General features: G+C 51.3%; 2 long non-coding RNA genes across 6 annotated transcripts; one reads left to right on the forward strand and one right to left on the reverse strand.

Annotated features, from left to right (window-relative positions):
• Positions 1-8,127: 8,127 nt before the first annotated feature.
• LOC138837396 (uncharacterized) lies at positions 8,128-38,949 on the forward strand. 4 transcript variants are annotated; one of them, XR_011375314.1, is made up of 4 exons: positions 8,128-8,191; positions 10,343-10,494; positions 15,716-15,802; positions 38,730-38,949. It is a non-coding gene; the product is annotated as an uncharacterized lncRNA (long non-coding RNA). The 4 variants fall into 4 exon arrangements; XR_011375313.1 differs by lacking the exon at positions 8,128-8,191 and adding an exon at positions 8,471-8,746; XR_011375312.1 differs by lacking the exon at positions 8,128-8,191 and adding an exon at positions 8,471-8,725.
• Positions 21,137-49,148, reverse strand: LOC138837395 (uncharacterized). Of its 2 annotated transcripts, none has more exons than XR_011375311.1 (3): positions 49,073-49,148; positions 24,412-24,554; positions 21,137-22,009 (listed from the first exon to the last, which is right to left on the reverse strand). It is a non-coding gene; the product is annotated as an uncharacterized lncRNA (long non-coding RNA). The 2 variants fall into 2 exon arrangements; XR_011375310.1 differs by having other exon boundaries at positions 24,243-24,554.
• Between the last annotated feature and the right edge of the window lie 21,174 nt (positions 49,149-70,322).

The following is a 70,322-nucleotide window of genomic DNA, read 5'->3' on the forward strand; positions in this document are numbered from 1 at the left end:
TTTTCACCAGCTGCAGATCATGAAACCTTCCCAAGGCGGCTGTCCACCCCCAGCTGTGTGCTCCTGCCGGCCTCCCTCTGCCTCCGAATTAATGCAGCAGTGACATGGGCTGAGAAGTCCCCAGAGCGGAGATTAACTCCCAGCGCAGCTCAGGCTGAGGTTGGCCATGGGAGGGGAGGGGGGGATCGGCTGACCCACAGTCTTCACAAGATTAATCACCCTGCAGCCAGCTTCATCACGAGGGTGCCCAGGCTCGACCCTCCACCCCCAGCAGGAGCTGTGGATCCCGTGTCAGGAGCCTGCCCTGCCTCCTGCTATCCCCATGGCCCCCAGTCCAACACGTGGGAGGAATTGGAAAGCTCAGACCAAGTTTCATTCTCATTTTTTTCCCTCCTGTTCCTAGTGGCCTCAGGGGCCCTGAGGGCCAAACAGCAATCCTGTGGTCTCTTTCCCTCCCTCGATTCCAGCCTGGCCCTGCAGTGCTGGGAGGGGGTGGCTCTGACCCCGGCCTACCATTTTGCCTCCTGTGGGAACCCATGGCTCCTCTAGCTGGCCAGTTCCCCAAAGCAGAGCTGAGGTCAAGGGAACTGAAAGAAGTCCCTGGACTGAATTTATATGGGGTTTCAAGGAGGGGTACAATGAATCTAATGGCTGTTATCTAAGTAGCTCCCTTTACCTTTCCTGGGGGCCGTGGAGATGATGGAGAAAGGAGATCCTGAGCAGACAGTGAAAGGCTGGTTGATAAAGTCCTGGGCTGGCCCCTTGGTACCAGGCTTTCTCAGCCAGATAATGACTGCAGGCTCTCCAGGTGCTGGTTGCACACATCTTTAATCCTATCTACTCAGGAGGCTGAGATCTGAGGATCGCAGTTCAAAGCCAGCCCAAGCAGAAAAGTCTGTGAGACTCTTATCTCCAATGAACCCCTAGAAAACTGGAAGTGGCGCTGTGACTCAGAGTGGTAGAATCCTAGCCTTGAGGAAAAAAAAAATTAGGGAGAGAGCCCAGGCCCTGAGTTCAAGCCCCACAACAGAAAAAATACATAGCTAGCTACCTACCTAGCTACATACATACATACATATATACATTCATACGTTCATACATTCATACATACATACAAACTGAGGAATCATAGCAAGTGGGATTGGATTGAAGTCAAATGTGGAAGTCAAATTCCTCAGTCAGATAGGCCCTAAGGGGACTGAGTCTGCTCTGACTGTTGGCCTGGGTCACAGGACCCTCCTCTTACTACCCACACCTCAGATTCTTCCCTCAGACTTATAGGGATCCCATTGGATAAGCTCACAGGGCACTTATTGGGCTTCCTAGCTGGGAATGGAGTCTTTGTGTCTGGAGAATGTCAGATGTTCAAGTAAGCTGAAGGAGTGATTAGGACATAGGCTGGCATGTTTTGAACAAGGGATCCTAAAGATCCCAGCCACAGACTGGTGACTGGAAGAGGAGCCAAGAGTTACTCCATGACACACCTAAAAAGGGTCAGAAAAAAAGGGGAGGTGGCCATGATTATAATCCCAGCATTCAGGAAACCAAGGCAGGAGAATAATGAGTTGAGGCCAGCCTGAACTACATATGCGCTGTATAGTGAGATCCTCCTTCAAAAGAGAAAAGAAGTATGGGTGCACCAGTGTCCCATATCTTTAATCCTAGTACTCAAGGGGCTGTGATCTGAGAATCACAGTTCAAAGCTAGCCTAAGCAGACAAATTCTAGACTCTTATCTCTGATTAACCAGTAAAAAAGCCTGAGCTACCTGGGTGTCAGTGGCTCTTATTTATAATCCTAGCTACTCAGGAGCCTGAGATCTGAGGATTGTGCTTTGAAGCCAGCTCAGGCAGAAAAACCCAGGAAACTCCTATTTCCAATTACACACCAAGAACAAAACAAAACTAAACTGTGCCACATTCCTAGGAGGCTTGGAGACTGGTACTGTTGGGCATTAGCAGAGGCCAGGGGGCTGAGGGAGTCACTTCAACGTCCAGGAAATACATGACTGTGTCTTGTTTTGGGGAGAGTGGGAAACAATAGGAAACAACCTAGCTATCCTTTTTCAGGGGCTAAAATCTTTTTTTTTTTTTTTTTTGTCGGTCGTGGGGCTTGAACTCTGGATCTGGGCGCTGTCCCTCAGCTCTTCAGCTCAAGGCGAGCACTCTACCACTTGAGCTACAGCGCCACTTCCGGTTTTCTGGTGGTTTATTGGAGATAGGAGTCTCACGGTCTCTCCTGCCCGGGCTGGCTTTGAACCTCGATCCTCAGATCTCAGCCTCCTGAGTAGCTAGGATTACAGGCGTGAGCCACCAGCGCCCGGCTTCAGGGGCTAAAATCTTAACTGAAATCTTAGCCAACCTAGGTAAATGGAGTAAGCCAGAGGCCATGATGGCTGCAGAAGAACCCAAACACATTCCATGTTAGGAGGCTAGGGCTAGGCCGACAGAAAGTAGCCTGTGGGTTTGGGGAACCACTCAGTGTAAGATGGCAAATCCAGGTGACAGAATGGGCAGGCTAATTAGAGGGCTTCAGGACCCCTTTACTCCCTGGGGATGGAGGTAGGAGAACATCTAAGTCCCCAATACTTTAAGCTAGAAGCAGTAAGAGTGTTGGGATGAGCCGCAGGAGGCTCCAAGCCCTACCTCAAGCTGGTTTCATGGTCTTGTGAACAAAGGCACAGCGAGCTCTTCCTGGACCTAGCTTTCCTCAACAATGCTGTAGGGTGCCTGCCAGCATGGCTGTAGACCTTTCCTGGAGTTCAAGGCTCCAGAGGGGGCCGCAGCTTGGGGATCCTTCACTGTACTCCCTCCCTTCCCCTTCCCTCCTCCTTGCAGCATGCTGTGCTACCTCTTTTCCGCGGCTCCTCCACCCACACCTTCCCTCACCCCTGACCTGGTGGTCAGCAGCCTCCACTGATGTCACTGTTGTCATGGGAACCTTCCAGTTCTGGCCTGGAGCTCCTAGCAGGGGAAGCTGGTGGTGGCAGGGGGCAGACGGAGGTGCCTGTTTTTTGCCAGTCTCACTTTCCTCTTGGGAAGGGGGCATTGGAAGGGCAACCCAGATGTGGGCGAAGGGCTAGGGTGCAGGGGTCTGGGCCTAATGTTCCATAATCCTTTGGGGTTTCTGCCCCTTTCCAGGCCCTACCCTCCATCAGCCTAGCTTCAGGCTGGTGGTGGCAGGGAGGGGTGATGGGGACCTTCCCATTTCCCTCCCTTCTGATGGGAGCTCAGAGCCCTGAGCTCAGCTCGTTCTCGAGGCTAAAAATACCAGGGAGGCAGCAGCAGCAGCTCCCTTGACACCCTGTCCACCGCCCCCCACTCTCAGCAAGACACACACACACACACACACACACACACACACACACACACACACACATCTGCACACATGCTCATATGCACACAGGCCCAGCCTGGGCCAGAGAGTGAAGTGCTGCTTGCTTGGCTATGGCCCTGCGGTCTATGGAGTGCCTAAAAGTTCCTTCCTTTGGTCAAACTAAGATCTAGACTCTGCTTCCATTTCTGACCCCAATTTTTTTGGGGGGGTCAGTCATGGGGCCTGAACTCTGGGCCTGGGCAACGTTCCTCAGCTCTTCAGCTCAAGGCTAGCGCTCTACCACTTGAGCCACAGCACCACTTCTGGCTTTTTTCTGTTTGCTTATGTGGTGCTGAGGAATCGAACCCAGGGCCTCATGCATGCAAGGCAAGCACTCTACCACTGAGCCACCTTCCCAGCCCCTCTGACCCCAATTTTCTGTGTGATCTTGGGGTATTCTTTTGGCTTACCTAGGTCTTAGTTTCCCTTTTTGTGTAATCTGCATAGAAGACAGAATGGAAGGAAGGACCCACCAGTCCTAAGAACCAAAATGGCCATGGCCTGGCTTAGCATCTTCCTTCACTAGATGGGCACATAGGAGAGTGGGGAAGGTGAAGGTGCCTCAAGCAATGTTATTCCATGCTGAGGCCCTCAATGACCAGGTGAACTTCTGGATCAGGCATTTGTTGAAAAGTAGAAAGTAGGCACTGGCAGCTCACACCTGTAATCAAACCAACTTAGAAGGCCGAGATCTGGGCTGGGACTGTAGCTTAATGGTAGAGTGCTTGCCTAGCATGCATGAAGCAATGAGTTCAATTCCTCAGTACCACATAAAGAGAAAAAGCTGCAAGTAATGCTGTGGTCAACTTGCAGAGTGCTAGCCTTGAGCAAAAGCAGCTCAGGGTCAGTGCCCAGGCCTTGAGTTCAAACCCCAGGACTGACTTTAAAAAAAAAAAAAAAGGAGGCTGAGATCTGGTAGGTTGTGGTTCTATGCCAGCTCAGGTAGGAAAGTCTTGCAAAACTCTATCTCCAAAATAACCACCAAAAAGCCAGGCTGGCTGGGCACCAGTGTCTCATGCCTGTAATCCTAGCTATTCAGGAGGCTGAGATATGAAGATCATGGTTCCAAGGCAGCCTGGGCAAGGAAAGTCCATGAGACTCTTATCTCCAACTAACCACCAGAAAACTGGAAGTGGTGCTGTAGCTCAGGTGGTAGAGTACTCGCCTTGAGCTGATGAGCTCAGGTCCAGAGTTCAAGCCCCAAGACTGACCAAAAAGAAAGAAAGAAAGAAAGAAAGAAAGAAAGAAAGAAAGAAAGAAAGAAAGAAAGAAAGAAAGGAAGAAAGCCACGCTAGAAGCATGACTTAAGTGGTAGAGTGATAGTCTAACAAACTCCTGTACCACCCCCCGAAAAAATAAATAAAAGGGAGGGAGATCTGTGCTCACAGTGCTAAGTGCACAGTTGGTCAAACCTCAGAGAAGTTTTGGTTTTATGAGTAAAGAATCTATTCTGAGTCAGTACCGGTGGCTCACACCTGTAATCCTAGCTACTCAGGAGCTGAGATCTGAGGATTACGATTCAAAGCCAGCTAGGGCAGGAAAGTCCATGAGACTCTTCTGTCCAGTTAACTACCAGAAAACCAGACGTGGCACTGCAGCTCAAGCTGTAGAGCACTTGCCTTGAGCTGAAGAGCTGAGGGGCCAGCACCCAGGTTCAGAGTTCAAGCCTCACAACTGACAATAATAGATATATATATAAATAAGAATCCATACTGTCTTCTACCTAGCGTATGGCCAGGCCATGTGGGGCTCATCCACACTTTTTGTCCATCAGGATTTCCCACCTCCTTCCTCTCCCTCCTTCTTGTGCTCGTCGTAGGGCTTGAACTCAGGGCCAGGGCACTATCCCTGAGCAATTTTGCTCAAGGCTATCTAGCATTCTACCACTTGAGCCACAGCTCTACTGATGGTTTTTTAGTGGCTAATTGGAGATGAGTCTCATGGACTCTCCTGCCATTCCTGAGCTGGCTTTGAACCTTGGTCTTCAGATCTCAGCCTCCTGAGTAGGTAAGATATAGGTGTGTGCCACCAGCAACTGACTTAGGGCTTGAGATTTCATATTATTTTCCCTTCTGGAAATCTGCTCATCATCAATACTTGAAGGAAGCCCTGTTTCTTCTTGGGACCAGTGGAGGAGAGATGGAGTTCCATGCAACTCCTGGGACCCTCCTGGAAGTACCAGAGAAATCTACTTTAGCAGTAACAACCACTGGGCAGGAAGCCTGAAAATTTAAACCTCCAGAAACTCTGAAGGGGTCTACAACTGTGAGACCTTAGTCCCTAGGTTCCAATATTTTCCCCCACTAACCCACTTGAAACCACAAGACATATTTGTGTGTTTGTGTTTTTTTTTTTTTTGGGGGGGGGTCTGAGTCCAGAACTCGATTCAGTATCTGACATTTTCACTCACTGGCTGGTTTTGTACCACCTGAGTCATGCCTCCTACCCCACATTTGTCTTCATATCCAAAGTTTGGAGCTGGTATTTGCTGGAACAGCATATGGTTTTGTGTGTGTATGTGTTGGTTGTGGGGCTTGAACTCAGGGCTTGGGCTTTGTCCTTGAGCACTTTTGCTCAAGGCTAGTGTTCTCCCACTTCTGGTTTTGAGGTGGTTAATTAGAGATAAGAGTTTCACAGCCTTTCCTGCCTGAGTTGGCTTTGAACCGGGATCCTCAGATCTCAGCCTCCTGAGTTGCTAGGATTACAGGCGTGAGCCACCAGTGCCTGGCTAGCACTGTCCAATCTTGCAGGGCAGGATGGGCTCTGAATCAGACTCACAATGCTAGCTGTCTCTTTGGTTGCTGTGTGACTCTAGGAAAGGCACTTCACCTTTCTGGGTCTCAAAGTTTCCATTTGAAAAACAGGTGTTTACTATTGCCTGCCTATAGGAGTAGGCACAGGATTAAGTTTAAAAAAAAAAATCCACAAGCCGGGCGCTGGTGGCTCACGCCTGTAATCCTAGCTACTCAGGAGGCTGAGATCTGAGGATCGCAGTTCAAAGCCAGCCCGGGCAGGAAAGACTGTGAGACTCCTATCTCTGATAAACCACCAGAAAACCGGAAGTGGCGCTGTAGCTCAAGTGGTAGAGCACTCGCCTTGAGCTGAAGAGCTGAGGGACAGCGCCCAGGCCCAGAGTTCAAGCCCCACGACCGACCAAAAAAAAAAATCCATAAAACTATCTGGCAGAGTAATAATCATTTCTGGAAATAGGGAAGAGGCATGCACTGAACGAATTCTGGGGGCATTTCTTCAGTCATTATTCAGGTACTGGCGATTGTGTTGATTGATTTGTGGGTCTGAGGCTTCAGGATCTGGGTGCCCTATTCTGAAGTTAGGAGCCTCCTCCAAAGAGAAGCGATGCCCATTAGTTTCTCAAACATGTTTTCTGCACATGAATGGATGCTCTCAGGTAAAACATTAATAAAATCTACATCACGTTGGTGGGGAAAATTAAATGTAAATTAGATAATTAAAAATGAAGCTGATGCCCGCTGCTTGGTGCTATTACCTCTTATTAAAAGTTATGAGAGGTAGCCTTGGGCAGGGGCTTGGTTGCAGGTTTGGATGGGGTGGGGGTGGCAAGGGGAGCCCAGTTTGGTCTTTGAAAGGCAGACCTCAGGAATGTTTCCTTGTGGGCTGTGGGAGAGAGAGAGGTAGAGAGATGGGGAGCTGGCTTCAGAGCCTTGGGTGTGAGCCTAGGTTGTGCCTTTTACAGGTCTCTGAGTGGGAACCTTTTACTTACTTACTAAACTTCAGGGTTTCTTCATCTGTAAGAAGGAGGATAGCAATCCTTCTTCCTAGGATGGGGTGGGGATTCGATGAAATACTGTTTAGAAAGTATCCAGCATTGGTCTGGCACATAGTAGGTGTCCATTTAGTAGCTATGATTATTAGTGATATCACCAGTATTCAGTCCCTTTCAGCAACAGATCCCACGCGGAGGACAACAGGTCTCCATTTCTGCAGAGGCTGCCTGGCCTGGCACAGGAAGTGGTACTGTCACCCCATCCTTCAGGATGACTGTCACCTTATTCTGCAGGATGAAGACAGTAAGGCTAGGGGGAAGGGAACTGGGGGAAGGGAATCTGGAGGCCATATGCCCTATGCCATAGGTAACATTTTATTATTCAGAGAAGGGCCTTAAAATCAGCACTTGGAACAGAGCTCCAGCCTGTAGATCATTCACCCGTGTTTTTGTTTTTGTTTTGTTTTTCTCCATCATGAGGCTGGAACTCAGGGCCTGGGCACTATCCCAGGTTTCTTGCTCAAGGCTAGCACTCTACCACTTGGAGCCATAGTGCCACTTCTGCTTTTCTGGTGGTTAGTTGGAGATGGGAGTTTCACGGGACTTTCCTGCCCAGGCTGGCTTTGAACCACCATCCTCAGATCTCAACCTCCTGAGCCGATGGGTAGGATTACAGGCTTGAGCCACCAGTACCTAATCACCCAGTGTTGTTGTTTCTCCTGCACCTGCTCAGTGCTCCAGATCCTGCACTGGAGGGGGGGTGAGGACCGCCCAGGTGAATTCCTCCCGACCCCTCCGCCCCGCAGCTAAGCTTCCAAGGAGTGTTCCAATCAGAGCTAGCCCCGGAGAAGACAGACAGGGCCTCTGTGGAGGGGGAGGCGCATGTCTGAGGACCCCCCCCCAGAGGTGCCATGTGGGGGATTCTAAGACGCTGGGAGGGGGGGGGTGAGTGGAGGATGGGCGAGGCAGAAAGCAGGGCCAGCCGGCGATAAGGCAGGGAGGCTGGGCGCCTGGGCCCGGCCTGCGGTGGGCAGCGGAGGGCGCACGGCGAGGGGGTGGGGACACGGAGCGGGTGAGTCACCGTTTCTGGGCCAGGCAGGCGGCGGCTGCGGAGCGGGGGGCGCATTCCTGGCTGGCAGAGCGGCCGGCACTAATGTCTTTCCCACATGGCCCCAAGTTCCCCGTTCGGCACGATCACACGGGCAAGACGCTCCCGCGGCCACCCCCGCCCCAGCTGCCTGCTTCCCACAGAGCCGGAGGGGAGGGGAGGGAGGGAGGGAGGGAGGGAGGGGAGGGGGCGGGAGCAACTGGGCCTCCAGGGGTGGGGTGGCCGGGGCTGAGCCCCGTGCCCGGCACTCGGGGAGCGACACACAAGGCAGCATTCCCAACTGGAAAGTGGGGGAAGGAAGGAGGCCCCGGGACGGCCATGGATCCTGGGCCACGTCGCTGCCTCTCGGGGGCCCCCACTTCATCCACCCCCGCCCCGGCTTTCGCACTGGAATTGTTGGAGACGCCCTGACCCCACTGGCGGCGGGATCGTCGGCAACCTCGGCGGCCCAGGATCTACGCCATCGGCCTCCCCCTCCTTCCCGACCCCGGCGCCCTGGTCGGGGCTGCAGGGCATCCGGTGTGGGGGGGTGGGGGTGGTGGTGGCTGGGGAGGGCGGTTCCTGGACCAGGCCACCCCCAGTCTCTCCTGCCCGTAGGGTGGGGGACAGTCCTTCCTTAAAGCCGAGGGAACTGGGAGAGCTGCTCTCCCACGCAGCCCCTGTCCCTGGGCCAGACCCCTAGGGGGGAAACTGAGGCTGGAGCGGCCCACCCAGAGCTCCCTGACTGCTAGGGGAAGTTGGCTGGCAGTTGTCCCTCCAGCTGGGCTCAGAGGCGAGGCGCTAATGAGAGTTAAATGTAGGGCGTGAGTCACCTCCGAGGGGGAAGAGACCACCCTCAGACGTGGAGGGTGGAGGGAGGTTTGTCCAGACTGCTCAGCCTTTCCCCACTCCCCTGCACCTCACCCCCTACACCTTGGCAGGATGACCCCCGAGGGGCTGGCTCAGAATAGTGGGAGGACCTGAGGATGGACCAACACCTGGGAGAGTCAGTGGCTGGCAGCCATGGGTTATGGTCATGTCTTGGGATGGGGGCTGGGCAAAGGGCCCAGGCCACCCTGAAGATCCCTCTACCCCCTGTGGCCTGACTAGCCTTGTGTAGGCCACCAGGCTGTGCCCACACAGAGTGTCTGTCCTGTCCCTCAACTCCCACCCTCTCTGACCTCCAGATTGTAGCATGGGGTCTGCAGTCTTGAGGACAGGGTAGAGCTCTATGTGTGAGTGTGTGTGTGTGTGTGTGTGTGTGCGCGCGCGTGCTTGTGACTGGGTGTGTTTAGGTCTGTATGCGCACTTGGGCATATTTCTGTATGACTGGCTGTTACTGAGTGGATTTGTGTTGAAAGGGGCTTGAGAAAGAATGTGCCTCTGTTTGTCCCTCTGTGTTTATGTGTGAGTCTGTAGGACTCTTGTCAGCTTCGCTCCATCCATGGGGGGCCCTTGTTCTCCTTGAGCACCCCACTGTTACTCACCAGGAGCTGCAGGGTTAGGGAAGTGAGTCAAGGAGAGTCAGAGAGAGATATAAAGCAGGGGATGAAGTGCCTCTGTTTCCCCAATGGAATATCCAGGCTGGGTGGTCAACACCAGGGGGTAAATGGTGGACAGCCACCGGAGAATCCCCCCCCCCAAGAGAACCCTGCTCCGCAGTCCCCTCCCTGTTCCCTCTGCTCCCAGCCCTTCGCCTCCTGGCAAGAGCTTATTTGCATGGTATTTACATTTCATTTGCATCGTGTTCAATTAAAAACCTGACCAGCTCCCGCCTGCCTGGCGCTGCCTGCCCAGCCTGGTGAAAACGTTGGTTGGGCACTGCTGCATTCCCACCCCCACCCCCCATGGACTGACCCATGTGGGAGGGGTCCTCCCCTCAATGAGATCATCCAAGTCACCCACTGGAAGAGCAGAGCTGGCTGGAAGGACAAATGGAGAAACTGAGGTCCAGAAAGGGCTGCCTTGAGCTTCAGGCTAGGGGCCAGTCTCAACAGAGCTAGAATATTAGCAGCAAAAGCTGTCCCTTTATGGAAGATGCCAGGAGTGTGGCCAGCACCTGGTGTGCACTATATTATGGGAATGTCACTCCCCTTTGAGGACAGGCCATCTCTGAACTATCTCTCCATTTTACAGATGAGAAAAACAAGGCTGGAGAAAAACAAGGTTGGAGAGGGCAAGCCCAAGTCCACCTAATGAAGAGTTCAAATCTCTGTTAGCATGTCTTCCGAGTCTGTGCTTCAAACTGGGAGCAGGACTGAAGAAAGGCCACTGCCTCCTCATTCCTGGTGAGCCAAGTTCATTATCTCCAGGGTCATTAACTCTGCATGGGCTATGGCAGCTTCCACCCTGACCCGGGAGAGCCTGACTGCTGTCTTCTTGTTTCTTGCAACTGACAACCATACCTATTCCTGGCTAAGGGCTGGAACCCTCTCCTTGTGGCATTTCTTTCTGGCACCTGGGCCTTTTCTGTTTGGGGGCTTCAATCAGAGCCAGTAAGTTTGTAGAAATCAGGTAAATTTGCATCATCAAGTTTGTGGTGATGGCAGAAACTGGAGAAAAAGCTGAAGGTTAGACATGGAAAGATCAGGCAGGTCCTCAGGGACTAGCTTGGAAGAGACCCCTTCATTCTGGATCTGGAGCCTTTCTGGAGTTCATGCAGCCCGAGCTGGAGCTGGTCTGGTGGATGGTATCTGTTTGCCCAGATGGGAACTGTGAGAAGTGAGGAGAAAGTAGGAGTCCCATGTTGCCCATGGCTGCATCCAGGATCCAGAAGCCAGGGACTTCCTGGTATTAACAAGGCTCAGGGGGAACTTCCCCTGAGCCGGATCTGATCCCCGGACTTAGGGATCTAGGGAGATTCCTCTTATTCCTGGTTGGTGGGAGAGAGGAGAACTGGTCAATCAGCAGACTGCTCCTTTGTAACTACAGTGATGGGTTCAGAGATAGAGATGTGATTTGGGCTTTGGCAATCAGATGAATCTCAAGGCTTTGATGGAGGTGTTCTGATCTAGTTCTGGAAGACTTTGGAGCCACCACCTTTTAAGCAAAGCTACCTGTGAAGCCACCAAAGGACACGGATCCGAGCTGGAGATATAGCTCAGTGGTGGAATGCTTGCTTAGCATGTGTAAGGCCCCAGGTTTCATCCTCAGCATCTCCCCCTCAGAAAGAAACAAAAACAAAAACCAAAACAAAAAAACACCAAAAAACCTGAGAAACTGATCTTCTTATATTCAAAGCACTGTCTTGTAGTCAAGACTCAGAATAAGGGCTGGGAAGGTGGCTCAGTGGTAGAGCGCTTGCCTTGTATTCTTGAGGCCCTGGGTTTGATTCCCCAGCACCACATAAACAAAAAGACAAAAAGCCGGAAGTGGCGCTGTGGCTCAAGTGGTAGAGCGCTAGCCTTGAGCTGAAGAGCTGAGGGACAGCGTCCAGGCCCAGAGTTCAGGCCCCCCCCCCAAAAAAAAAGACAGAATAAGTCAGTGTGTGTTGCATTTCTCACATTTGCAGCCTGAGATTCTTCCTGGATAGCTCAGGCTTCACCTATTTCTGACTTTAGCCTATGTCCGTATGCTATTCCTTTGCTTGGAAATGGAATGCCTCCTTTTGCCCTCTCCTGACCAGCCAGTCTCATGTGTAGAGGCACAGGCCATTGCTTCTCCCAGAGGCTCACTGCCCTCTCTGCACTCTTGAGAGTTCGCTGGGACTGCTGATCCCTGCTTGATGTCCTGGCTTGCTCAGTGCTGTGCTACACTGCTCTGTGTTCATTTCCCTGTCCAGATTTGCATGCCATAGTCCATCCCAAAGTGGATTGTAAGATCCTAAATGTCAAGAGCCCAGTCCCCTCCTGAAGTCAGAAGAGCTACAGGCAGAGCAGTCAGAAGCTTGGTGCAGGTATGGGGCAGCCATATTCAAACTAGCCCATCTGTATGAGGTCTTTGCACTAGTCCCTCTCAGTTTCATATTCATATATTCACACACACACACATACACATATGTACACACATATATCTATGAAAGAAATGGGGCTGGGGAGAGAAAGAGATGGAGAAGATGTGTAGATGTTTCTTGTATAGCCCAGGCTGGTCTAAAACCCATGATCTTCATGTCTCAGCCTCCTGAGTGCTGAGATTTTAGGTCTTGTTCTTTATAATGACACTGTTACAGTGTATATAATAGTTCACACCTGTCCTCAGCTACTCAGGAGACTAAAATTAGTCAGAAGAAGCCAGGAGCTGGTGGTTCATGCCTATAATCCTAGCTATTCAGGAGGCTGAAATCTGAGATTGTTGTCAGGAAAATCCACGAGACTCCTATCTCCTATTATCCAGTAAAAAGCTAGTGTAGTTCAAGTGGTAGAGCTGGAGCTCAACTACAGCACTAGCTTTGAGCACAAAAGCTCAGGGACAGTGTCCAGGGCCTGAATTCAAGACCCAGGACCAGGGCTGGGAAGGTGGCTCAGTGGTAGAGCACTTGCTTTGCATGCATGAGGCCCTGGGTTCGATTCCCCAGCACCACATAAGCAAAAAGAAAAAAAGCCGAAGTGGCGCTGTGGCTCAAGTGGTAGAGTGCTAGCTTTGAGCTGAAGAGCTGAGGGATAGCGCCCAGGCTCAGAGTTCAAGCCCCATGACCAGACCCCCCCCAAAAAAAAGACCCAGGACCAGTGTATACCCCCCACCCCCGCCACCTGCATACATGCAATTAGGAAAAGCAGTCTGAGGCCAGCCCAGGCAAAGAAAGTTCATAATCAACCAAAGCAGGGTGTGGTAGCATGATTTGTCATCCCTACTCCTTGGCAGGTGTAAATGGGATCCTGACTAGGACAAAATCTTGATACCCTATTTGAAAACTGAATAAAGCAAAAAGGTCTGGGGACTTGGCTTAAGTGGTACGACTTTTCCCTAGCAAGCATGAAGCTTTGAGGCCAAACCCTAGTTCCTCAAATAAGTAAATAAAATTATATGAAGTGGGCCTACAGACTCAGTTACTCAAGAGGTAAGATAGGAGATTCTTTGACCCCAGAAGTCCAGGTGTCCTGTTATTTATTTATTTAATGGTCCTGGGACTTGAACTCAGGGCCTGGGTTTTGTCTTTGAGCTTTTTTGCTCAAAGCTAGTACTCTTCCACTTGAGCCACAGGTCCACTCTAGCAATTTTGGTAATTAATTGGACATAAGAGTCTCATGGACTAGGCACTGGTGGCTCAGGCCTGTAATCCTGGTTCTCAGGAGGCTGACATCTGAGGATCGTGGTTCAAAGCAAGCCTGGGCAGGAAAGTCCCTGAGACTCTTGTCTCCAATTAACCACTAGAAAAAAATGCTGGAAGTTGAGCTGTCGCTCAAAGTGGTAGAGCACTAGCCTTGAGCACAAAGAGCTCAGAGATAGCACCCAGGCCCTAAGTTCAAACACCACCACGGCCAAAAAGCAAAAAAAAAGTCTCATGGGCTTTTGTGCCTGGGCTGGCTTTGAGTTGTGATCCTCAGATTTCAGCCTCTTAAGCAGCTATGATTACAGATGTGAGCTTTTTAGCTTTTTTTTTTTAATTTATTTTTTATTTTTATTTTAAGAAAGGAGCTGACCATGTAGCCCAGGTCACTCTGGACCCTCAAACACAGGAAGCAAGCAGCCTGGGCAATATAGGGAGACCCCTGTCTCAAACTGACAGCAGCCAGAACTAAAACTAAGGATTCTGTAAAAGGGAGACGTTCAGGAGAGGTAAGGCTACATGAAAAGTACTTAACATAGTCAGCCCATAGATAATTAGTGGGTGCCCACCCTGTACCCATAGCAGAAAGCTCAGCAGTGCAGTGTCTTAAGCCAAGGTCCTTGACTTCAGACAAGCTGAAGGTGGAAGTTGGGGTAGCCAGTCAGGAGAATGGGGTGGCCTTCCTTAGCCTGCCCGGGATCCCTGCGGGGAGTGCCTCCCTCTGTCCGCCTTTTGAGGTGGGGGTTGGGGGGAGGTCCAGTCATTCCCTCCGTTCTCCCTTCCCTGTCCACCCTTCCAGCCAGCAAAGCTCCGAGTTAATCTCCTCGCCCATCAGGGGGTGACAGGAGGTGTCTGTCATTTGGAGCCAAGGCCGTCAGACTCGCTGGCTAATTGGGGCGCAGGCGCCAGGAGCACAGGAAATGGCCGGAGGGAAGCAGCAGAAAGCAGCTCTACCTCCTTCCCACCAACTAGGGACTGAGCCACAGGGCTCTTTAGAGGAAGAGGAAGGCCTTGGGATGAGGACGACTCTTCTTGGACAAATTGCTATTCCCCTTGATCACATTCATAATGATAGCAGTAAGCCTTTATTGAGCAGTTACCGTATAAATTAATACATTGATTTGAAACCTCCAATGTTTTTTTTGTTGTTGTTGTTTTTTGTGTTTTTGCCAGTCCTGGGGCTTGAACTCAGGATCTGAGCTCTGTCCCTGAGGCTAGCACTCTACCACTTGAGCCACAGCTCCATTTCTGGCTTTTTCTGTTTATGTGGTACTGAGAAATTGAACCCAGGGCTTCATGCATGCTAGGCAAGCACTCTACCACTAAACCACATTCACAGCCCCACTCCAGTGGTTTTTTATAGCCCTTGGAAATTGAAATTAGATTCTGCCCAAGACTTGTGAATCTGTAGTTCCTATACCTCTGTCTTCCCTCTGCCTACTGCAACCTCCCCAGTAGCAAACTTGTCCTGTCTCAGGGCCTTTGCACTAGCTGTTTCATGCTCTTTAAAGCACTTTTCTCTTGGCATGATTAGCTCTTCCTCATTCTTCAGGTCTATGTTCAATAGTAACTCAGAGGCAATTTATAAAAACAAAAACAAAAGCAACACTGAACTCTACCTACTCTAGTATGCCACCTTGTTACATTATCCCGTTTATACTTTCACAGCGTTTGTTATCATGTGAAACTATTTCATTTGTATACATATTTATTTTTTCCTCTCTAAAAATTGTTATTATAAAGGTGCTATAACAGAGGGATTACAGTTACATGTTCAGCAATGAGTACATTTCTTTTTGGACAATGTCACCCCTTCCCTTGCTCTTTCTCCATTTCCTTTACATATTTGTGGCTTATATTCATTCTCCTACTCCTGTCACAGACCTTGTCTATGATTTACTGCTGGAACCTCAGTCCCTCAAACAATGTTGGGCAAATAGGAGGCCCTCATAAATACTCATTAAATAAATGAATCAAAGTACTTCATGAGACTTAGTTATTTCATGGGTCAGAAGCTTGGTAGTATGCATTTATTTATTTAGTGCCAGTACTAGGACTGAATTCAAGACCTGAGTACTAGCTCTTCTGCTCAAGGTGGGTGCTCTATCACTTGAGCCATACCTCTACTTCTGGCTTTTTTGGTAATTAATTGGAGTTAAGAGTCCCATGGACTATTCTGCCAAGGCTGGCTTTGAACCGTGATCTTCATATCTCAGCCTCTCAAGTAGCTAGGATTACAAATATGGATCACCAGTGACTGGCCCTTGCTGATGGTCTTCTCTCCTGTTGTCTTGGTCACCTAGGAGAAGTCCCGGACTCTGGGTACATATCCTACTACTTTCTCCATACATCACTTGAAGCCATACTGCCTCCTCCAGGAAGTCTCCACGGTTAGTGTTTATCTGTAGGTATGAGGATCCCTGCCAGGTGGTTAGTACTCTGTGTTACCCTCAGTGTCCATCACATAGCTGGCACAAAACTACTCAGTAGGTATCAGATTTTGCCTCCTATTCATTTAAGAGACCCAAGCAAGCCTAACCCTTCAGATTCCCTTAATCTATGTCTTTTCCTCAGGTACCCACTGGAAACTCTAAGCTAGAAAACTGAACCTGGAGGACTGAGGATGTGGCTCATGTGGTAGAGCACCTGCCTAGCAAGCCTGAGGTCCTGTGTTCAAACACTATAGTTCAGTTTTTTTTTTTAAAGTCCAACTTCCCTAAAACAAAAACAGAAAACCCAAAGTCCAACCAAAACAAATCAACAACTACAAACCAGCTTGGAGTCAGGAAAAAGACAGTAGTGTTTTCAAGTTAGTTACATCTACCAACTTCATTCCTTCACTGCTTATACCTCATGGCTAGTCAGGCCCCAATCCCCAATCTGGACCCACCAGGAAGGTTTTTTTTTTTTTTTTTTCTTTTTTGCCAGTCCTAGGGCTTGAACTCAGGGCCTGGGCACTGTCCTTGAGCCTCTTTGTGCACTCTACCACTTGAGCCACAGCACCACTTCTGGTTTTTGAATGGTTAATTGGAGATCTTTAAGTCTCAAAGGGACTTTTTTGCCCAACTCTGCCCTGGCTGGCTTCAAACCCAAATCCTCAGAGCTCAGCCTCCAGAGTAGCTTCCTATATCCTAGATACAATGTATCTAGATCAAAGGGTGGTTTCATTGTAACATTTCTACAATATATCCTGATCAACCTCAATCATCCTCTTATCCCACATTCCCCCTTCTTAAAGCAATTGCAATTTCATTGTTCTATTTCCATTCATACAAACCAACTGCTTCTCCCCCATTCATTCATCCTTGTTCTCCCTCTTTGTTAGTCCTCCTGTCCAGCTTCTTTCTTTCTAGACTTGTTCTCCCTCTTTGTTAGTCCTCCTGTCCAGCTTCTTTCTTTCTAGACTTGATAAGCTCTTACTATTGGCCTTTCTATTTCTCTTGCAGGCCCCTTCCCCTAACTGGGGCTGCCCTGTGGGTAGGTGTGTAGGTAAGAGGTCTGCCTGGTCCTGGGTAGGACAAGCAGCCCTGCCATTTTCCCAGCAGCAGCAGCAGCAGCAGCAGCAGCAGCAGCAGCAGCAGCAGCAGCACCTCTTTTTCTTCTTACCAATGGTTGTGGGTTGGCAGATCCTACATATTTCCTGCTGCATTGCTCTGTGTGTGTGTGAGAGAGAGAAGGGTGGGGTGTGTGTGTGTATGTGGGTGGAGAGGGACACCATCATCTCATGTGTGGATCCTGGTTTTTGCTGACTTTTTTCTTTCTTTTTTTTTTTTTTTTGGGTCCGGTCGTGGAGCCTGAACTCTGGGCCTGGGCGCTGTCCCTCAGCTCTTCAGCTCAAGGCTAGTGTTCTACCACTTGAGCCACAGCGCCACTTCCGGCTTTTTCTTATGTGGTGCTGAGGAATCGAACCCAGGGCCTCGAGCATGCAAGGCAAGTGCTCTACCACTGAGCCAACTTCCCAGCCCCTTGCTGACTTTTTTCTACCTGGCCCACTCTACTCAGCCTCTCCAGGAAGGGATAGAAGGAAAGAAGTGACACAGGCAGAGGTGAGGGCAGGCAGCCTTATCATCTATCTTCAATACTAGAAGTAGTTGAGCCCTAAGAACCTTCCCTGGGTCAGCAGGAGGGTGGGTGGGGAGGCCAAGAGGTATAGGGTGTCAGGGCCTCAGTGCATTTTGATGCTATATGAATCAAATGCAAAACAGATGCAAATAATATGCAAAGTAGGACTTTATTTTTCTAGTCAACCACTCTGAGGAGCTCTGAAATAGGCAGTAGGAGGGCCCAGAACCCAAGGGGAGGCGTAGAGGCGAGGACAGGTGCTGCACTGTGGAGAGGATGCTGCATTCACTAGCATCTACTGTGTACCCGGTTCCAGGCTAGGCTCTTGGTGATTCAGAAAAACCTCTGACCTTGAGGATTCAGGCAATGGGACACTGAAGGAGGAAGGGCAGATCCATTTCCATGGCACTCAAAGGGATTTTCAGAGACATCTGTCCATGTAATGGTGCATAAGACAGATCACAGAATGGTTAAATTCTGCTGCCCTGGCTTAAGCCAGACCTGGGTTTAATTCTCAATGTCATCACTGGGTGACTTTGAGCAAGGCAAGTCACTAAGTCACTTGTGAAAACTTCTATTTATTTGCTCATAAATAAAGAACAGTAATTGTAGCAATCTCCTTGGGGGGGGGTTCTAAGACTCAAGGACATGTGTGTAGCATGGATGGACTAGGGAGAGGTGCCTGGTTCTGGGTAAAGGTTCCATAAGTGGCAACTGTAATTTTTTTTTTTTTTGTCAGTCATGGGGTTTGAACTCAGGGCTTGGGCATTGTCCCCAAGCCTCTTTGCACTCAAGGTTAGCTCCCTACTGCCTGAGCCACATTACCACTTCTGGGTTTTGAGTGGTTAACTGGAGATGAGTCTCATGGAGACTTTTCTGCCTTGGCTGGCTTCAAACTGATCCTCAGATCTCAGCCTCCTGAATAGTTAGGATTATAGGTATAAGCAACTGGCATCTGGCGACTGTGATTGTCATAACAGCAGAAATATGGTGGCCAAGTCATCTGTCTGAGAGGGAAGAACTCTCGAGGTTGCTTTTCTCTGTCCTTACCAAGCCTGCCTGAGAGACATTTACTCAGCTGACTGGATGAGAGAGAGGGAAGAGTGATTGCAGAGTAACTCAGGATTAGGCCAGGATGGAGTTTAGATCCTGGGAGGAGATTCCAGCAGTTTAGTGAGCTATGTAGGTAGACTGGATGGGTTCATTCCCAATGAATGCTCCCAAACAAAAATGGGGAATGTTCACAGAAGGAGGAGGTTCTGCCTTCAACATGAAAATAAAGCCAGAGGTCACATAGAAAGAAGGGCCAGATTTTATGCTGGGGAAGGTTCTGGTGGGTGGAGTAGCAACAACGCCCATAATAATAGCAAAATTTATGAGCATGTTCTTTATCAGGCTCTGTACTAAACACTTCACATGGTATATCAAATTGAAACCATGCCAGCCACGGGTGGCTTAAACCTATAATTCTAGCAAATCAGGAGACTGAGATATGAAGATTGTGGTTTGAAGACAGCCCAGGCAGGAAAGTCCTGTGACTTTATCTCCAATTAACCACACAGACACACACAGACACACACAAAGAAGCGGAGCTATGACTCAACGGTAGGGTAGAGCACTGTCCTTGTACAAAAAAGCTCAGGGACAATATCCAGGCTCAGAGTTCAAGTCCCAGGACCTGCACTAAAAAAAAAATTAAAAATAAATTTTAAACTTCACAGCGACCATCTGATCAGCATGCAACTTTCCTTCTAAATGCTGGAGGCAATTGATGGCGGTACTTGTCCAAGGTCACTCAGCTAGCACCCCTCAGCCTCTAAGTAGCTCCTCCATGTTCCCCGATACCAGCCTTGGTTCCACCCTGCCCTATCATGGCTCTTCTTTGTGTTATTCTAACTCACTGCACCTCCAACTTACCTGCCAGAATATCCCACTAAGTCAGCAACCAATCTCCTCCATCTCCTGATGTCCCTTCGTACACCCCTCCCCCGCCCCATTTTCTCCCTGCGGGCTGGAACCCTAGCCTTCCTCTATTTTAAACATTTAAGTCAGTCCTTGTCACTCCAGGCTCTCCCAACCCCAGCCCTCTGGGGGACACCAGCTTTGACCCCACCCCTCAGGGGCTTAGCAGGCCCCGCCCTGTCTGCATCCACTTTAGGCCCAAGGACACGCCCACAAAACTTTCCCTACTTTCAATAGGTCAGTACTTTGCAGACTTGGAGCCCCAGTGTTGGCTGTGCCCCCACCCTGCTTGCCCTACCTCTCCCTCCCTGCTCTACCTCGTCCTACCCTTTGCTTGGCTGGCTGTTTCTGGTCTGTCAGGCCTCAGCTCAAATGTCACCTCCTCAAAGAGACCTTCCCTGACTACAATAGCTAATATCTCCCCACCCTGAAGTCAGTCTCACATGACCTATTTTAATGTCTTCTTGGCTCCTCACTCTCCACAGCGATCTTGTTCAACTATTTGTTTACTTGGTCATGGTCTGCCTCCCTGAACTAGAATTTAAGTTCTGTGAGGATGGGACAAGACTATTTGTTCTCTGGTGTCCTCATAGTTAAAAAGCGTCTGGCACTTAGTAGGCGCGCTCTATAAACCTGAGACTGTGTGTGCTTGGTGTGACCTGGAGCAAGAAGTCCTTGCTTCTGTGCCTCAGTTGCCTTTTTTTTTAATTGCCTTCTTCCAGCCTTTCAGGGAGGCTCAGGATGAGATCAGAGATGGCAAAAAAAAAAAAAAAGTTCGGGGGGGGGCAGGATACCCAACTGGGGATGAGGTCAGTGCAGAAGGCTAGAAGGAGCTTGCAAAGATCCTCTTGGCTAGACCTCTGGCCTGACCAGACCCTGGATCCCAGACCAGCGGGGGAGGGCGTGCAGGACTCCCTCGGGTGGGAAGCGCCTCTCGGCGGGGCCTCCTCTCCCCTCCCTCCCCGGGGAGGCAGGTGGAGCTGCGTCCTCATCTTTGTTCCCATCTGGAGCGCGTTTGGCGCGGCGTGGCGGGGGCGGGGCTGCGCCCCCGCGGTGCCCAGAGAGACTGGCCCGCCCGCTTATCTGATCTGCGGCTAATTGAAACTCCCTGCTCGCGAAGGTCAGCTCGGTCCCCTGACAGCTGCCGAGCCGAGCTGGGCCGGATGGAAAACCCGGGCAGTGCCGGGCCAGCGGGGCGCGGGGGGGAGGGGTGGTGGGGGGCAGCCGCGGCGACAAAGTAGACAAAGGCGGCCCCTCCCTCCTCGTGCGCGCTGCTGGGGGTCGCCGGAGGTAGCGGCCTTCGCCCTCACCCCGCGGGGCGCTTCTGCCAGCCCCTGGGCCTAAGGCTACAGTGGAGAAGGGGGGCGCTCTTAATCCCTACGAGCCCGCCCACTCTGCTCCCACGCCGGGGCCCCGTCTGGGGTCTCTGGGAGAGTCACCCCCAACTTCCTGCCCCCCACCCCGTCTCCACGCCCCGGCTCTGAGACTTCCTGCCTCCCCAGCTCCGGGCAGCTCAGACTGTGGGAAGCTGACGGGGCGGGGGCGGCCCGGTCCCCTCCCCCTGCGCACCCGATGGGGCGCTGGGGGTCCGGGAGGAAGTGTGCGCGGTGGGGGGGCCCGGCGCGGCCCCGGGGCCGCCATCCGGTGGGGCAGGTGCGGCCTCAGTGCTGCGAGGGAGGGCTAGCCGGCCTGTTGCTCACGGTGCTGGCGCAGGGGGCGGGGAAAGGGCGCCGCGGGGGGCCCCGTTTCCAGGGTTCCGGGTGCGGATGTGGTGAGCTCTGGAGATTCCAAGCCTGCCCGCCGCGCCTCTCTGCCAGTCCCTGGCCTAGCCCTACCATATTTGGCCCCCCACCTGCCGCCTGTGCGCCTCCGTTGAGGTGCCAGGGGGTGGGGGCTGAGTGCGTGTCCTGATCAAAGCCTTTGGGGCCTTGACTTTCCCAGTCTGGAAAAAAATAACCCCAGTCTTGATGTTCAGAACCACTTGCCAAACAACAGTGTTTAGCCCTAAACGATCCATTTAAGTCGTACAATAGCAATTCCATTTTGCTGATGAGCAAGCTGAGGAGCAGAGAGGTGGTGACTTGGCCCCAGTCACGTAGCTAGTAGGCTACCGAGCCGGTGCTCAGCTCTGACGCCACGGCCGGCCTGCTCGCCACCGGCGGTCTGGTCCTGGCCAGAGCTCTTTCTTGCGTTGTGCACCAATATAGGTCGATTCCCCAGGGCCTCTGCAAGTGCGGCGAACCCCTCGCGGAGTCTCGCCGCACGTGTTCCCATCTTGGGGCTAGGCACGTGTTTCCTGGCGCAGTCCCGCGTGCCAGAGCCCGGGGACAGAGCTGAGTTTAGCGCACTGGTGCCCAGGTGCGATATTCCCGGCTGAGGCTTGGCGGAGTCATGTGGCGGGGGCCTGAGCCGCAGGCAGGGCGGAGCGGGGGCGGAGAACTCGGAGCTGAGTCCACGCGGGCCACGGCGCCTGGGAGGCCGCAATCCGGGCGCCTGCAGCCGGCGAGGCGCGGGGTGACGCGCGGGGGCCCAGCTACCGTGACCTCCTCCACGGTTGCCATGGAGACCGTGCACTATAAATAAAAAAAAAAAAGGAATTTCAAACCCGTTTTCTACGGAGCTTGGCGGGAGGGGTGGGGGGAGCTCTCTTTGAATCGAGTTTCCCATTTCACCTTCCCAGGCGGCAGGAGCGCTTCCCCCGCAGCCCAGCCGGGAAATTGCCGCCCCTCACGCCGCGTGGCGCCCCCGGAGGAAGCTAATTAGCGCAGCCTGGGGAGCTGGAGACTGGGGACCTGGCCCCGGGGGGCCAAGGCCCCCCTTTTTTTAGGGAGGGGAAAGCGCCTACAAATTGCTCCCCCCTCCTCCATCTCTCCAGGCGCGCGGGCAGCCCGGCGCGGGCCGGGGCATGGGGCGCAGGCGGGAGGTCGCATCTGCAGCTTTGGCGCAATGAATCAGGCGCGGCCGCCGCCACCGCCGCCGAGCGCGTCTGGCATCCGGAGTCTCCCGGGATCGAAAATAATTTGGGCAAAGCGGTGGGAGGTGTGTGCGCGCGCGTTCCGAGGGGAGGGCGGGGGAGCCGGCCGGGCGGGGTGCGCGGGGCGGGGGGAGGTGCCATCCGACAGCCCCGCTGTGGTGAGAACGGAGTTGACACTTCTTTCCTTTCCACTTACTGCGGCAAGTACCGCGAGGAAGCTTAACCCTCTCGCTGCTTGGCTGTCCGAGCTGGCGAGAGCGCCCTCCCGAGGGCGCACCTGGACGGAGACCAGGTGGGCCGACTCCTTGGAGATGGGACATTGTGGCCTGCTGGGGGTCAGCTCTCTGGCTCCTCAGCTCCTCCATCCGGACATTCCTTCATGCATCTTCCCTGGGGCTTTTCTTTAGTACTTGCCTTTCCCAGATGTGGCTAGCATCAGTTCTCGGGCCTCAGTTTCTCCACCCATACAAGAATGTCGGTGGTTGTCCTGAAACACCTTCCTATCTGATGCCCTTGGTTGTGTGACCCTGTGACTTGGGACCCTAAGTCAGGGCTAAGCAGTTGGGAAAACAGGAATTGGAGCCGATCCTCTTCTCCCGTCAGTGTTCTGGGCGTCCTTCATCAAAATGGCCGGGTTCCTGTTTTTGCCTCTGATGGCAGAAATGTCACCGCTGCTGCATTAAGCACGCTCGGCGGGAACTCGGTTTGGAGTGAGGAGCTGGCGCTCAGCCCTGCCAAGCTGCCTGCTGCAGGGGGAGGGAGTGGGCTGGCTGGCCAGCCGGCCTGGCTGGGGTCAGCCTTTGTCTGTGAGGGGCTCCTACCTTCCTGCGGGCCCAGTCTCAAACTGCCTTCTCCCCGCAAGCTGTGCGGGTTGCTTCCATTCCACTCAAGTTTGGCCCAAGGGAGTGGGAGACTGTTTAGATCTCTGCGCCTGTCTGGCTCAGGGAAGACCTGGAGATGAGTTGGAGAGTGGGGGGGGGCTTATGTCTCTCCCCTATAATTGGGAACGTCTCTGGCCTTCATGTATTTCATCATTAGTATTGCTCTTTTGGTGAGGAAGGGGTAGTAGCCAAGCTTCAGGGGTCTCCCAATTTAAGACCTGAAATTTCCCCCGGGAGGGCTCTAGGGGGAGTGTTTCCACATTGGCTTGGCTGCCTTCTGTCCAAAGGATCCCACCACCCCAGGAATTCTTAGGCCATTAGGCCTTGAGAGAATGCAGATGTGGGGAGAAGGAGAAGCCAGCCATGTGTAGAGTGTGTGATCCAGTGTTGTCCGGTGGGGCCCTGTCATCTGGGTACTTCACAAGACCTGAGGGGTGGCTTGGCCCTCAGAGGCATCCCTAGAGGTGGTGGGATCTAAGCACATCACTACATTGACTGGGAGACAGAGAGCTGGGACTCTCTAGGGCCTCTCAGGTGTGGACTTCCCACTTAAGAAACTGTGGGCCCTGTGATTGGAAGCATGGCTCAAGTGGGAGAGTACCAGTTTAGCAAGAATGCTGCGAGAGACTGCAAGGCCCTGAGTTCAACCCCCATTACAGGTGTGCGTGGGTACACACACACACACACACACACACAAAGTAGAGGTTCTGTCAACTGCTCACTGGTGACTTAGGCCTGTAATGTCAGGAGGCTGGGATCTGAGAATTGTAGTTCAAAGCCAGTCTAGTTAGAAAACTCTGAAACTCCAGCTCCAAAATCTCTAGCAAAAAGTCAGGTGGGATATTTGGCTTAAGTGTTAAAGTACAAATATAGGATGCATAAGACCCTGAGTTCAAATCCCAATAACTCATCCCCACCCCCCCAAAAAAGCTACGCGTCAATGGCTCCCACCTGTAATCCTAGCAACTCAGGAGACTAAGATCTGAGGACTGCTGTTCGAAACCAGCCAAGACAGGAAAGTCTGTGAGACTTCTCTCCAGTTAATCACAAAAAGCTAGAAGTGGAGCTGTGGTTCAAATTGTAGCACCTAGCCTTGAGCAGAAGAGCTCAGGAACAGCACCTGTGTTCAAGCCTCATACACACTCACACAAGAGTGTGTATTCTGTGATGTCATGCCGTGCATGTTATTCTCAGCTATCAGGAAGCAGAGGTAGAAGGATCTCTATATTCCAGGCCAGCCAGGACAAAAGCCAGAGATTGTATCTGAAAAACAAAAAGCAAAAGAACTGAAGCATAGGGGCTAGGAAGGTGGGCTCAGCGGTAGAGTGCTTGCCTTGCATGCCTGAGGCCCTGGGTTCGATTCCTCAGCACCACATAAGCAAAAAGAAAAAAGCCGGAAGTGGCGCTGTGGCTCAAGTGGTAGAACACCAGCCTTGAGCTGAAGAGCTGAGGGACAGCGCCCAGGCCCAGAGTTCAGACCCCACGACCGGACCCAAAAAAAAAAGAACTGAAGCATAGCTCAAGTGGTAGAGCACATGCCCTGAGTTCAAGGGCAAGGGGAGGGGGAGAGGGAGGGGGGCGGGAGAGAGGAAAGAAAGAAGAAAGAAAGAGAGGGGCTGGGAAGTTGGCTCAGTGGTAGAGCGCTTGCCTTGCATGCCTGAGGCCCTGGGTTCCATTCCTCAGCACCACATAAACAAAAAGAAAAAAGCCGGAAGTGGCGCTGTGACTCAAGTGGTAGAGTGCTAGCCTTGAGCTGAAGAGCTGAGGGACAGCGCCCAGGCCCAGAGTTCAGGCCCCACGACTGGACCCCCCCCCAAAAAAAAAAAAAAAGAAAGAAAGAGAAAGAAAGAAAGAAAGAAAAGGAGTATAGGTTCTGGACTTGGAAAAACCAAGCTGAAATCCCAGCCTGCGATTAACAAACTGAATGGGAGGGGCACATGACCTAAATTGTCTGTGCCTTGGTTTCCTCAGTGATGAATATGAGTGACACTGATGATGTTTCCTAGTCCCACCAAAACAATTGTGGCTCAGGTCCAGATTCTTGGTCATTGCCCAATAAGGGTGAGCTTCAGTATCATTGTCATCATTATTAGAAGCAGACTGGAACTTAGTTTGTGGTTTGCACATTAGTTTGTTGGGGAGACAAAAGTCTGGTCCAACTAGCTTTGATTCCCCCAAGTCTGATATATATATATATATATATTTTTAATGCTGGTCATGGGCTTGAACTCAGGGCTAGACACTATCACTGAGCTTTTTTTGCTCAAGGCTAGAGCTCTACCACTTGACCCACAGCTCTACTTCTGGCTTTTTGGTAGTTAATTGGAGATAAGAATCTCATGGACTTTCCTGCCTGGGATACTTCAAACCATGATCCTTAGATCTCAGCCTCCTGAGTAGCAAGGATTATAGGCATGAGCCTCCAGTGCCTGGGCTCCAAGTCTGATTCTGTAGGAATGTACAGGTGCACATGTATATGAGATAAGGGTCATTTAGTCCCCTGCGGGGGTAGGGGGGGTGCCTCTGTGTCTATGTTTCACCATTTCAACTCTTAGTACCTAGGTCTTTTTTCTTTCTTTCTTTCTTTTGGGGGGGGGGTCCGGTCATGGGGCCTGAACTCTGGGCCTGGGTGCTGTCCCTCAGCTCTTCAGCTCAAGGCTAGCGCTCTATCACTTGAGCCACAGCGCCACTTCCGGCTTTTTTCTTTTTGCTTATGTGGTGCTGAGGAATCGAACCCAGGGCCTCATGCATGCAAGGCAAGCACTCTACCACTGAGCCACCTTCCCAGGCCCCTAGGTCTTTTTTCACTCTAGGATTATGTACTACCCCATACACTCCAATTTGGAGTTTCAGATGCCTACTGAGTGGCTGTCCTGGTTACTCTTAAGGGCTTGTCCCCCACCCCCCTTTTGCAGTTCTATCACTTGACACTGCCAGCTTGACACTGAAGCCTTCTGTCTTTCCCATCCGGCTAGTGCATGGGCCTCAGGAATGTTTGATGCTGAGCACTTGTGAGGGAGAAGAGGGCGGGGTTGGGGTGGTAGGAATAGGACACCTAGTTTGGGGATCCCTTTGAGAATGTGATTCTCACTTCCCTCCCTTGGGAAGGCAGATTGTGAGGGGCTGAATGAAGACTTAGGCATGTGGGGTTTAGATGTCTGGTTCAGTTTGGGGGACTGCTGGTGTCTGAAGTGTCACTCACCTAGGGCGTTTGGTCAGGAGACAGGGCTTTGCAAACTCAGAGACACAAACGGGGTTTGTTTTCTCTCATCTGCAGAAGCTAGATCTAAAATATACTGGGAATGATAAATTATACAGGAGTCTAGGCATTCACACAGTGAGACCAAAGGAAGATCGTCTTAGGGGAAGAACTAAGGTGCAGTGCCTATGTGCATCTGATGGTATAAAATAATATTTATTGAAATGAACAGCAAATGGGAACAAGGTTATTTTCTTTTTGCCGTTTTTTGTTTTCTTTTTGTTCTGTTTGTTCATTTATCTGGCTTTGGGACTGTAAGGGGAAGCACAGAAATGGAGGGAAAAAGGGTGAACAAATGCAGAGTGGTACTCACTAGACACTACCTTGAAAATGAACTATACAACTTGTAGGTGGGGTCGGGAGGGAAAAATGGGGGAGAGCAAGAGAAAGGGTGACATTATCCAAAAAGAAATGTACTTATTACCTGACTGATGTAACTAACCCTTCTGTACATCACTTTTATAATAACAATAGCAAATTAAAAAAAATAACAATAAAACCAGGGCTTTGTACTAGGGGGAGGATGCTGGGGGCAGACTCTTGTGCACAAGTGGGTTCAAATTCATTTGGGGAAGAGGTAGTTGTCAAAGTGAGGCTGGTGGGTGGCTGAGATGCTGTCAGAGTTCCTTCTGGATGGCGGAGTGTGTTCAGAGGCACCAGCTCTATTGTGGACCTGCTTTTCTCACATAGACTTGCTGCACATCTACTCACGCTTACTCACCTTCAGTCAGGGTCATACTGGTCCATGTGTTTTCAGACCCTATAGGTATAACATTACACACAACTTCACACTTGGGCACCAGGTACATGTATGCTAATGTGCGCATGTATGTGGCCACCCTGATGTGCCCATGCACACACCAACACCTGGCACACACAAGATAACGTATGCGCATCCCATGCGGGCAAACCTATAGATATTCGCTCTTCTGTCAGCTAATTTGTGTGTGTGTGTGTGTGTGTGTGTGTGTGTGTGTGTGTGTGTGTGTGTGTGTGTGTGGACTGTCTCTCACGAGAACAGAACTATCCCTGTATTGGTAAGTCCCTCAATGAATGGAAGTTGGTCTACCTCAGGGTCCACAATGCTTGGTCTGGAGTTACATAATATGGTATTGTTTGGATAATGACTATGGTGTCTAGCCCTGTGTTCTTTTTTTTTTTTTTTTTTTTGTCGGTCATGGGGCTTGAACTCTGGGCTTGGGCGCTGTCCCTGTGCTCTTGAGCTCAAGGTGAGCACTCTACCTCTTGAGCCACAGTGCCACTTCCGGTTTTCTAGTGGTTTATTGGAGATAAGAGTCTCACAGCCTTTCCTGTCTGAGCTAGCTTTGAACAGATATACTAAGATCTCAGCCTCCTGAGTAGCTAGGATTACAGGTGAGAGCTACCAGCGCCTGGCTTATTACCCACCCCCTTTTTTTTTTTTTTTTTTTTTTGTCAGTCGTGGCTCTTGAACTCTGGGCCTGGGCGCTGCCCCTCAGCTCTTCAGCTCAAGGTGAGCGCTCTACCACTTAAGCTACAGCGCCACTTCCGGTTTTCTGGTGGCTTATTGGAGATAGGAGTCTCACGGTCTCTCTTGCCCAGGCTGGCTTTGAACGGAGATCCTCAGATCTCAGTCTCCTGAGTAGCTAGGATTACAGGCATGAGCCACCAGCGCCGGGCTTTATTACCCCATTTTTATGTCTAAAGAGGTCCAAGCCAGATTTTGGTGACTCATACCTATAATCCTAGCTACTCAGTAGGCTAAGATCTGGAGGATCTTAGTTAAAGCTAGTCTGGGCAGAAAGGTCTGAGAGACTCCATCCCTGATTAGCCTACAAAAAATTAGAAAGCTGGGTGCTGGTGGCTCACACATGTAATCCCAGCTACTAAGGAGGCTGAGATTTGAGAATCAAGGTTTCAGCTAACCCAGGCTGATAAATCGGAGACTTTTATGTCCAGTTAACCAGCAAAAAGCCAGAAGTGGAGGTGTGGCTCAAGTGGTAGCATACCAGCCTTGAGTGAGAATACTACTTTTGATCAAGAGTACAAGGCCCTAGGGGCTGGGAAGGTGGCTCAGTGGTAGAGCACTTGCCTTGCATGCTCGAAGCCCTGGGTTCGATTCCTCAGCACCACATAAGCAAAAAAAAAAAAAAGAAAAAAAAAAGCCGGAAGTGGCGCTGTGGCTCAAGGGTAGAGTGCTAGCCTTGAGCTGAAGAGCTGAGGGACAGCGCCCAGGCTCAGAGTTCAGGCCCCACGACCGGACCCAAAAAAAAAAAAAAAAAGAGTACAAGGCCCTGAGTTCAAGTCTCAGTAGCAATGCGTGTGCGCGCGTGCACACACACACACACACACACACACACAAATGAACAACTAGCCGGGTACCAGTGGCTCACGCTGTAATCCTAGCTACTCAAGAGGCTGAGATCTGAAGATTGAGGTTCAAAGCCAGCCCGGGCAGGAAAGTCCATGTGAGACTCTTATCTCCAGTAAACCACTAGAAAACCGGAAGTGGCACTGTGGCTCAAGTGGTAGAGCGCTCGCCTTGAGCTGAAGAGTGCAGGGACAGTGACTAAGACCAGAGTTCAAGCCCCATGACTGGAAAAAAAAAAAAGGGAAGGTAGAAGGGAAGAGTTCTAGACAGGGAAGAAAGCATCTCAGGCCCGAAGCAGGGAAGAAAGCAGCCTTTCTGCTTTCTTCGTATAGACACTAGATGTAGCAGAGAGTAGAGTTGGGGTGGGGGAGGGGAGGGCACATAGCACTTTCCAAGACTTTCACATCAATCAGATTTGCCTGATATTTCAGGGCAGTAGATGGAGCAGGAATTGCTATGCCCATTTTACAGGTGAAGAAACTGAGTCTGAGCACCTTTGGGGCTAATCTGTCACCTGGTTTTTTAGACAGGCCCAGGCTTACTGTGAACCAAAGGCAGAACACACTGTGGATTCTTAGATCATGGCATGGGGTTTTGGAGTGAATACAATTATAGTCCTCAATGTACAGGGAGTACAGGGGAAGGATGAGAGACCCCTAAAACTCCACACTGAAGAGGTCTGTTACTGCCTCCCTTGTAGTCCATGGCCGTGGCCAGCTGGAGTGAATCAGCCTGATGAAGTCACCAGCTTCTGCTTCCATGCAGCCTGCGCTCCCTGACCTGGGAGGCGCCTGCCAGGGGCACCAGCCAAGCTTGAGGAGGGCGGAGCAGCTCTCCAGGTCACTCTGTGGTAGTTGATTTAGTGTGTGTATGGTGGGGGGGGGGGCACTGGATGTGTCCAGAGCCATTAGAAGCAGCCTGGTGTCTGAGGCTCCTCTGTCATGCCATTCCCTGCTCTTCTCCCCTTGTGTCTGTGGTGACTCGCTAGAGTCTGGGTTCATCAAAATCAGTTTATGCCAAAGGAAATTAATTTCTGACTCTCAGAGATGGGGTGTTGGGGAGGGAGAGTATCTCTAGGCGCAGGCCTGTGACAGCACTCCAGGGAAAGGTTGGGACTCTGCAGCACGGCTTTGGTGATGTTGGTCTCTGAGCAGGGAGCCTGGAGCCAGAGGTCCTGTTAATTCTGGGGTGTGACTAAGGGTTCAGAGGTGCCTCCTGGGAAACCAAGGCAGGAGATTATGAGTTTGAGACTGGCCCAGACTACATAGTGAGACATTGTCTCAAACCAATCCCCTAAGCTAGAGCTGGTGGCTCATGCCTATAATACTAGCTGCTCAGGCAGCAGAGATCTGAGGATCACAGTTCAAAGCCAGCCCAGACAGGAAAAATCTATGAGGCTCTTACCTCCAGTTAACCACCAGAGAAACCAGAAACCAGAAGTGGAGTTGTGACTCAAAGCGATAGAGTGCTAGCCTTGAGCAAAAGAGCTCAGGGTGAGTTTCCAGGCCCTGAGTTCAAACCCCACAACCAAAAAGAAAAAACAAAACAACCAAAAACCCAATAACCCCCCCACCCTCAGAAATTTGCCTTTTAGTATCAGTGAGAAAACCCCAGATTTTCCTGTCTACTAATTGTTTCTCTACTTTCTTCTCTTCCTTCTTTCCTTTCCTATTTCCACAAGTATCTACTGAGCATACTCACTGTGTGCCGGGCACTGTCCTATGCGGAGGGACACATGGAATATACATTCAGGTTGGGAAAGACTGGCAGGCTGGCAGAGGAATAGGAAATAGCAGATTGGGAATTGAGCCAGGAGAACATTAAACTTGAGTGATGTGGCCAGCTTACCCAGTGAGGTCTGGGAAGATCCCTCTCAAGAGCAGACGAGTAAGCTGATGTGAGTTTCTAGAAGATGGCAGCTTCTGAGTTATGAAACACATATTCTGAAAGTGCAGCTCTGTTGTGGCTAGTGCAGGTGCTGGGGTATAAGAAGGGTGTGTGTTACGGGTGGGAGAAGGAGCAGCAGATGTAGAGGCTGCAGACTCTGGGTGAGGGCCCCTTTTGGAGGCCTGGCTGTTGCCTGCAGCCACCTGTGTGTCTCAGCCTGGTGCTGATTGGGTGGCATGATGGGGTTGTAGGCTGAGATCAGTTGGCTCTGCTTCCTGCATGTATATATAAATTAGAAACAATGGGTTGCCTATGGGTAAATTCACAAGATAAATGGGACATGTCAAAAATCTTTGGGTGGATAGTGGCTGGGAATATAGCTTAGCAGTAGAGTGGTTGCCTAGCATGCATGAAGTCCTGGGTTCGATTCCTCAGTACCATAGAAACAGAAAAAGCCAGAAGTGGCGCTGTGGCTCAAGTGGTAGAGTGCTAGCCTTGAGCTGAAAAGCTGAGGAGCAACACCCAGGCCTTGAGTTCAAGCCCTAGGACTGGCGAAAAACAACAACAAAACAAAACTTTGGGTGGAACAACTAGCCCATCCTGGAGAGTTTGCCCTTCCTCCCTTCCTTCCTTCCTTCCTTCCTTCCTTCCTTCCTTCCTCCCTCCCTCCCTCCCTCCCTCCCTCCCTCCCTTCCTTCCTTCCTTCCCTTCTTCCTTTCCTGTGTCTCAAACTCTCATTTATTCTGCCTTGAGAGCTGTGATCGACTATAGGTGTCACCACACCCAGTGTTTTCCTCTGTGTGTGTGTGTGCGCGCGCGTGCATGCGTGCGCACGCGCTGCTACTGGGGCTTAAACTCAGGAGGCCCTGGGCACTGTCCCTTAGCTTTTTCGCTCAAGACTGGTGCTCTACCACTTGAACTACAGTTCCACTTCTGGCTTTTTGGTGGTGAATGGAAGATGAGAGTCTTACAGCTATGAACTATGATCCTCAACCTCTTAAGTAGCTAGGATTACAGCCATGGGCTCTCAGCTCCATTCACACACTAGTTGTGGGCCTGGGGGTTGAAGTGTGATATACCAGGATTTAGGCTTAAGTCTTGTTGTGGCTCTAGATGATGAATTGAATATTGCTGAGCATAGAGCCTAGTTAGCACTGAATCAATGATAAACTTCTTACCTCTCACATCCCTCCCTGCCCCCACCCCCCCATCCTGGGTCCAGGGCTTTGTGGCTTAGAGCATGTTTTGTTGTTAAGTTGAGGTAGTTTTACATTTTCAAGGCTATGACCTCATCCAGTCCAGGCAGCCATCACACTGGGCAGGGAGAAATAACCTGAAGGTTCTGGTGTGTGCCTATGAAAATAATAACTATCTTTTATATGGGCAACTCATATTTTCTTCATTTTAGGCAAAGTACTTTTGGAAAATTTCACTGTTTTTTGGGTGAGTGCAATCATAGTACTCGATGTACATGTGTGAAAATGAGCTAGGAAACTTGATAACATAGGGTGGGGATGGGATGGGTGGGAGGGAGGGGGGAGTGAAGGAAGGGTGGCTGATCAATCTGCATGGCACACAGAAATAGACATGTGAACTGAAACTTGTTTGGAGATAATAAAGAAATAAAAATAGCATACTTTTTTTTTTTGTGGTTGGTCGTGATGCTTGAACTTGTGGCCTGGGCACTGTCCCTGAGCTCTTCAGCTCAAGGAAAGCACTCTACCACTTGAGTCACAGCACTACTTCCTGTTTTCTGGTAGTTAATTGGAGATGAGTCTTACAGACTTTCCTGCCCAGGCTGGCTTTGAACTGTGATCCTCAGATCTCAGCCTTCTGAGTATCTAGGATTACAGTTGTGAGCTACTGGTACCTGGCCAGAGCATTTTTTTTTTAATTAAAAAAAAGGGGGGGTGGGAATCTGACTTGTAGTTCTGAAGTAAAGCACCAGTCTAGAGTTCAAACGCCCATCCCACAAAAAATAAATAAACACACAAAAGAAGAAAATTTCATTGGATTTATTGATTTGTAAGTCCCCCGTCCTTTTTTTTTTTTTTTTTTTGTCAGTCATGAGGCCTGAATTTTGGGCCTGGGCACTGTCCCTCAGCTCTTCAGCTCAATGCTAGCACCCTACCACTTGAGCCACAGTGCCACTTCTGGCTTTTTCTGCTTATGTGGTGCTGAGGAATCAAACCCAGGGCCTCATGCATGCAAGGCAAGCACTCAACCACTGAGCCACCTTCCCAGCACACCCCCCCCTGCCCCATCCCCCTTTTTTGTTGTTGTTGATACAGAGTCTTGCTGCATTGTCTAGGCTAGCTAACCTACAACTCCTCCTTCTGTTTTAGCCACCTGAGTGCTGGGATTACAGGTAAGCCAAACCTGGCTTACTCATTTTTTGGGTACAGCTATCTATGGCTCTATCCAACAAGGCCTTAAGCTCCCTTCCACATACATTGTGCTTCCTGAGTAGAAATTTGGGAGTTTTACACACACACACACACACACACACACACACACAAACACACACACACACACACACACACACACACACACACACACACACACACACCATTTGCCTTGGGGGAGTGAAGACCTCAGCCTTTCCCTGAGAGTTGCTTTAGAGACAGCCAGTGAGAGTTGGGGTCTCAGACAATAGAGGTGGACTTTGTAGGGAAAGGGGTCTGCATTCTCAGATGTGAGTGCCCTGCAGTCTGGCTGGTCCCCTGGGTATGAGTGACCCCTTCAGCCCTTGGCTGGGGTCTGAATGGCAGTTTGAAAACTGGATGGAAGCTATAGAAACTAAACAGTTGGAGCCGGGCACCTGTGGCTCATGCCTGTAATCCTAGCTACTCAGGAGGCTGAGATCTGAGGATCGCGGTTCAAAGCCAGCCAGGGCAGGAAAGACCCTGAGACTCCTATCTCCAATAAACCACCAGAAAACCAGAAGTGGCGCTGTAGCTCAAGTGGTAGTGCACTTGCCTTGAGCTGAAGACCTGAGGAATAGCGCCCAGGCCCAGAGTTCAAGTCCCATGACCAAAAAAACCCCCCAAAACAAAAAACTAAGCAGTTTGGCACTGGTAGCTCAGATCTGAAGATAGAGGTTAAAACCCAGCCCTGTTAGAAAAATTCAGGAGAATCTTACCTTCAATTAACCAGCAAAAAGCTAGAAGTGGGGCTGGAAAGATAGCTCAGTGGTAGAGTGCTTGCCTTGTATGCATGAGGCCCTGGGTATGATGACTCAGCAACACATAAGCAGAAAAAGCCAGAAGTGGCACTGTGACTCAAGTGGTAGAGCGCTAGCCTTGAGCTGAAGAGCTGAGGGACAGCACCCAGGCCCAAAGTTCAGGCCCCACAACCGGAAAACAAACAAACAAACAAACTAGAAGGGGAGGTGTGGCTGAAGTGGTAGAGTGCCACCTTTGAGCAAAAAAGCCAAGTAAAAGCACAAGTCCCTGAGTTCAAGCCCCAGTACCAGCCTAATATAAATGAGCAAATGAATGGATAAATAATATAAAAATATTCTTAAAAACCCAGCTTCCTGGGGCTGGGAAGGTGGCTCAGTGGTAGAGCACTTGCCTTGCATGCATGAGGCCCAGGGTTCGATTCCTCAGCACCACATAAGCAAAAAGACAAAAGCCGGAAGTGGCGCTGTGGCTCAAGTGGTAGAGCGCTAGCCTTGAGCTGAAGAGCTGAGGGACAGTGCCCAGGCCCAGAGTTCAGGCCCCATGACCGGACCCCCAAAAAAAAAACAAACCCAGCTTCCTAGCTAGGCACTAGTGGCTCATACCTGTAATCCTAGCTATTCAGGAAGCTGAGATCTGAGGATCATGGTTTAAAGCCAGCCCAGGCAGGAAAATCCATGAGACTCTTATTTACCAATTAGCCACCAGAAAACCAGAGGTGGTATGTGGCTCAAAGTGGTAGAATGTGAGCCTTGAGCAAGAGCTCAGGAACAGCACCTGAAGTTCAAGCCTCATGATGGACAAAAACAAACAATGATAACAAAAAACTCAGCTACCTTAAAAAAAAACCCAAAATAAAACAAAAACAAAAAACCCCAACAACCCAGCTACCACTTGGATAAATAAGATTTGTCAAGCAGATGTGTCCCAGGAAGAGAACAAAGATCTGGGTATGAGAAAGGAGGTTCCTCCAAGGAGCTTCCCCCATGGGGTGACTATGGACTACCTTTTTTTTTTCAGCCGTGGGGCATGAACTCTGGGCCTGGGCACTGTCCCTCAGCTCTTCACCTTGAGGCAAGTATTCTACCACTGGAGTCACAATGCTACTTCCAGTTTTCTGGTGGTTAATTGAAGATTAGAGTCTCACGGACTATCCTGCCTAGGCTGACTTTGAACCCTGATCCTCAGATTTCAGCCTCCTGAGTAGCTAGGATTATAGGCAAGAGCCACTGGTGCCTGGCTAGGACTGTTTTGAGTGGCTCAGATTACTTTGGCTTATGAATGGCAGGTAAGTCTGACCTACCCCTTTCCACCTCCACAGTGGTTTGGTCTTGGGGCTTGTCAGGCCTCTGATACTGACCAGCTTGGCCAGTATCCATTCTCTGGCAGTACCTGGGCCCCCTATGCCTCCTATGAGAAGGTCCCAAAGCTCCCAGTTTGTGGTATGTACAGAGAAGCCACCTGCCTGCCAAAGGCTAGAAGGGCTTTTCAGGGGAGGGCTCTCTGAACAATGTCCTAGAGGAAAAAGAAAATCTCCAGCCCAGAGAGGGCAGAGAGTTCCAGACACACAGACAGATGGACCTGCACAGATGTGGGAGAGAAAGCCTGCCTTACTTGCCTAGTGAGGATCACAGAGACCTGATGGAGCAGTGGCTCTGGGCCTGGGAGCCTTCTTTACGCAGGTTTCATTGGAAGGTTAGCAATGTCCTCTGAAGCCCAGTAGTGGCCTAAGAGGTTAAAGTCCAGCCTTGCTCCTGGCCAGCCCAGAAGCTGAGGGTAGGAGCTCCAGTGCCCAGATCCCTCCCTCCCACTCCAGAGCTGGAAGTGTTTGGCAAAGCAACAAGGCTGCCTTTGTGTCCCTCTGTGGGTCCAGGCACGTCTGGCCTAGCCTAAGCGGCTGCTGGTTCCAGTGCCCTGTGATCCCAGCTGGGTGGTGCAGGGTGGGGTAGGCAGGGCATTTGTTCTCAGTATCAGTGCCCCCAGTGTGGCTGCCTGATGTCCTCCCTTTCCCTACTCCCCCACCAGGACCCCCTATGAATCCCAGGTGGCACTCCTGTGCCTTGGTTCAGTTCAGGGGTGTTTGTGGGGCTGCAGTGAGGCCCCGGGCAAGTAGCAGTGGGCGGGGGTATGCATAATGGGTGGGGACTTGCATAAAGGTGGGAGCTGAGTGAGGCATATCTCGGTGCTTGCTGTGTACTGCAAGAGGTGCACAAGGCATATCCCAGGGCAAGTGTGTAAACGTGCACAGGACATGGCTCTTGGTGCAAGGGGTCTGGGCTTGAGCGCATGAACAGCCCCTAGCCTGACCAGAACAGAGCGCTGCTGTCTCCACCGCGCCAACAACGAGGCCTCTTTCTCAGTGCATAATGTCCCCTCTGTATTGTCTGCTGCATGCCTGGTGAGGAGAATTTTAAGGCCAATCCTTTTCAAGGGTGGAGGTTGGGGGATGATGGAAGCCTTCTGGGGAGGGCAGGGGCTCCCAGGCCCATCTCAGTTCTATGTGTAATAAGTCTGGGGTATGTTTGGGGCCTCCCTCCCCCACACCCACTTACCACCCATACAGGGGCAGCAGAGGGAAGTCAGGGAATCCTAGAAGCCTCTACAGGAACACCCTCTCCCCTCCTCACATCCTGAAATATGTGGCTCTGCTCTGCTCCAAGCCCTCCTTGCTCGCAGTGCTCATCCAGACTTCAAGACCTTGAGATGGGGATCTCTTTCAAGGAACTCACTCTGGTAGCCCTTTGGGTCACTGCCCTGACCCATACTTTCTCCATGCTTCCCTTAGTAAGCACAGACCAGCCAGCTGTTGTCAACCTCCTGGTTCTTGGATCTCCTTTACACACTTAGTGATTATTGAGGACCCCCAAAAGCCCTTGTTCATATGGTTCTATTAGATTAGACTGGAGATGTTGCTCAGTGATGGGGTGTGTGTGCTCAGCATATACAAGGCCTTGTATTTGATCCCTAACACTGAAAGAGAGAGGGGGGAGGGAGGGAGGGAGAGAGAGAGAAAAGAAAGAAATAAGAAAAGAAAATTTAGGTTGAATATTATAGCATATTTTTGTAATTCCTGAAGAGGATTCCAAATGAGGATCTCTTTTCTTTTTTGGTCAGTCATGGGCCTGATCTCTGGGCCTGGGCACTGTCCCTCAGCTCTTTAGCTCAAGGCTAGAGCTCTACCACTTTAACCACAGCTCCACTTCTGGATTTTTCCTGCTTATGTGGTGCTGAAGAATTGAACCCAGAGCCTCATGCATGCAAGGCAAGCACTCCACCACTGAGCCACCTTCCCAGTCCCTGATCTTTTTTTTTAAATTGCTATTATTTGTACAAAGGGGTTACAATTTTTAAGTCAGGATATACATACAACGTCAACTCTTTCTTCAGTTTCTCCATTTCCCTCCACCTATCCCTACCCACAGTTACACAGCTATTTATTTGTTTATTTATTTATTTTGGTGTCAGTCCTGGGGCTTGAACTTAGGGCCTGGGTGCTGTCCCCTGAGCTCTTTTGCTCAAGGCTAGCACTCTACCACTTTGAGCCACAACGCCACTTCTGATTTTCTGGTGGTTAATTTGAGTTGAGTCTCATAGATCTGGGTGTCCGTGGCTTATACCTATAATCCTAGCTACTCAGGAGGCTGAGATCTGAGAATTACGGTTTAAAGCCAGCTCAGGCAGGAAAGTCCATGAGACTCTTATCTCCAATTAACCACTGGAAAGTGGTGCTGTAGCTCAAGTGGTAGAGCCCTTACCTTGCTTGGGCTGAAGAGCTGAGGGACAGCACCCAGGCCCAGAGTTCAAGACCCACAACCTAGCAAAAAAAAAAAAAAAAAAAAAAGAGTCTCATGGACTCTCCTACCTGACTGAGCTGGCTTCAAATCGTAATCCTCAGATCTCAGTCTCCTGAGTAGCTAGGATTATAGCCATGAGCCAGCAGCGCCCAGCACATAGTTCAGTTTTTTACAGTGTGTATATTAAATACAATGACTGCATTTGCTCACTTTTCTTCTTTCCCTTCCTGAGCCTCCCCTTTCCCACCCCCCATAAAGGCAAAACAAAAAAAGAAAAAAAGCATGTTTCCATTTCTTGGAATTCCTTTCCATAAATAGTACTTTAGATGTTCAGAGGAATTAAACCTTTGGATTCCTCCCTTACATACATATACCTTCCTTTAGTCAGCTGGTACAATGCATAGAGCCCCCATATATATTTCCATGTTTAGTTATATTTTAGATCTAGGTTTCACATATGAGAGAAAACATGAGCCCTTTGTCTTTCTGAGCCAAATTCACCTCACTTACCATGATTTGTTCTAGATCCATCCATTTCCCTGAAAATCCTGGGGCTTGAACTCAGGGCTTGTTCAGTCTATGAGCGTTTTTGCTCAAGCATAGTGCTCTATCACGCTGAGCCACAGTTCCACATCTGGTTTTTGGTGACTAATTGGAGATAAGAGTCTCAAGGACTTTCTTTCCTGGGCTGGCTTTGAACTATGATCCTCAGATCTCAGCCACAGTTGTCCAGCCAGGAAGGAGGAGCTTGAGTTCAAGGCCAGTCTGGACTACACAGCAAGATGCTCTCTCAAACAAAAAACCCACCCACCCACATGGGGTAAGCAGCCATGTTCTGATCTTTTGTTTAAGCAGCTATAACCAGGTGGGCATTTGGGTTTTGGCAAGAACAGATCCATCAGATCAGTGGTTTATTTTTCTTTCAGTGTTCTCTTTTTCTTTCCCCTTTCTCTTTTTGTTTTTCAGAAGCCAAGCTTCAGGCTCCAGCCACATTCCCAACCTACAGGATCACCTGCCTGAGCCCAGGGGTAGCAACACTGAGCAACCACTGGCACGTGACTGCCATGCCAGTGGGGAAAGGCAGCCACTCAGTCCCCAGAGCCCTGAGCCCTGAGGAGATTGCAGAATCGCCTCCATTTTTGCTTCAAAATAAAAACCACAGTAAACCATGCATCCAAAACTTACACGTCGGCTGAAATTAAAATAGCTCCTTGCTACGTTTTCTGGTTTCGGTATTCTGGAACGTTCATGGAAGCGGAACCAGGCAACTGGTCTGCGTCTCTCACTTGTTTTTCTGGAGCTCCTGTTTTGCTAGGACCTGGGTACATGCCTGTCTCCCCCTGGAACAGACCCCAGATGGATCTGGGGATCCTCTGGCCCCACATTTGAGGCTGATCCCTCCCACAAAGTATCCAGACCTCTGCATCCCCCATGGGTTCTTGTAGTCAGGGTTGTCCTAAAGGTCCCTTCCCACCACTGCTCCCCAACAAGGTTTCCAGCAACCCCCCCCCCCCAGCCCCTCCTGCTTCTGGGGAACCTTGTGGCTGGGCCCGTGCCTGCGGCGAGTCTCACCCCAGTATTATTTTAGTCGCAGACAGACACGAGGCAGATGGTGACAACATCCCTTCCCCACTCCCCACTGACGAGCCGTTGTCGCCCTGAAGCCTCAGGGTTCTTCTCCCTCAGGAATATTTCAGTCTCGACTTGGTGGCTAAATGTGGCTGTTCGTGTGAGACAAGCACACATCTGCGCCTCCTTCTCCCCGCCCCCTGCCCATTTCCTGGGGCTGAGGAGGCCCTGCCCACTTCCAGCTCCGCCCTAGCTCCTGTTGCCCTACTGTGTGCCAGACACCAGCTCATCAACACAGCACCACTAGCAGGGGTGGTGCCCACATGATAGATGAAAAAGTGGAGGCTCAGAGAAAACTGGGGTCCAAGCAGTGCCAGGAGAAGGAAAGGAGACACAATGTGCTACTTCTACTTCTGACCTCCATGCCCCACCCCAGGTAGGCTACTCTCCTTGCAGAACTCCTGTAAGCTCATTTCATGTGCTACACCCATGAGCCAATAGTCTGAAGCTGGTCTAGACCTGTCTGCCCATCTTTCACCCCCTTGGATTGATCCTGGTTTAGGAAGCACAAGGGTGATCATTATGAGCATCAGGGGAGGAGGGAGGAAAACATGGGAGGAGGGATAGAATGGAACAGGCCTCAGTTTGAATCTCAGTTCCACTATAACTTTGGGCAAATCATTTAATCCCTCAAATTCCTTTTTTTTTGGGGGGGTGGGTGGGCTTGAACTCAAGGGTCTGGGGGCTGTTGTTTAGATTTTTCACTTAAGGATAGCACTCTACCACTTGAACCACAGCTCTACTCCACTTCTGGCTTTTTTGGAGATTAATTGGAAATAAGTGTCATGGAGCTGAGTGCCAGTAACTCATGCCTGTAATCGTAGTAACTCAGGAGGATGAGATCTGAGGATTAGGGTTTGAAGCCAATCTGGGCAGAAAAGTCCGTGAGACTCTTATCTCCAATTAACCACCAAGAAACCAGAAGTAGAGCTATGGCTCAAGTGGTAAAGCACTAGCCTTGAGCACAAAAGCTCAATGCCCAGGCCCTGAGTTCAAGCCCCAAGACCAGCAAAAAACAAAGTGAAAAATAATACTACACAAAAAAAGAGTCTGATAGACTTTCCTCCCTGGGATGGCTTCAAACCACAATCCTCAGACCTCAGCCTCTTGGGTAGTTAGGATTATAGGCATGGGCCACTGGTACCCAGCAAATCTCTCAAATTCTTTGTCTGTAAATGGCACAGCAGCAGTGTGCCCTCCCCAGCCCTCATTCTGAGAGAAGACTACAGTATTCTCAGCCTCGAAAGCAGTGCAGGAACATAGCACATATTCCATCAATGATATGTGTAGTGGGATTCCACTCAGACCATGCTAGTTCTCCTTGAAGCTTAAACCCCAACAAGGCCTGGGGCCAGCTCTGCCTTGGTGACCCACTAAAATCTGAAGTTCATCTCAAGAGCCAAAAGGAGTGTCTCTGCGCTTCTGCCCAACCCCCATAACACAAGTGCCTTTAGCCTGAGGGGCAGGCCCAGGGCCTAGCCAACACAGGGCTCTGGTGCCAGAAGCATGTGGTAGTCAGGCTGAGATTGTTTTGGTTCTCTCAAACCCCCTACTCTAGCCACTCACCCTGACTGACCATGGATGGTGACACTGGACAGGGGCTCGCTCTTTGAGAGCATGGGATGCGTTCTTGGTGGGGAGAATATGTCTCTTCCCAAGCAGTCCTCCTAGCTGTGGGCTTTCTACCTCAGCATGGTCCCCTCCCCCAAGTCTCAGCTTGCCTTCTTCTGGGCCAAAATACACACTGACAAAGCATCACAGAGAAACGCCCACCACCACAGTGACTCTCATCCCCCGCAGAGATACACAGAACAGACATATGAAAAATGTATACTGAGTGCTGGGGATGTGGCTCAGGGGTAGAGTGTTTGTCTAGCATGCATGAAACTCTGGGTTCGATTCCTCAGTATCACATAAACAGAAAAAGCCAGAAATAGAGCTGTGGCTCAAGTGGTAGAGTGCTACCCTTGAGCAAAGGAAGCTCAGGGACAGTGCCCAGGCCCTAAGTTCAAACTCCTGGACTGGCAAAAAACAAATAAACAAACAAAAACTGTACAGTGGTATATTTGCCAGGTGCTGATGGCTCACGCCTGTAATCCTACTACTCAGGAGGATGAGATCTGAGAATCAAGGTTCAAAACCAGCCCAAGCAGGAAAGTCTGTGAGACTTTAATCTCCAATAAACCACCAGAAGACTGGAAGTGGCACTGTGCATCAAGTGGTAGAGCACTAGCCTTGAGCTGAAGAGCTGAGGGACAGCTCCTAGGTCCAGAATTCAAGCCCCACAACCAACAACAAGAATAAAAAAATGTACACTGAGCTCAGTGCTGGTGGCTCCCACCTATAATCCTAGCTACTCAGGAAGCTGAGATCTGAGGATTGCAGTTCAAAGCCAGCCTGAGTAGGTAAGTCCCTGAGACTCTTACCTCCAATTAACCACCAGGAAACCAGAAGTGGTACTGTGGGTCAAAGTGGTAGAGCACTAGCCTTAATAAAAAAAGCTTAGACAACTGACAAACAACAAAAAAAAGCACACCACCCAAATAAAAGCATAAATTCAAACATGTGTACAGCTCAGTGCAGTGCATGGTAAGGTACATAGTTCATAAGCATGCATGTCAAAGAGCACCTCAGGTACCAGGGTCACAAACGCATTCAGCCCAGGCTTTACCCATACAATCACACAGTATGGCTGTTTACATGTGTGTGGCATAATCTGGCCCATCCTAAGTGCAAAGTCCTGGAATACAGGTATGCACAACAGGATATGAGAGACCTGCCATGCAGAGAAGCTGAGGGTATCTCCCATGTACATGGATAGAAGTGAGTTCTAACAGCCTGGTGCTGGTTGATGAAAAGACATTGGCCAGTCTTAGCTCAAGTAGGGAAGAGAGGGGTAGGCCAGGCCCAAGTCTACCCTGGGGAGTGGGGCTTCACAGACTAGGATCCAGACTTTGGGGCCTACAACAAACAAACCCTTTATGGTTACAGAAGTTAGGTGTAAGCCAGATGCCTAGAGCTCATGCTTGTGAGCTACTCAGAAGGTTGAAATCTGAGGATCATGGTTCAAAGCCAGCCTGAGGCAGGAAAATGCATGAGACTTTTTTGTTGTTGTTGTTGTTGTTGGTCGTGGGGTTTGAACTCTGGTCTTGGTTGCTGCCCCTGTGCTCTTCAGCTCAAGGTGAGCACTCTACCGCCTGAGCCACAGTGCCACTTCTGGTTTTCTAGTGGTTTATTGGGGATAAGAGTTTCATGGCGTTTCCTGCTGGTGCTGGCTTTGAACCCTGATCCTCAGATCTCAGCCTCCTGAGTAGCTAGGATTACAGGCATGAGCCACTGGCTCCTGGCTGCACGAGACTTTCATCTCCAACTAGCTATCAAAAAACTGGAAGTACCATGTATGTATCTACACTACTCATGTCTTCTGCTGATGTAATGCTTTGGCTAAGTTTTCTTACCCTATTTTCTTCTTTTCTGTTTTAATTGTCAAGGTGATGTACAGAGGGATTACCTAAGTAAGGTAATAAGTACATTTCTTGTCAAACTTGTTACCCCTTCCCTCATTTTTCTCCTACTTTCCCTCCCTCCAATCCCCTCCCCCAAGTTATACGGGTCATTTCCAACATATTGTCATTCTTCCACTACATTTAATAAAGATGATGATATTGGAAAAAACTGGAAGTAGGGTTTGGAGGCATGGTTCAGCACCAGCCAATGAGCGAAAGTGTCAGTTACTGAGTTTGAGTCCCGGTCTTGAACCAAAAAGAAAGAAGAAAAAGCCAGAAATGAAGGTTTGGCTCAAGTGATGAATGCCAGCCTTGAGCAAAAAAGCTAAGGGACAGCACCCAAGGCTCTTGTTCAAGCCCTTAGCACTGGCATAAAAAAAGTAAAAAACAGAGGCTGGGAAAGTGGCTTAGTGGTAGAGTGTTTGTCTAGCATTCATGAAGCCCTGGGTTCAATTCCTCAGTACCACAGAAACAGAAAAAGCCAGAAATGGAGCTGTGGCTCAAGTGGTAGAGTGCTAGCGTTGAGCAAAAGAAGCTCAGGAACAATGCCCAGGCCCTGAGTTAAAGCCCCAGGAGGACTGGCAAAAAAAGAAGAAGAAGAAGGAGAAGGAGAAGGTGAAGGAGAAGGAGAAGAAGAAGAAAAGAAAAAATAAGGTCAGAGTTAGCTGGATGTCAGCAGCTCATGACTGAAACCCTAGCTACTCAGGAGGCTGAGATCTGGAAGACTGAGTTTTGAAGCCAGACTGGGGAAAAAGTCTACAAGATTCTATCTCCAATTATCCAGCAAAAAGCTAGGTTGGGCTGGGTGCTGGCGGCTCATGCTTATAACCCTAGCTACTCAGGAGGCTGAGATCTGAGGATCTAAGTTCAAAGCCTACCCAGGCAGGAAAATCTCTTATCTTCAATAAACTATCCCACTCCCCCAAATTTACCAGAAGTAGAGCTCTGGCTCAAGTGGTAGGGTACTATCCTAGAGCAAAAGAAGCTCAGGGACAGTGCCCAGGCCCCGACTGCAAACCCCAGGGCCAGCTCTCTCTCTCTCTCTCTCTCTCTCTCTCTCTCTCTCTCTCTCTCTCTCTCTCTCTCTCTCTCACACACACACACACACACACACACACACACACTAAGCTGGAGGCATGGCTTAGGTAGTGGAGCAAGCAAACCAAGCAATTCAAGACCCTGATTTGTAACCCTAGTATCATTATCACCAAAAAAAAAAAAAGGTCAGATGCTAGCCAGGTGCCCTGACTCTCTCTCCAGTCTCTACCTCTTCTGAGCCTCTGTTTCTTCCTCTGTAATAAAACCACAATACCTGTGGTGCAAGGCCCTAGTAAGGATTCAGAGAAGGCATCAGTGCAAGGCCCTTTGTGAATTCCATGAGCCTCCGTACTAGGAAGATCTTCCCAGAACAATCCAGCCACCAACCTTTCCCTGCAGCTGACAGGCGGCCGCCACCACAGCCGCCACTGCTCTGAATTATTCAGGAGCCTCCAGGCCTCCGTGGCAGCCCTTCCCTTCTCCCTCATGCCAGGCTGTCAAAGCAGGCCTCGGAGCCTGTGCCAGGGAGCTGCTGACCTCATGGACCCTGAACTGCCATGTCTTCAGGGGGAGGGAGTATGAGTGCAATAGGGCGGGAGTGTGGGTGTGTAGCTTAGTGTGACGATGAGAGTGTGCCTGTGAGTGTGCTAGGTGTGAGTGTATACATGAAGCAGGATGGAGAGAGTGACACTGTCAGGGTGTGTGGGGGTGACTGTTTGTATGGACTGATGTGAGGGTCAGGGGGCTGTGAGTGGCTGTGTGCAAATATGTGAGAGTGACTGAATGTTAGTGTGAGGACTGGACAAGTGTGTGTGTGGCTGTGAGTGGACTGCAGTGTGAATATGGAGCCTGGCCCCTCCTCATTTGTGGGGAAGCCAGGCTAGGAGGAATGGCTGTCTTTCCTACTCAGGAGCACGCAGATATCTGGCTTTCAATTCTAGCCAAGAGAGAAAGATTCAGCTCATCTTTCCCTTCAGGGTACAAGGAGATAGAGACTGGATGGGTATGCAGCAGCTGGGTGGTCAACAGGGCCTAGAGTCTGTCTGTGACCTTCTTAGACTGCTGTCAGTATGAACAGTAAGGTGTGTTTAATTTGTTGCCCAACTGAGAGCCTCAGGAGAAATGGGGTTCTCCTCAGGCATGGTGGATCACCCCTGCAATCCCAGATACTCAGAGGCAGAAGTAGGATGTCCAAGGGTCTAAAAACAAACTACAGTAAGAAGGGCTAGGACCATGGCTCAAGTGCAATGCTTATCTAGGAAGCTCCATAATACTGCTAAGAATAAAAGAAGAGGTCAGGCACTGTTGGCTTGCCTGTAACCCTAGCTACTCAAGAGGCTGAGATCTGAGGATTGCAGTTTGAAGTCAGTCCAAGCAGTCAAGTCCAAAAGATGCTTATCTCTAGCCACTAAAAAAGCCAGAAGTGAGGCCTTAAGGGGGCTTAGGAGGGTATTTTTCCACACCCAGGAGGAACAGGGCACACCTCCCTACACCTTGGTTCTGCCCACAGGGTTACTGGTTTGTGTGTGAAAAAAGTGAGGCTTTTAGGAACCGGGAGCCTGAGTATGTGGAGGGGGCGCGGGGAGGATTGTGTGTTTGGTGTAAATGTTGAGGTCTGTATGTTGGTGTGCAAGGCTATATAAGTTTGCATTTGCATCTGCATCTGTGATATTTACAGGCTCTTTGTATGTGACTGTGTGTGTGATTATCAGCCTGTTGTGTGTGGGTACCTGTTTGTCAACCATGCAAAGATGTATGAACTGTATATGACAGTGCATGTGTTTGGAAGCATGCTGGTTGCGTGAGAGGAGAAAGATGACTGACAGGGAGAGGGAGGGAGGGCCCCCTGCACTCAGCTGCGCGGCTTCATCCTTCCTCAGGCCCTACTTGGCACAGCCTGATGTCCTTCTGACTGCGTGCTGATCACACTGCTGAGAGTCTGATTGCCTGCCTTTGGCTGGCAGAACCTAAGCCCATGAGGGGCAGAGCCACAGGTGTGAGGCAGGGTGAGAGACTTGACTGGTGGGGGAGGAGGGAGAGTAGAGCTAAGACTGCTAGAGACTGCTGCCAGGGTCCAAGTCCCAGTTCCTCTCCTAACAAGAACCCATTTCCTCATCAGAACAATGATTGGGCACTGGTGGCTCACACCTGTGATCCTAGCTACTCACGAGAACGTGATCAGAGGATTGTGGTTCAAAGCCAGTCCGGTCAGACAAATCTATGAGACTCCTATCTAATTAACTACCCAAAAGCTGGAAGTGGAGATGTGACCCAAGTGGTAGAGCACCAGCTTTAAGCCAAAAAACTCAGGGACAGTGCTCAGGCCCTGCCTTCAAGCCTACTAGCACAAACATACAATGAGCCTGTACTCCTGTGTGTTACCTCTAAGTATCCTGTGAGCCTGCCTGCTCCTGGCTCTAAAGGTGATGCCAAGAGGCCAGGATAAGAGGCCCTGGAGAGGCCCTGGAGGCAGGGGAAGGACAAGATGACTCTCCTCCCTTTCCCTGGGCCCAGAAGCCCTGCCCTGTCCTATTGCATACAATGTGTGTGTGCGTGTGTGTGTGTGTGTGTGTGTGTGCGTGCGTGCTGAGGGCATGTGGGGTCATAAGCTAGTAGGCCACTTTGCCCATCCTCCTGCATTCTGAAAGGGTCAGGCCTACCCTGAACACCTCAGCCTACTGAAGGAAGTATTCTCCATCCATCTACTCTTTCTCATGGTTGGAAGCCTGTCCCATCTCTGATCTTGATTTTCCCCTCTCTACCACAGGATCCAGTGTCCCTGCTGCCAGGTTCTCAAAGCTGGCTAGCTCCCCCAGTGCTCCTTGTTCCCCTGAACTGCACTCGCCCACCCGCAGAGCTGTGGCCTGGGCAGCTGTCCGGCTGAGCGGGTTAGCAACACAAGACAGATGGCGAGGGATTATTTCAGCTTCTCAGAGCCACCGGCAGTGGCAGGGTGGGGGGAGGCTCTCACACTCCCCATGTGTACACACACACACACACACACACACACACACACACACACACACACACACACACACAAGCTCATAAGAGCTCTAGACTCCTGACCTGACCTAGGCCCAGCCCAGCTTCCTGTGATTTACGAGTTTGGCAAGAAGGCCGATGAGAGATGGGATCATATGAATTTGTGAGAACCTTGGGACTTGGCGATCTTGTCCCTGCCCTACTCTGCTCCCAGACCACAGGTGGCACCAGCTGGGCCTCTGAGAAGATTCTCCTAGGCCCCTCTTGGGCACTTCCCCTGCCTCTAGGATTTCTCTGCAGCTGCCATCACTGGGCATGGAGGGTTCAGGAGGGCACTCCCTTTCAGGGAAGACCCCGGGGCTCAGAGATGTGTGAGCTGTGCTCACAGACTCTGAATCAATAGCAGGTTGAACTCTGGGGTCAGCTGGGAATCACTGGGCAGGTGGTAGAATCTCTTAGATCCCTGAATCTCTGCAATAAAGTTTTTATTTAATTAATTAGTTAATTTTTGTTTAGGTACTAGGGCTTGATCTCAGAGCCAGGGAACACTCCCTTGGCTTTTTCACTTCAGTGTGTAGTGTTACCACTTGAGCCACACACTTTTACTTCTGGCTTTTTTGCTGGTTAATTAGAGATAAGAGTCTCATGGTCTTTCCTGTCCAGGATGGCTTTGAACCATTATCCTTAGATATCAGCCTCCAAAGTAGCTAGGATCACAGTCAAAGTACGATTCTTCTTTTTGTTTAATTGTTATTATAAAGGTTATGTACAGGGGGTTACAGTTACAGACATCAGGTAATAAGTGCATTTCTTTTAGGACAATGTCAGGCCTTCCCTCCATCTCTCCCAGTCTCCCCTCCCCCCCACTTCCCACAAAGTATGTTTATTGCAGCAGCCAGGGTTCCACAAGAGTATGTGAAAGAGGCAGCAGCAAGCATACAAGGATTCACAGGCACAGTCTGTCCTTAACCTTCACTGTTAGGCTCATGGTGAAGGCTATTGGGAAATGCATAGCAAGAGTCTTTTCCTGGCACTGTGAAAGCACTGGGGTGGAGTTACAACTCTACTAGAGAGAATTCTCCCACCTGTGCCCCAATTTACCAAAAGATTGTAGAGGGGCTTTCTCTTCAGCTATAGTCACAGATTCAGGGTTCCCCACGACAGGCCCCCATCTCCATAGTCCTGAGTCATCTATACTGGGCCAGGAAGCCAGGCTAGATTTGCAAAGGGCAACCCCAGGAGAAGCTGACTCTGGGTGGGAAGAGAGGGGAGAGGTCTTATGACAGAAACTGGCTGTCTACTCATAAAAGCCAATGTCCAGACCTCTCTCCCTTCCCAAGAGTGACTCAAGGTCTGTTGAACCCATCTGTGTGCACCAAGGAAAACTGCTGAGAGTTGCCTAGCCAAACTTTTTTTTGGTGTCAGTTGTGGGGCTTGAACTCTGGGCCTGGGCGCTGTCCCTCAGCTCTTCAACTCAAGGCTAGCGCTCTACCACTTGAGCCACAGCACCACTTCTGGCTTTTTCTGCTTATGTGGTACTGAGGAATTGAACCCAGGGCCTAATGCATACAAGGCAAGCACTCTACCACTGAGCCACCTTCCCAGCCCCCTTTCCAGCACAGAACAAACACACTTGAACTTCTGCCTTTGAGGCTTCAGCCTGTCACTGAGCTCTTTATGTTTATGTGAGCCTGTCCAGTTTGTAAGGAAAACATAACTTCAAGGTCAGGCTGGCCTGGGATCAGCTGGAAAACCAATGGGGCCTACCTTGGAGTCTGCATTACAGGCTTGAAGAACTTGGTGACATGGACCATAAAGTTCTTACAAAAGACAGGACTGTATACCTGGAATCTTACCTCAAAAAACAAAAATAAATACCAACAAAAACCAAAGCAAAAACAAAAAAACAAAAAAACAAAAAAAAAACCCATGGGATTCCCATGCCACTGGGTGGCTTTTCACAGTTTTCAAGAACCAAGCCCCTCTTCCCAAACTTGCAGTCTGAAATGCTCCCTAATCACTCACCTGTGTATCAGGGCAAATGCAAGTGCTAGGTGAAACCTACCTCCATGGTTCTGGTCAATCTCCACCTCCAAAACTCCTGGCCTGGAGTTGGTAAGGAGTGAGTTGAATGACTACGTTTAAACTTCCTACCTTGCTTGGAGCTTGGCCTGAAGAAACTCTGCAAGAAACCTGGGTGGGGTGCGTGTGGGTTCCCTCACTCCTTCGTCTGTGGGACGTTTTGGTTTTTCTTAAGATTTCAAAGTAACATTCTAAAGGGGCATCATGAGAGCCAATCAGAGAGTCCATATACATATCAGCCCTCTGATTGGCTGGCTCCTTCACGCCCTTTACTAAACTTCAACTTCATCAACTCAGCAAAGATTTTTCCCTGTGGCCTCACCCGCCCTGCAGGAAGCCGGGCCGGGGGTCACTGGGGCCGTCCTCCCGCCGCAGCTGCCCGGCCTGCTGCGCAGGGACCGGCGGGAGCCCGTGCTCGGCCGTGGCACTGGCTCTGGGCTGTGTGTGTGTTGGGGGTGGGGGGTGGCGCCCTCATTCTGGTACCGAAACCCCGCGGGGGCGGCCTAGCGAGGGAGCCCTTCGTGCTTTGTAGGGCCGCAGCAGAGCGGGCTGCAGGCCGCGGGTATTGAGCTTGGCTGGTTGGGATCGATATCTGCCCGCTGGACTGCTGCACGGGGAGGCGGCTCGACAGGGCCGGCTCTGCAGTAGAGTGATGGCCGTGCCGCTCCCACACCCCGCTATCGCTTGCACCCCACGCTCCTTTGAAGAGTGAGAGAGGATGTGGGGCGCGGCCGGGGGCTGTGACATCCCTTCCATCTGGGCCTCAGGCCTCATGGGGGCGGGGGCAGTCCAGGATCTGGCCCTGCACCCCAACCTCTGCCGGTCCCCACCCTCCACGGCTGTTGGAACCTCGAGGCGGTTCCCAGCTTGTACCTCTGCCAATCCCCTTTACTCTACCCTTTCCCTTCCTCCCGCTTCCATGCTGTGTCTGTCTCCTCTCGGGTTTTGAGGTTCCTTCCTCCCTTCTCTCTGTGGGTCTGTCTCTCCATCTCCACCTCCATTTCTTTCTTGGCTTGTCTCAGTGTCTGTCCCTCGGTCTCTCTGCTTAGGTCTGTCCTGGCTCTTGCACATTTTCGCTTTCTCTTTGTCTAGCTCCCTTTGCTCTCCCTCCCTGCAGCCTCTCCCCCCCCTTACACACACACACACACACACACACACACACACACACACACACACACACACACACACACACACACACACACACACACACACCCTCAGCCCTGTTTACGACATCCCCAGGGCTGGCAGGTGGGCGGGGCTGCAGCAGAGGGGACGAGGGAGGGAGACGCATTCTCCCCCCCCCCCCAGCTGTTAACCTTCACGCTTCAGGCCTCTGCGGATGGCAGAGGAGGGGGAAAGCCCAGCTGCCAGCTTGGCGGAGGTGACTGGGCGGGAGCTAGGGGCCACCCCTCCCTCCGGGCTCGTCTCTGGGGGAAAGGTTGGGGCCGGAAGGAATGTGATGGAGGGCGTCCTCGGCGGAGGGAGGCGATGGGCGGACGAGTGGCCTTCTGGAGGCTTGCGGCGGGCGGGCGGGCGCCCAGAGAGGGCTGTGCGACGCGCCGGCCCTGCCCCGCAGGCCGGCCGGACGTGGGGGCCGGCGTGAGAATCCCGCCCATCTGTGAGCCGGCCTCACGCCGTCAGACCCAATTTATCTCGCCGCCAAAGTTTCACAGCCATCTGCTCGAGTGGAACGGCTTCCAGCGCTGGCCCCATCGGGCCCCCCAGCCAGCGCGGGGATGTTTTCCAATACGACAGCATCGCGGCTCCCCACCACCACCCCAGAGCGCGGGAGGGTGGGGGAGGCGGCGGCGCGGCGCGGCGCGGGGCTGGCAGGCGGCCCTCCCCGGCGAGCGAGCCGACCCTGAATTTTAAGCGATTGATCAGGAAGCGCTGGCCGCTCCTATCACTTAGATCAGCCAAATGCGAAGGCGCAGGGATTTCAGGGGGCCTCGGCGGGGGCGGTAATGAGGTCACCGTCACCGCGACAACGGGGCCGAGCGGGGGGGGGTGAGGGGGGACTGCGGACACGTACGTGTGCACGCGCCTGTGGACACAGCCAGCACCTCCACCCGCGTGACCTCTGCGCCCCAGCCCCGACCCGGGGACTCGGATGGAGAGAACAAGCTAGAACCTTGCCCTGTCCCACCCGTGGGCACCCCAGACAGCTTCAGCGCAGGAGCCCCAGCCCTCGTCCCTTTCCCACTGGGTGCCTAAAACACAGCCATGGCGCACCTCCCCTGCGCATTTCGGAACGAGACGGTGGAGACAGATGTCTCCCAGGAACTCCCCCCGCCCCCCATCACTCAGGTGCACACACCTGACGAGCATCCCCCCCTCCCGCCCCACCTCACACAAACGTGCACCCAGCAACTCCACCACTCTCAGTCCGGAACCCAGGAACACAACCCCCCCCCCAGGCCCCTCCCCAGCCCCGGAGCTGGCTGCTGTGTCTGCGCGGGTGGGCGCCTCCACTGCCCGCCAGCAGCGCGGGTGCAGACCTCGAAGAGAACAAAGGCCGGGCTGCTGGGAGGGAGGGGGCTGAGCCCCCAGCCTCATCCTCCCGGGCGAAGCTCGTCTGTCTCGGCTCTGCGGCCACCGCATCGAGCGGCTCTGATTGCCGAGTAAATCACCGCGATGATCTGAATAATTACCGTCTCCTGAAAAAAAAAGGGGGGGGGAGGTGGGTGGGTAGGAAACAGGGAATAAATAAAGGAGAGAGCATCTATTTGATTTCTAGGAGCTCTGAGTATGGGGAATGTGTGGAGTGGGTGTCAGTGGCCCCCCGTGGAACCCTAAGGGCTTGGATTAGGCTGCGGGGCAGGCGGGGCAGGCCTCAGGGCACAGTCCTACTTGAGAGGCGGCTGTAAGGGTCCTGCTCCCCCCTATAACTGTCCGTAGCTAAGCCAGGCCCACGAGGTGGGGAGGGAGGGAAGAAGCTTCCACCAAGGCTTGCTAACCTCTACACAGACCCCTCTTCCCCTCATACCTGTAGGACACCCTCCTAGCTTCAGGACTTAGTTCAAGCCTGTCTGCCCCTGGAATGTCTTCTCCCCACCACTCTGGTTTGGTTTGTCTGACTTTCTCCTATCTGAAGGTCAGCCCTTCCTGTGGGAACTTCTTCCTGACTGCCCTCCAGAATCCTCCCCTCCAAATGTTCCAGTGTCTGGTTCCACATTCCTGACTGATTTGGATTGTTCACCTACTCTCCTCCACTGAATGGCAGATTTGGTAGGAAATGATGATAGCTTAACAAAATAATGTTAATAATGATAAGAGGCTAGGCATAGGTGGCTCACACCTGTCATCCTAGCTACTCAAGAGGCTGAGATCTGAAGATCATGGTTTAAAGCCATCCTGGGGAGGAAAGTCTATGAGACTCTTTTTTTTTTTGGCCAGTCTTGGAGCTTGAAACTCAATGCTGTCTCTGAGCTTCTTTTGCTTAACACTCTACCATTTTAGCCACAGCACTACTTTTTTCTGAGTAGTTTATTGGAGATAAGAGTCTCATGGACTTTTCTTCACCAGGGTGGCTTCAAACTGCAATTCTCAGGTATCAGTCTTCTGAGTATCTAACTAGAATTACAGGCATGAGCCAGCACCTCGCATCTGTAACTCTTATATCCAGTTAACCCCCCACCACACACGAAAAGTCAGAAATGGAGCTCTGGTTCAAACAGTAGCGAGCTAGCATTGAGCACAAAAGCTCAAGGACAGTACCCAGACCCTGATCTAAAGTCCCAGTACCCACAGGGGGAAAAAATGATAATAGTAGCAGCTACTGCTCCATCCTGAGCATTAATGAAATTCTGGGACATTCTGGTGCTGTATTAAAACATCCTCCCAGCCAGGCGCTGGTGGTTCATGCCCATAATCCTAGCTACTAGCTATAATTTGAGGATCACAGTTCAAAGCCAAGCAAGGTAGGAAAGTTGGTGAGATTCTTATCTCTCATAAATTACCAAAAAAGCCAAAAGTGGAGCTGTGGCTCCAAGTGGTAGAGTGCTAGCCTTAAGTAAAAGAAGCTTAGGGACAGCTAGCTCCTAGGCCCTTAGTTCAAGCCCTAGGATTGGAAAAACAAAACAAAGCAAAACATTCCTCTCACAGTGAATCTTCTCCATTCAAGTAGTGGTAAAACTGAGGCTCAGTAAGAGAAAGCAGGGATTCCTTTCCTTCAGAATGGCAGTTGTGGTTCATCTGTCCCTCATCTCCACAGGGTGGAGAATCTTCTCCTTCAGTGCTGAGTATCACAACCCCAGCCTGCCCCCAGCCCTGTCCACTCTTACTCTCCCCCCTCTTTTCCTAGCCTCAGGAGGGGTGCCATCCATGCATTGTGACCTCCAGTCCCCCAAAGGGCATGACCCCTCCCCACAGCCCCAACATCAAAGGAGGGGCGGCTCAGCTCTACGATTCTCTTGCCTGAAATGGTTCCAGATGTGGGGCCTGCAAGAAAGCTGGCTGAAGAAGGGTCCACAGGGCGGTTTCCTTGGGGATGTTTCCCTGGAGGAGGCTAAGACTCTCTCACCCTTGGTACCTGCTCAGTGTGTGGGAATAGAAAATGGCTGCCGAGGGATGGTGTTTCAGGGAGAGACTCCCAAGAATTTGAGGAAGAGACCTACTGTAGGCTGATGTGTCTGTGTTAGGAGAGAGGCTGAAACACTTCTAGGTTTTCTTTCCACTCTCTGTGAGAGTTGTGGTCTGACGAGGGCCTGGGAGTCACGGCCAAGACTGGGTTCTTTAGGATGTGAGGGAAGCTCAGGATGAATGATTCAGATCCTTTCATCCCTCCTCAAAGAAATGTAATCATAATAGGAAACTAAGCCTCTGATTGGCTCCCAGTCAATGGTGCCTGGGCATACCCTTTACTGTGGGGATCCTGCTTCGGAGCCCTGAGTGTTCCTGGGCCTGGAGTGGGGGATGAGAAGGTCTAAAAATCTTTGTCTATATGTGGGACATGCTGGTCTGGAGGTATATCCAAGTAGTCTCACCTCTTTGTTGGGTGAAGATATGGCATGGTCCAGGATGGTTCCAGAATAATTTTAGCCCATACTCCTGGGGTTTGAACTCAGAGCCTGGGTGCTGTTCCTTAATTTTTGTGCTCAAGCCTATGTTCTGTTTGCTTGTTTTTGCCAGTCATGGGGCTTAAACTTAGAGCATGGACCCTGTCCCTGAACTCTTTGCTCAAGACTAGTGCTCTACCACTTTGAGCTACACTACCACTTCTGGTTTCCTGGTGGTTAATTGGAGATAAGATTCTCAGGGACTTTCTTGCCCAGGCTGGCTTTGAAGTGTAATTCTCAGATCTCAGCCTCCTGAGTAGCTAGGATTACAGGCGTGAGCCACCAGCACCCAGCTAATCTTTATTTCCTTTTAATTTTCCTCTTTCTCTCCTCTCTCTCTGTCTCTCTGTCTCTGTCTCTCTGTCTCTGTCTCTCTCGTCGGCCTGAACTCTGGGCCTGGGCGCTGTCCCTCAGCTCTTCAGCTCAAGGCTAGTGCTCTACCACTTGAGCCACAGCGCCACTTCCAGCTTTTTCTGCTTATGTGGTGGTGAGGAATTGAACCCAGGGCCTCATGCATACGAGGCAAGCACTCTACCACTGAGCCACCTTCCCAACCTCCTCATCTTTATGTCTTGAACCACACTTTTACTTCCCACGTTTTGGTGGTTAATTGGATATGAGTCTCATGGATTTTCCTGTAAAGCTGACTTCCAGCTTCAGTCCTCACATCTCAGCCTCCTGAGTAGCTAGGATTATAGGCACGAGCTGCCTTGCTTCTTCGGCCTTCTTTAGGGTCCAAAGTATCACCTCCTCCTGGTAGGGAAGGAATGGTGTCCAATATCCATGGAGTGGCTTGCAGGGACCATCCTTGTCTCTGCCAGTTACCCTCAGTTCCCTACTTCTAATAAATGTTTTGTTGGGAACTACAAGGTGCTTGGAAGTTCACCAAGTGCTCAGGCTGATGGGAAAGCATAGCCATCCATCTGCACATGCTCTCGCAGACTGTTCCTACCCTCCCCCCTGAGCCTGACCTATTAGACCCCCCAGGGAAGCAGTAATGAATGTAGCAAAATCTGTGGAATTAGGAAGACCAAGTTGAGACTCTACTAATTATTAGCTGAGAGGAAGTCAATGAGCCTCGGTTTCCATATCTGCAAAGTCGAATTGTGATAGTGTGTATTTCCTATCTGCCAGTAAGGGTTCAAGGAGATAGTCCAGGCGTAGATGCTCATCTGGATTATTATCAGGGAGGACGGTTGAGCTCCCTTGTCTATTCCAGGTAGCTCCTCCATGGCACAGCTGGTGTCTAGGATGGGTTGGTCTTGGTTGGTCCTCTAAAATGCCCACTTCCCCATTTCTGAAAGCTTGTTTCCTTACCTATATCACCTTTGGCTCTTGCATTTTCTCTCTGCCTGCCCATAATTCCATCCATCTGTGTCTCTTCCTGTGTCTGCATCTCCTGAAATTCACAGAGCTCTCTGCTCCCAAGAACATCTCTCACCTCCTCCTTCACATAAAGCTCAACTCTATCTCCATGAACAGGGGGATGCAGACTCATGCATGTACCAGTCACGAGCATACATACTCACACCTGCGTGTACACGCGCATGAGTCATATAGAGAGGAAATGTGGTGGGTGGAGGAGAGGCAGCCATGCACATGCTCACAAAGTATATACAGGTGTGAGGACAATCAACACACACACAACACAAATAAAGCAAAAACAGACATAAAGACACACACAGTGATGAACACACAGGACATAATACACATGTATGAACCCAGACACGCATACATTCATCCCCTTCCATACATACATAGGACAGGCACTAGTAGGTACACACATGCCCACACGCCAACACACACACAAGGACACACAAGCACATTCTGCACAGTAGGCAAACACACACACACACAAACACACACTTGCCTCCGCCCCCCTCAGAGAGCTGGCTGCCCGCCAAGCACGGCGCTTTCTGCTGGGTGTGCACAACCTTTCACAGGCTCTAATTGAGTCGAGGGTGATTTATAACGCGGCAGCGCCCCTGCCTGCATGGGCTGCCCCCTCCTGCTACAGCTTTGGCCAGAGGGCCCCCTCCGTTAGGGTCATATTCATAAGCCCTGTGAGGGAGAAAGGGACCCTTTTTCTCTTTGCCACCAGCCCCTTTCTTCATTCTTGCTTTTCTTTGGGGCCAGACATTGGGCTCTGAGAGGTTAAGTCTCAACCCATACCCCGCTTCTCCAATAAAATCAGCATTACACAGCGCAGCTATTAGAAAACCAAGCACAGACTTTCTAAGCTACCTAGCTGGGGACAGTCAGGAGGCTGACTGCAGGTCTCCTGAGCTTCCTCAGTGGCAGCAGGAGAAACTGAGTTTAGACACAGGAAAGGATGGCCATCATGCATTGGAAATGAAGAGTGGATTTTTGAGTAGCAAGGGATGGGAAAGCCTGAGTTTGAGGTCAAAGGAGGAGAAAAAGCTACCAACAACCTTATTTCCTGCTCCTCCATTATTTTGAATAACTGAGCTGATTGTGTTCCCAGGGCTAGCATGGCTGGGCCTGTCCTTACTGCATTAATTAGTTTCTGAGGTTTGGCTCATAAAGTCCCCTTGTCAACCTAAGGAATTGCGTGGAGGGTCTTTGTCTTGGTGTGTGTGTGGTGGGGGGGGGGGAGGCGGTGAGAATAAACCCTTCATTTCTAACCTCAACCTAGACTTTAGTCAAGGCTCAGGAGCCTAATGAGAGAGCAGTTTCTATGTTGGTTGCTGATACTGTTTGATGATGAAGGCATCTAAAACCCAGAGAAGCCAAGGCCTTGCCCAAGGACATACAATTGATTCAAGGTGGAGCTGAGTTTCGAACTCAAATCTGAAGCCTGCCAGGGCATATGGTGTAGCAGAAACGCTTTAGAGGGGCTTGGGCTTAGATTATGGCATGGGACTTAGATTTATGAGAGTCCTCTCTAGCTACAAAGACATTGAGAGCCAAGAACAGCATACATATGTGTGTGTGTGAAATAATGTTAACCCATGTTCACCACTTGTCTACTGAATGTCAGACAATCATGCAGGTGAGGAGTGGAACCGCATTTTGCAGATGATTAAAGCTGAAATTCTGTACAGGCAATGATGGCTCATGCCTGTTATCCCTTATTGCCAATTAACCACCAACAAACAAACAAAAACCCCAGTGGAACTGTGTCTCAAAGTGGTTGAGTGCTAGCCTTGAAAAAAAAAGACAAAGCTCAAGGACAGAGTCTGGGGCCCTGAGTTCAAGCCCCACGACTGACAGAAAACAACAATGAAACAAAACCAGATTCTGACAACAAAAGCCACCTGTCTCAGATTCATGGATTCTAGGCAGCTCTACCTCCATGCCTTTCCATTGCAGTGCTGTGTTAGGTAGACTGACCTGGCGTGGTGACTCAGTTTCACCACTTCATCTCTGTCGTGGGGCCTCGTGAGAATGTCTTGGTGCAACTCGCTTGACATGTGTGAGGATGTGAAATGGATTGTCTTGAGGGCATAGGAGGTTTCCCAGAGACTACTGGAGTGGGGGGTGCTTTGTATATGCATGTCAGTGTGTGACTAGGCCTGGGTGCTGGTGTCTTTGGGGCTTCACATGTTTGTGACTGTCCATAGATGTGAGTGTGTATCAGCCTTCCTGTCCCTCTCTACAAGGCCTGTGTGATGTGTTTGTCCCTGTGTTTTCTCCTCATTTGTGTGTCTTTCCCATGTGTCTCTGCAGCCTGATTGGGGGGTTTGTGTCCATGCGGATCTGTCTTGCTTCTGAAAGTGTCTTTAGGGGTGTGTGTGTATGTGTGAGTGTGTGTGTGATGTCACAGTGTCTAGGCATCTGTGACTGTGTAACTTTTGTGTATATATGAGACTGCATGTGACTAAGGAGGACCAGGATGAGGCTATGAACAGAATTTAAGATTTCAGTAATCAAGAGGAAATTATATTTTACTGTACTATTAAAAAATCACAATCAATGAAAAAAAATCTGATTAAAAAAGAGAGAATCAGTGTGTGCATGAGTGTGTGTGCTCTGTCCGAGTCCCCAGACCGTCCACGTGACTGCTGCCGTCCTTCTGTCAGTCCGTGGTCCATCCGTCTGTGCGTCCTCCCTCCCTCCCTCCCTCCCTCGGGCTGGCCAGGTGAGCCCACCCCCGCTCCAGTCACGCTGCGCTGGGCTGAGCCGCGGTAATTTCCGAGTCGGCGGCGGCTTTGTGTGCACCGGCCGCTGTCTTGGGGGCGGGGATGGAAGGGCGGGTTATTTCTCCCCCCTCTTCCTTTTTATTGGGTCATTAACAACGGCCCCGGACTGCCGCTGCGCCCCCCCTCTTTCATGTCTGCCGCGCCTCCCGCCATTATCTCCCTCCGCCGCGCGGCGTAATTCGATGCCAATCAGGTTTGGGGCGCAGAGGCAGCAGAATCAAAGCGGGGCCGCGGCGCTGCAGGGAGTGGGTGTGTGTTGGGGGGGCTGCTTATAGGGTCGGGGCACACCCCCCCTCCCATGGGTTCCGCTTAAGCACCCAGGAGCAGACTAGGAAGGTCTGGTTACACCGGTGACTTAGAGCAGCATGGGGTGACCAGGTGGTCTGTGGCTGGACCGTGGGGTCCTTGGGGACATCAGGGCTAGAGGTTAGCAAGAAGGGGGGCGGGGAGTATTCTTGGAGTCTTTAGGCCTAGCCTTAAAAGATTAAAACAAATATATTGGTGGTGGGGTTTGAATTCAGGGCCCGGTGCCTGAGCTTTTGTGCTCAAAGCTAATTTTACTTTGAGCCACAGCTCCATTCCCTCCATTCCCAGTTTTTAGGTGGTTAACTGGAGATAAGAGTCCCAAAGACTTTCCTGCTTGGGTTGGATTTGAACTGCCATCCTCATTCTCAGACTCCTGAGTGGCTAGGATTATAGGCCAGGCATGATTCATCAGCACCGGGGCTTAAAAGATTTTGATAACCGGGCTGGGAATGTGGCTTAGTGGTAGAATGCTTGTCTAGCATGCATGAAGCAGTGGGTTCAATTCCTCAGTACCACATAAACAGGAAAAACCAGAAGTGGCACTGTGGCTCAAGTGTTAGAGTGCTAGCCTTTGGCAAAAGAAGCTCAGGACCAGTGCTGGGAAAAAAAAAAAAAGATTTTGATAACAAATGTGGAGAGAGAAGGAACTGGAGCCATCAGAGGTCACTTTAGGACCGGGGAAGAACTGGCCAGGTTGGGCTTTGTGCTTTGTTCAATGGCAGGGAGCAATAGGGAGTTCTGAGGTGGTGGCAGAATCTTAGTTGACTTTCAGGACCATTGATATGCTGAGGTTTTCTGCCTTCTAGAAGAATGTCCTGACTCAGTTTACTCCTCTGGGAGATGATGAAGATATTCAACCCCCTACCTGAGAAGGTTAGATGATCAGCAGGACAAAACAACCCAAAACAAATGCAATGGAGTGCCAGTGACCAAACTGGAATTCCAAGGCTAGATAGAATTCACTTACAGATGAGAAAACAGGTTTAGAGGGTCCAGGTTCAAGACTGGTAAGGAACATGGCTGGGACTGGAACCAGAGCACACAGGAAACTCCTTCTATATCCTAGGAGGGTCCCTGTTAAAGCCACCTGCTTCCTTCCCACCCAACCTGGGTGGGGTAGGGTTTTGGAGCCTTCTGTGTGGGTAGCCCAGGGCTCTGCACTGTGCTGAGTGGAATTGTGAGCCCAGACTCAGCCAGACTCAGCTGCCTACCACTTCCATCTCTTGGCCTTGGGCAACCCCTACCCTACTTCTTCATCTAGACTGGTGCCAACAAATTCCTTCCGCTTATCCCTCAGTGGGTGGCTCATGAATGCCACAAAAGGTGTCCTGAACATCAGATGAAGTCTAAACAGGACAGTTTGTCACCTTCAGTGAGACTCAGAAAGGACGGAAAGCCCCCTTCCCCCAAGAAAATGGGTCTAGTCCTAATGATGTTGCAAAGAGTTGTTCCCCACTCCCACCCTTGAAAGGGAGAGAAATAGATTTTCTCTCCTAAATAGTGCTGGGTCTTCACAACTCTAAATATCTCAGACTCCAGAATGTTCTGAGCAAACCACAGTATACATAATACATGCTTCTGTTCTCAACTAAAAACAAGCCTTCAGACCTTGAGGGCGCCAGCCAGCCAGGGGCTCCACCTCTGTCCCCTACCCCAACCCCCCCCCAGTTCTGCCCGGGCAAGTAAAGGGGGTGGGGTGAAGGAGTGGAGAAAGGAGACATTGCCCCTCCCCCTACTGTCTTTCTCAAGGATTCTGGTCTGCTCAGGCTTGGGGAGGTGGGGGATCTGAGCAGATGGATGTAGAAGACCCACAGAGCCCAGTGGGGGAGGCCAAGGGAGCATGGTTCTTGAGCAGGGTGATATGTGGGCCCGGGAGCACCCTTTCTTCCTGGGGAGACAAATGAGCTGGAAAGAAAAGGATGAATAGAAGTTCACCGATGGAGCGCTGAGCATTTTAGAGATATTTGAAGTCTGGAGGCTTAAAGAATATGGCACAGTTAGCGTTTCTAGATGGAGGGAAGAAGAAAAGGGTGGAAGGGATAGCTGGACCCCAAAAGGGAAGAGCCTTAAAAGATATTGGAGATAATCTTGAGGGTGTTAAGGAGCTAAGGCGGCTTGGAGAACCCATGCTACTTCTGTCTCCTCCTCTTTAGTGTGGGTATGCGCTCCCCCCCCCCCATGAAAGGTGGGGGAAAGGGCGGAGCTTGTGTTTTTAGCTACTCTTCCTTCCACTCAAGGAGTAGTGGGTAGGTAGAGGCTGGAGTGAGGAGGCAGGGAGGGGGAAGGACTCCATGGATCTCCTCCTACAAGGGACAGGTCAGGGAGCCCAAGCTGAGCTTCTTTCTAGATATGCTAAACAGAGGTGGCTGTGATTAGTAGTCCCCGGTCACTTGGGCCTGGGTTTTGTCAATGTCTCCAAAATGCTGGGGGTCATGGGACCTGGATTCCAGCTTTTCTGTGAAGAAAGCCGCTCTTCCCCAGGGGTGTGCCATACCCAGCCTCAAGCCTTCTGGCAGGCAGGGCCTCCTCCCTTAAGCCTCCCCCTGCTTGCCTTCCAGGTGGCTCAGGTGGGAAACTTGGGTGTCACAATCGGCCCAGTGGAGGTGAGTGGGGCTCCATGCTCCTCCCAGGGCTGCTTGTCCATCTCCCATCTCCCTCCAGGAAGTCCGATGCCCTCCCCCAACCTCCACCTCTCTTGGGGAGTCCCCGTCTGCTGGAGCTGGGTGTCTGAGTATTGGGTAAGAGAAGTGGGGGTGGGGGTGGCTGGATCGCACACCACAGATCCCAGCTGCCTCTGGACGCTGAAAAATCCAATTTTCTTCCTAATTGCCACCGCCCGCGCGTTCTCTCTCCCCTCCCAGCCTACTTCTGCTCGGCGGCGCCTCACCTCCCCCCCCACTGCCCTCACTCCTGCCGCCCACCCCACGGTCCGACGCTGCCCCCCCTCGCGGTCACCCGTGTCGGGACGCACCATATATCATGTGTGCAGCCGGGAGGGGCCCGCAGCCGGCCGGCCCCCGCCCCGGGCTCCCTGACGAAATCGTCCTTTTCCGCAGCGGATGACAGGTTGTGGGAACAACAGCTTGAATTACGGAAAGAAGTTTCCCCACTGAGTTAATCTGCAGTGGCTGGAGGTGACCTTCTGGAGACGGCGATTAATCACGGGCCGTGGCGGGCGCCGCGCCACGCCGGGGCCTTTGGGGGAATACTAATTCCACTACAAGATAAATCATAATTTGACAATAATCATCTGCCCTAATCACTCCAATTCTTCTGTTTAATTATTTGTATACACCGAGTTTCTTCAGTGAGGACCCTATGTGCCCATGGGTGGGGAGGAGGATGGCCCCCTGGGTAGGGACCTTTCACTGGTGCTTCAGCCTATGGGCCCTGCTACTACCATGGGGGGCCCTGACTCGGAGAGGGAAAAATGTTGGGAGTTCAGTTTCCATAGTGAACGCTAGAGAAGTTGAGTTTCAGAGAGAGGCCAGGCCTTGCCCAAGGTCACACAGCAAACTCGGGCTGAAGACTAAGGCCTTGGCCCAGAATGGCCCATTTCCACAGCTCTAGTCCCCAACCTGTCCGCCAGCCCTTGCAATACCCACTTCTACCCTCCAGTCTGCCCTTGTGGCCAGGGTTGCTGACTGAGTCCACATCCCCTGTGTCCAGACAGGCTGGGCTGGGCTTCCTCCCAGGGTAGTAGAGACTTGGCCCTGGGGCAGATCCATAGGGTATACACAGCCCTGTCAGGGCCCAGCCATCGGGCCTTGTGTTTCCTACCCCTGAACCTCCCTAATCTGGCTCTCGGTGCTGCCCCAAGATCTGTGCCCAACCTGGTGAGAGTCCCAGCTAGAAGAGCTGCTTGAGCTGCCACTGGATCCGGCCCCCCAAAGCACGAATTAGAATGACTCTCGGGGTCTTTCTTATTTCAGGCTGCAAAAGGGCGGGGGAGGGGTTCTATATAAGTGGTAGGATCCAAGGCAACCCTCAATGAGCTGGGGTTTTGGCCTTTGTAATGGGTGGCTGCCCCACAGTGAATAATGGTAACAGCAGAGATGCTTATATAGCCAGCCTAGCTACCAGGGCACCCACGGTGGAGGGCAACCCTTATTCCAAGGATGCTCTCTTCTCTGGGAAGAGATGCAACACTTTGGCTTAGATCTATCTGAGAGAAAAGAAAAAAAAAAAAAAACAAGCCAAAGCTGGGTGTGGATTGTGAGTTCAAGCCCAGCCTAGGCTACATAGTCAAACCCTGTCTCAAAAACAATTGTAATCCTAGCTACTGAGAAGGCTGAGAGCTGAGGATCACCATTTGAAGCCAATCCAAACAGGAAAGTCTTTGAGACTTTTATCGCCACTAAAACTACCAAAAAAATAAAAATAAATAAATAGGGGCTGGGGGTTTAGCCCAGCGGAAGGGCGCCCGCCTGGCGCGCCCAAGGCCCTGGGTTCGGTTCTCAGCCCTAGTTTTAAAAAATAAATAAATAAATAAATAAATAACTACAAAGCTGAAAATGGAGCTGTGGCTCAAGTCACACAGGACTAACCTTGAGCAAAAGAAATTCAAGGATAGTGCCCTAGCCCAAGAGCGCGCGCGCGCGCGCGCGCGCACACACACACACACACACACACACACACACACACACACACAGAGGAAACCAACCACCATGAGAAGAGACCCCTTCTGTGTACCGGGCTGGTGCTGCTATTTTGCCTGTTTCACACCTTCATTTCCTCTCACAACCACTTGTAAGGGAGGTGTGAGATCAGCCCATTTTACAGATGGGGAAATCAAGTTTGAGAAGTGAAGGCCCTTGCTCTCACCAAGCTTATGAGACAAAGTTGGAATTCGAACTCAGGCTTCCTTTCCATTCCATCCCTGTCTTCTTCCATCCTGTCTTGAAGAATTTCTGCTGAGGATTTGAGCAAGGCTGAACCAGTCTGTTACCAATCTGGGTCATTTTCCCAGGGTATAAAGGGGTCCTGGGTCATTGTGTGCCTCTACCTCAGTCCTATATACCTTTAAGGCCCTCGTGGGCTTTCATTTCTCTCCTCTCTACTACATTTTCCCACCACCCATCCTCCATAAACACCAGGCCCCTTTTTCCTGTCCTTGGTAAGATCTGTGTTCCCACCTGCGCTCTTCTGTGACCCCTAACTCAAGGTGGGATCATGTATGCGACAGGAGGTATTTTGGTGCCCCTCTCTAATGCTATTTTCTGACACTAGGGCAAATCACACATAGATTGTGGCCAGGAGGACCAAAGTTGTGCTGGTCCTGTGAGGGTGTTTTGTTGTCCCCAATGCCCTCATACCACCCAGCCTGCCCCTGGGGTCAGTTTCCCCACAGGGAAGGGCTCAGGAAGAGCCCTGGAGAAGCCTGACCCCGGTTCTGAGGATCTGAGCAGACACACTTGGCTTTTTTTCAGACTTAGTATCTGTAAAGCAGAGATAATCATAATACCTGGTCCACAGTAAGCACTCAATAATCATTACCTATTGTGAGTCTCAGCATCAGCCTGCATGGTGACGTCATGTTGTTGGGACCAGCTAATGGTGACCCTCCTCTGGCCTGAGCCCATAGATGCGCTTTTGGGGTGCTCAAGAGGGGAGGGGCATCCCCTCTACAAATAGTCCTTCATTCAGAAAAGCCCCAAGCCCCACCCAGCCAGAGCCAGCTCCCTTCCTGTCAGGGGGGATTGTGGGAGGTGGCAGACCCGAGGCTGCTGAGAGAGGTGGTGAAGATTGGCCGAGAGAGTGGGGAAAGATGGCCTGGGGGGGAGAGCAGCTGAGTCGCAGGGGAGGGGAGGGAGGTAGGCTGTGGCGCTATAAATACCTCCCAGGTAACAGGACCCGTAAATGAAGGGAGGGAATTAGTCACATTCCGCGGCGCCTTGGAGAGAGGACAGGGAGCAATGACCTGAATCCATGGAAGGGAAAAAATTAGGCTAACCTTGGGAGGGGGGAGGCTCGGGGCTGGATGCTGTGTCTCCTCAGACGGGTGCTCTGGACAGGCTCTGCAGGGCAGGGCTAGGGAAGAGCAACCATGGCAGGAAGGGTCTGGAAAGAACTCTTGTCTGGATGTGTGAGATTTGTTTCTCCAGGATTCCCCGCCTCTGTGGGAACCTCAGACCCATTCCTCTTTCTGGCTGGGGTCTTTCTCCCATGTCAGACTGAGCCGTGTGCCCATTTGCTGCTCTCATTCTGAGTCCTGGTTCTCCCTAGGGGGGGGGCAACACCTGGCCCCACCTTGGGGTGCATCTAGTTCTGTCCCCCTTGGGGGTTTCTGGTACTGGTATCATTTTGCAAGAACCACATGTTCTGCTTCAATCCCTTTTGGACACAAGTTGGCTGGGGCCTGCTTGTCCTTCTCTGGAATGGTAAGACCATGGCCTGCCTAGCCCCGGGGTCCATCCCTCTAGGCCAGCTTCCTCCTCCTGGTTGCCTGAGCAACAGTAGGAACTAGCCCTCCCTTGCCAGTCTCCACGAGAGAGAGAGAGTCCCCATGACCCGGCGCAGGGTCCGCCATGCGGTTGTCTAAGCCCCTCTGTGCTTGCGCCCCTCACCCCAGCCTGCAGACTCATTTCCCCAGCTCTTTGCAAGGGCTGTTTGTTCGTCTAGGATGCCTGCTTCTTGCTCTGCCTGGCAGCCCTGCCTTTATTCCCCAGACCCAAACTTGAGCCTGGAATTCTTCCTACGGACGACTCCTCAGCGGAGTTGAATCCAGTCTCATGAATCCTGCCTTATTTCATGCTCTGGAAACCTTTCGGGCGGTGTGTGTGTGTGTGTGTGTGTGTGCGCGTGTGCTGGGAAATGGTGAAGATTCGAGTGGGAAGGTCAGCTGTGCCTCAGACCAGCTGTGGCCTCCGGTGGATCCACGGGCTCTCCAGGGCCTCAGTTTCTTCCTCTGTCAACAAGGGCTCCCCACCGTGCTCCCCCCAAACCGCACAGTCTAAGCGGATTCTGCCTGTGGAGGCCTGAGCAAAGCTGTTATTGGGGTCACAGTATTGATCACGGCCGTTTCGGTGTCTGCCTGCCCCCCCTGCAGGCTGGGCGGTGGGGCGGGCGGGGGTGGCGGCCGTGCCGCGTCCCCGCGTCCCCGTGTGACTCGTCGCCGCTGCAGCCGCAGTGGCCAGCTCGCGCCTGGCACTGAGACGGTCGGCAAATGTTTGCTGAATTAATGAGTGGGGGCTGCAGGGAGGGCTGGGGCTGCAGTTCCGCCTGGGCTGCTGCAGCTGGGACGCGTGTGTCCATGCGTGTGCCCTTGGGAGTGTGATCGAGGGGTGTCTGTGGGTGGGGGAGCTGTATCCGTGTCCCCGGGGTCTGGTGGCGCCGTGGGCAGCCTGGCGCGCCCGCTCCCTGGGGTCCCCGCCGAGCGCCTGCCTGGCTGCGGGACCCCGTTGCCAGGAGCAGTCAGGATGCGGCAGCGTCTCCATGGCAACGCGGCATCTCGAGCCGCGCGCCGCCCTCCCCCGGCGCCCCGCAGTGGGCAGGAGGCCGAGCCTGGCAGCCCCTCCCGGCCCAGCAGCCAGCAAGCTGGGCCAGGAGGCCGAAGCCTGGTGGGAGGGGCCGAGGAGGGGGCTCCTTATTTTTTTTTTTTTCTAGGAATGAGGGTCTGCCTTGTCTCTACTTCCCTCTCCAGCTAGGGGAGGGAGATAATACAAAGTCTCTGTCCTCTGTCTCTATGCTGTGTCCCCCAACAAACCAGGAAATCATAAACAGGTCAGGGGGAGACTTTCTCTGGCCAAGGGACATCTCTGATCTAAGCCCTGGCTGAGAAAATGGCACAAGGATCCCAGCCGGAGGAGCGGTTGAGAGGGGCACCCAGGCCCCATTGGTGAAATACAGTCCTGTTCCAGGGTGATGGCTAGCTCAGTGATTTCATTAGCCGCCTACTTCTCACAAATAACAAGTGTCCCCCATATCTGGTATTACTCTCTCTGTGCTTCCTTACCTTCTCAGTCATGCCATCTTCCCAAACCCACTCAGTGCTTCTTGTTTGTTTTGTTTTGGTGACAGTACTGGGGCTTGAATTCAGGGCCCCAAACTCTCCCTTAGCTTTTTTCCTGCAAGGCTAGCCCTTTACCACTTGAGCCACACTTCCACTTCTGCTTTTCTGGTGATGATTGGAGATAAGACTCTTCAAGACTTTTATGCCCATACTGACTTTGAACTGCGATCCTTGGATCTCAGCTTCCTAAGCAGCTAGGATAACAGGCCTGAGCCATTTGTGCCTGGCTTTGCTGTGGCTCTGATCCCATGCCCTGGTACTTCCCCAATGTCTATCCATGTACCTCTGTACCTACATGGCATCCTTACTTATCCATTATGCCATAATTGCCTACTTCCTACTTTTTTTTTAAATTTAATTTCTTTCTTGCTGGTCCTGGGGCTTGAACTCTGGGCCTGGGTACTGTACCTGAGTTGTTTTTTGCTCAAGGCTACTAGCACTCTACAACTTGAGCCACAGCTCCATTTCTGGATTTTTTTTTTTTTCCTGCGATTAATTGGATGTAGGCTCCTGGACTTTCCTGCCTGGGCTGGCTTTGAACTGCAATTCTCAGATCTCAGTCTCCAGAATAGCTAAGATGATAGGCATGAGCCACCAATGCCATGCTACTTCATACTTATAAATATCCCCTGAAGGATCCTCAGATACTATGAGTCACCTGGTGCCTTTCTTTTGTGCCCCTTAATAGTCCTCAGGGATCATGGGCTGCCCTCAATAGGTGTCTGGTGGTTCCCAGTGTCTTCATTAATTTGCCCTGCACATTCAGTGGAGTTCTAGTAGCTTTATTGCACTCCTGTTCACTTAGTGCTAACCATTATTGTTCATTCTCTCTAGTATATTCCCAGTACGCACCCCCACACCTCCCCTAAACCCTTCCTCTCCCCCACCCCCACTTTCTACAAGGAAGTAAATCCTCTTTGGTCCCTTGTCCCCAACCGGCGGTAGTGCTAGCAGCGACCAGGAGAGGGCACTCGAGAGCAATCACCCAGAGGCTAAAGCGCTGGGCGCGGCCAGGGTGAAAAGTCTAAGGGCCAGGCCAGCGACTCCCACCTTCTAGAGGCGTAATTCGCGTCCAGGGTGGGACTGCATCTCCGAGCAGTTCTTCCCGAAGTGGTCACAACCCCACTACGCATCCTTTGCTAGCCTGGCCCGGCCCACCTCGGTCGCTGCCGTCGTGGCTTTGGCTCTGAGAGGGAGTGGGCGCCCTCTGGTGGCTGAGGAGCAGAGTAGCTTCCACGTTGCTGGGAGGGGCCATTGAGGGGCATCTCTCCACCTGCTCCCGTGCTGGGTTCTATTTCCCGATCTTTAGCAGACCCGAAGGGGTGGAGTCACATCTTTTTCCTCCCAGAATGTGTGAAATTGCCTTCTTTCTGAGTATGTGGGACATGGATCTAGGTGAGATTCCTTCAGTCTTGTCCTGAGTTGGAGTGACTTTGGCTCCTCATGGTTAATCTGTGATCAGTGCCCATGTCTGGTGGCATTAGGGTACACTCAGCAAGCCTCTGTTCAATGAAGTAGTGGCTGAGTTCTCTGAGATGTATAGGGGTGTGTGTGTGTGTGTGTGTGTGCGTGCGTGTGTGTGCACGCGCATGCACGTTCGCGCATAGCATATGCCAATACTGGGACTCAAATTCAGAGTCCTGGGTGCTGTCCCTTAGCAGTTTTTGCTCAAGGCTGGTGCTCTACCACTTGAGCCAGCTTTTGGCTGGCTAGTTGGAGGTAAGAATCTCACAGACTTTTCTGCCTGGGATGGCTTTGACCCACAATGCTCAAATCTCAGCCTCCTGAGTAGCTGGGATGACATTCTGTTAGAGAGTCACTCTCTCAACTTTGGTGCAGAGGGTTCCTCTCCCGTTTGTCCTGAATAAACCTGCTTTGGTCACTGTGTCTCTACTTTCCATCTTCCATCTCCTCTACTCTGTTTTCCTAACAACTTCCTTCTTTCCAAGCTTTAATTTTCTCACTTACCAAATAAATGAGGGTAAAAACACCCACCCTGGCAGAGTTGTAAAGGTTCAGTGGGATGCTGAAGATGTTGGCGATCATAATAGCAGTGGTCATTGTTGTTCATGTCTGCCTCTGTGCAGAATGAGTTGGCATTTGGACGGAAGTAGAATAAATAGCTCACAGGCAGGGTGACGGGCGGCAGGCCTGCAGGATGAGCTTCAGAGTCACCCTTGCTAGGGCTGCAGAGGGAGGGAGAAGAGGACCTTGTGCATAGTGCTTCCATGGTTCCTGAGCTCTGGACCTGACATCCAGTTCCCAGGGAGGGAACAGTGAGCTGGGAGGGGGGCTGGGGGAGAGGTATGTGTCCTTCCTATGGCTGCCGCAGGACCTGGGGCCCTTGCCCTGGAACCTGTGGCCTTCCTGCAAATGGAATATCCAAGAGCAGGAAGGAAGGAAGTGGGGAGGGGGAGGAAGACAAGAGAGGAGGAAGGATGGGACAGGCCTCAGCTGGGAGCATGCTCTCTCTGGGACTGGCCCTGCAAAGACGCCATCTGGCCTGGCCTGGTGGAGAGGGCATCCGCTAGGTCAGCCTGGTTGGGGTTGGGGAGGGGGGGGTGTGGCGGCAGGAAGTGTGTGTGTGTGAGAATGGAGGATGTGAGCTCGGCCCTCTGTTTCCTCTTTGGTGTAACAGGTATAGAAACACCTCCTTCTGGGGCCAGAGAGGAATAAATACGGCCAGGAATGTAACATGCCCATTGGACCTGGCCCAGTGGTGGTTTGATGGCTTGTTCCTGCTAGTTCCTACGCCTTGGTCTGACTGCTTGATTAGTAGCTCATACAGAGTCCAGAGAGCCCCCTGCCTGTCAGTTTGTGCATCCATTTAAACAACTATTAGTATGAGTATTATTTAATAATAATAATACGTAACTTTTTTTGGTCAGTCAAATGGCCCAGCGATGCTGAGTTGTTTCCCTGGATAAGCCAGCCACTGACACTGACCCAACACAGGACGGGAAGGGCCAGGCAACCGCAGCCAAGCCTTTCCTTCCAGTCCTTCCTAAGTGGAAGGGAGGGCAAGTTGAAGGATGGAGAAATGTTTAGAGGCTGAGTAGGGTGGTATATACTTATAAGCCCGGTCCTGAGGAGGCTGAGGCAGGAGGGTTAAGAGGTTGAAGCCAGGTGCTGGTGGCTCACACCTGTAATTCAAGCTACTCAGGAGGCTGAGATCTGAGGATTGCGGTTGGAAGCCAGCCTAAGCAGAAATCTAAATGAGACTCCTATGTTTGATTAACAGAGAACTAGAAATGGAGCTGAGGTTTAAAGTGGCCAAAAGAGCTCCGGGACAGTGCCAAGGCCCTGAATGCAAGCCCTGTGACCACCATCAACCACAAAAAAATGTTGGAAGCCAGCCTGAACTTTAGTAAGGACCTGTTTCCAAAAAAGAAAAAAATATCAGTAGCTTTGTGGAACATGTCCACTGCTCAGGTAGAAACTCACACAGTATCACGTCCATGATTCTGCCTGGAACGTAAATGTCCTTCTAGCTGGGCACCTTCACCCACAGGAGCTCAGGAGTCAGGAGGTACAGCGGCCCCACCGCTACCCAGCCCTTTGCTGCCCACAGTCTGGGTTGGGGACCAGGCAGGGCACCTAGGGGAGCTGGTCCCGGGTCTGAAGACAATGTTGTCCCAGGCCCTGGGGTCCTGGGGGCACTGTGTCCTTGTTCTGTCCCCAGGGCAAGGCCTATAGAGGGCCTAGAAATCCTCCTAGGGTGGAGGTCCCCGCCCCCCCCAGACATATAGCAGGGGGCATTTCTGTCCTGCTGGCTTTTCCCTGGG

Source organism: Dipodomys merriami, unplaced genomic scaffold (genome assembly GCF_024711535.1).
Source record: "Dipodomys merriami isolate MVZ:Mamm:240054 unplaced genomic scaffold, mDipMer1.0.p SCAF_27, whole genome shotgun sequence".
NCBI lineage: Eukaryota > Metazoa > Chordata > Mammalia > Rodentia > Heteromyidae > Dipodomys > Dipodomys merriami.